Genomic DNA, 72,089 nt, shown 5'->3' with positions numbered 1-72,089 from the left:
GAATTTCTTCCGGGTTATTTATAAAGATTGGTTCTTTATAAATTATAATTTTTAAAGTTTTTAATATTTTATTAGCTATAGTTTTTAATACATTTAATGGTACTATGGTAAAAATAAAATCGTTTGCCGGCAATGCTAAATTTTTCGCGCCTAGTCTTTTTGTAATTTTTTCGATTTCTGGAAGAGCACACTCGAATGCGTGACTTCCATTTCTAACGTCTTGATGCACTTGTGCAACAATCGTTTTGCAATTTTTCTTCAATATCATAAATTTCAATGTATTGCCCACTACGGCTGTGCACAGCTTCATCATTTTTCTTGTTTCCGTAGGGCGTTCAGTTTCATATGTAGAGAGGTGATCAGTCTCCTTTTTTTCATTTTCAATGCTAATATCTTTTAAATTATTTTTAACTAATTTTTGTGCCTTACGGGTCATAGACCTAGTATTAACTATCATAACATTAGAAATTTTTAATTCGTCAGATGTAGTAGCTATTCGCGATAATGCGTCCGCTGCTACATTTTCCTTACCTTTAATATATACAACATCGTAGTCGTATCCTTCAAGATCGATACGAATTCTAGTCAATTTCGAGGTTGGATTCTTGATTCCGAATAGATACACAAGAGGTCTGTGATCTGTTCGTACTGTGAATCGTCTTCCATACAAATAGGCTTCGAAATAATTTATGGCCCAATGTATGGCGATTAGTTCTTTTAGTATGGTCGGTTTATTTCTTTCTGCTGGAATAAACGTCTTACTTGCGAACGCAATAGGTCGTTCTCCTGCTTCAGAAATTTGAGATAAGACAGCTCCGCATCCTATGTCTGACGCGTCTGTCGTTAGTATAAATTTTTGGGTAAAATCGGGGTATTGTAATAATCTTGGAGACATCAGCTGTTGTCTCAACAGATCGAATGCATTTTGACATTTATCAGTCCATGTAAAAGTAACGTTTTTCTTCAGTAATTGGTTTAATGGGTAAGCTATGTCAGCAAAGTTTTCGACAAATCTACGATAATAATTGCAAAAAGCAACGAATCTTCGCACATCGTCTACATTTTTGGGAATTGGATAGTCCCTAATGGCTTTAAATTTGGAGTCGTCGGGCAATATTCCCTGATCGGTTATTTTATGACCAAGATGAGTCACTTCGGTTTTTAAAAATTTACATTTGGATTAATTTCATTTTAAATTATATTTCCTCATTCGTTCAAATACTGATTCTAAATTTGACAAATGATGTTTCAACGAACATCCGATAATAACAATATCATCTATATAGATAAATGCACGCTCAGGTGTTAGACCTGCCATGGCAATAGCCATCATCCTTTGAAAACTATTTGGACTAATATTTAATCCAAAAGGTAATCGTTTGAACTGATAGTGCCCAGAGTTGGTAGAAAATGCGGTATACTTCCTGGAATTACTGTCCAAGGGGATCTGATGAAAACCTGACATCAGATCCAGTGTGCTAAAATATTTTGCTCTACCAAGTTGGTCTAGTATACTTTCAATTCTTGGTAGCGGAAATTTGTCTGGCATAATTTTCTTGTTTAGTTGCCTAAAATGAACAACTAGACGCCATTTGTTTTCTGAATTATCCGACTTTTTCGGGACCAGCAAAATCGGGGAATTATATGACGAAACTGAGGGTTCTATAATTTCGTCTTTTAACATTTTCTGAACTTGCCTTTCGATTTCTTCACCTTGGGCATGAATAGTTTTATAGTTGGGTATATACACAGGAACATTATCGTTAAGACTGATGTTCTGCGTATAAAAATTATTGATTGACAATTTCTCATCTTCTAGGTTAAAAATATCTTCATATCGAATGATCAATTTTTCGAGTTCTCGTTTAGCTTGTGGAGTAAGGTGTTGAGTATCAATGTTTTTCAAAATTTTATTTCGCCTTGGGGTTTCATCAGTTGAGTGTGTTTTGCGTGGTACTACTTGGAAGTTACTTAGTGGTTCCATATAAGGTTTAAAATCTGTGTAAGTAATATAAACTGCTTTATCGGTGGTATTAATGAATTTTAATATTGGTTCTTTAGCTGATATGATCGTATTTCCACAAAAAATTCCTGGTTGAATTTCCTGTGAGTGTACCACCATATCCTCTTGTAAATTTTGATTTGGTATGTAACGGGTAACTTCGCATCGTGGAGGTAAAAAGAAATTGTTTTGGAAATTATCTTCAATAGGTATCAAAATAAGCTGATTGTCTACAGTAAATGACAACATCCACGGTTCGTAGTCAATTTTACACTTATATCTTGCCAAGAAATCTTTTCCAATGATTCCGTCCGTTGGAATAGGGAAATCATTTAAAACTATTTGGAATTTCTGCTGAATAGGTATACCCTCAACTAATATGTTAACGAAAGTACTTCCTAAAGAGTGAATTCCTTCATCTCCTGTACCTGATATGACGCATTTTTCTTCAGGGTAGTAAATTTGAGACGATTTTACTTTACGACTTTTAATGATAGATATATCAGATCCTGTGTCAACAATAAAAGTACACTGGGTTTCCGATAAATCTATTTTTAAAATAACGTAATTGGAGGTCGATGCATTCTCTGTAAATGTCGACCAAACTGTGTGCCTAAAAAAGTGTTGTTTTGTGCTGGTTGTTGTTGTTGTTGTTGTTGATACACTGGTTGCTGGTTAATTGGTTGTGGTTGTTGGTAGGCTACCGGCGACAATTGTTGAAAACCGGGTTGTATTGCCTGCGGTATAGGCTGCATGAAATAGGTAGAGCGTGTTTCGTATCGTCCTCTTCCTCTATTCCATTGGCCTCTAAAATTTTGTCCTCTGAAGTTTTGACCTCTAAAATTTTGTCCTTGGCCATAACTGTGTCCTTGGCTATAATTGCCTTGGACATTTTGAAATCTTGGTTGATCATGATTACGAGAAAATGATCTGTGACCAGAAGAAAAATTTCTTCTGTCACCGTTGAATCCACCACGGCCACGACCACGTTGGTTGTGATTATTGTTTGTATAGAACATTTGTGCTATCGAGGATTTCTGTCTTTCTTCAGAATAGTTTTCCTGAAGTTTTTGGATGGCTTCATTGATCTTAGTGAATGTACCGGCTCTTAGAATCAGCTTCGAATCCGCATGGTCTATTCCGTTAATCAGAGATTCGATACCACTTTTAGTAGCCATTTGCATAGCCTTGTCAGTAGGTATAGTTTCGTCAATGTAGGTTGCTGCAAGCTGTTGGGTTAGTTTCTCCACCTCTTTGCAGAATTCTTCCACAGTGCCCCTTTTTTTTAGAGCACTCATTTTTGCTTTAATGTTGTCCGAACTTATTTTCGGAGCACATTGGGTTTTTAGCTTATCCAGTGTTTCATTTAAATTTTGTGCCCCCGTTATTGACTGACGTGCAACTCCAGTCAACCTTGTTTTGATAAATTTAAAAACAGTTTCGTCTGCCGCTGTTTTCTGCGCCACTGTCGCGTCTGCAAATTCTCCATTGACGGTATCAGAGAATAATGCAACGGCATCGAGAAAGAGTTGAGATGGTCCGGAGACCCATCATAAGTTTGGATGAGGGATGTCCCCAATTTGATGTCGATATTAGGCATTTTTACTTCCCTTTTAAATGATAACCTTTTAGAAATAATAGCCGCTCTAACTACTGTTTTAAATTTAGGTTTTAATATAATTGAATTATTTAGTAGTTTTAGAGAGTCTTCAGTTATTGTTTTAAGAGTTTGATATTTTTGACATTCCGTATTCCATAAATCTGATGCGATGGAATTTTGTGCGCTTAGCAAAATAGTTTTATATTGTTTTAAAAGCTTTATTAAAAATTCTTTTTTTTGTACGATATTTTCTTGAGATCGTGGTCTTTTTATATTTTTGGTAATATTATTGAACTCTTTTGTGATACTAGCTTCAATTATCTGAAGCTCTTCTAACATTTAAAAGATATAAAAATTCTTCAGTAGATTTGAGATAATTATTATTCGCTATTATATATATAATTGTATTGTTTGTTCGTCCCGTTAACTTTCTGCACTCACCCTGTAAATTAGATTGAGGTTACCTGCTTGCCTGCTTGTTGTCCGGGTTGCTCTCTGCTGCTTCAATAGGATTGTTGTTTATATTGTCTATAATTTTCATTGCTCACTGCTGTGTTGAGCAGGCGCCTTTTCTGTATTTTCTCGATCACCGGTATTAATGTTGTTTTGTTGCTGTTGATGTTGTTGTTGTTGTTGTTGGAGCTGTAGCTCCCTCATCAATGCATCTGCCTCGCGATCGTCGTAAGTAAGTCTGATGTAATGGAAGACTTCCCCTGTCTGTGCATCGACTTGGTACACATTTGTTGCAAAGAACTGCATTTTCTTCCTTTCAATGGTCTTCCAGCAACACACAAATTTCTTCACAAGTCACTTCTTAGTACAAAATCGCTAACACGCGTCCGCCTAGGTTTTTTTTCGACGCTTCTTGATGTGTCATGAGTCCCTTGTCCGTAGTGATCACTACCGATCCAGTGATACTTGGGCATACCGTCGATGCATAACTTAATAGTTCGTCTGCTCTTACAGACCTACGATTCACTAAGCCAATGTTACTGAGGCTTATTTGTTTAACTTTGTACCGATTATACGATACTTTCTTCGCTTGTAAAAAGTCTTCTTTCATTAACAAATGGATAAATTGTTTACATATACCATTTGACACGACAATTGTACTATTTTTCTTCGTTGCCAAGTTGGCCACTAAATCTTGTAATTTGTTCATCGTTAATAAGCAACAATTAATTTCATTTCACTGTACTCTCCGTCTAACGTCCTCCACAAACGTTTGTTTTCCCGTATCACTGTCCAGCCATAATATAATATAGCTAACTGCGTTCCGATGGTCACTATCGTTAATATAAATTCTTCTCTTGACATACTTCTAAAGCACTGAGTTTTTCACTTTTCTATCGTAAGCTCACTAAGTTTGCTTAGTTTGTTTGCCTTTTTTATGACTTGCCTAGTCATTCGCCTTTGGATTTCTCCCCACAAACTTAAAACAAGTTGAATTGTTACACCAGCCGATATGAACCACTACCAGGTTGTTATGGAGTTCAGTGTTGTCGTGTGCTCTAACTGGTTGTTCACAATTTCGATGTGACTATCACCGTTATGATTCACTCGGGCTTTTGATTCCTCGGAGCCCATTCTTCGTGGTGTTTCACTAACTTGCACGGGTCTGGATTATTCACAATTATTCTCACTTGACTTTTTCCGACGATTACTGGTTCGGATTAACTCGCGGTCGCCATTTCATAGCCCGTCCGTGGACTATGTATTGCACATCGATATGTTACTGATCTTAGTCTATTCCTAAATAGTTAGCAGTACCTGATTACCAGGTTGCTAGAGGGATGTTTCGGTATACACCAGAGGTGCATTGAAACGCATAGATTCAGAGTCAGAACAAGACTGTTCTATCATTGGAACATCAGCTCCTTTTATTTAGTGGCTTGCTGTAATACATTAACACAAATAATACAATCATACAATCTTATGCTAATGGCAAAGATGCCTGGGTCGGCGGTGACAATATTTGGCAATAACAATTTGGGTTGAAATATGAGCCTAGCGCATCGTCCAAACGGACGACCACCAACGAGTAAACATGCAGTCAGCATAACATGTAGCGCACTCGAGTGCCTTGATGCAAATTGCTTACGCATGCTGACCTGACCTAGTCAATTTGTGACAAAACATTCTGTGTTGTATTTATTGCTTGGCTGATAGATGCTGGAAGGATGTTTTTGGGTCGATGCGTGTATAGCACACTGGGTCGAAAATTGGTGCTCTTCCCTTACCTTTTGAAAATATTTAGATTGACTCGGGAATTCTTAGCTAACTTCGGCGATATTCAGTTTTCTCAGGTAAGCTTTGTTTAGATTCCTTCAGAATTTTCTACCTTCTGAATTTTTTTTTCACAATTTCGCAATAAGCAAAACGGCAAAGGTTAGTAGAATGTGTACTACTAATCCATTCGTTTGTTTTTTTTTTACATTACAACTTAGCTCTCTCGGTATACTGCGCGTTTATGGGCGTTCATTCTACAAATTATAACACACAATTTCCTAGCGTTATCTTTAAAGTTAATGGAATTTGCCTCGCACGAATGCGTCAGAGTCCTGGACAAATGAATCAGTGAAAAAAAAAAATGCAAATCCATTGACCCGTTGTCATGTTAACTCTTGACCAGGACTGGAACTTTTCAGTTCTTTCCTGAAAAAAGACACCAAACTGGAATCAATAAAAACAATAAGAAACCAAACAAAAATTAAGAGAACAAAGAGAAACTTAACAGAAAATAGGGGATACGAGATCGATTTATCATAAAATCGGACACAGTTGACAACCGTTCTTCGCGCGCGATACACGTCTTTTCGCAAGCTCGTGCACACCTAGTGAAGTCGTTTCTCTTTCTTACGTTTTTCTGCTGTGATACTTTTGCATTCAATGCAAAATGCATTCACACAGAAAAAATACGCTCGTCGTGGACTTCGGTGTCCTGCCGAAAAGGCCCGCAATCGAGCAAGTGGAAGAATTCCTCCAAAAGTTCGTCAAGCTCGACATGGCGGATGTGAGGAATATACAATTGCATACCCTCAAAAGTTGCGTTTTCATCGAGATGAACGATGCCGGTGTAGCCCCGCGGCTACAAAAACAACACCATCTCCAACACTGCTTCATTCGCGAGGGATTGAAGTACTATATTCCAATCTACGTAGATGGGCCTACTACTACAGTAAGGATCCATGACCTCCCGCCGCAGATGTCGAATACCGTCATTTGGGATCATATGGAGCAGTACGGCAAAATTATATCCATCCACAATGAGGTATGGAAAAATTACTTCAAGGGGGTGCCGAACGGAGTCAGAGTAGTACGAATGAGGATGGAGAAAAAAGTGCCGTCGTACATCGTGATCAACAATGAGCGCACATTCGTCTCTTACCCAAACACAAATCCGACTCATGAAACGCAACAACAACAACAACCAGCAAACACTCCTACAGACCGTACGACGATCGACGAACACCAGCACGTTATAGCAGATGGACCCCCGGCTGCAAGCGAATCCGATGAACAGAACGACAACAACGATGACGACGGTAGTAGCGCAAATGAAACCGATTTCGAGCAAGAATCTGCAGGCAAAACCAAAAGGCGGTTGTCAACGGAAACGTCTAGCAGCACGAAAGAAGATAACCAACCAAAGCGAACGTGCAACCAGGGTGACCAGGAATGTGAGAGAACAGTGGAAGAAGAATTTATCGAATCTGAATGGAAAGTTTATAATACTAGGTCTAAGAAAAAATAATGTAAATTTAGCTTTCGACATGAATGCACCAAGCGGTGTAAAATGTCGTAAATAAAACAAAACAAACAAACATAAAATCGGACAAGGAATTTATTTAAGAGTATTTTGAAGTTTTTTTTGCATTTCTCGTGACATTACCACTAGTTTAACTTTTCGTATTACTGTATGCATTTTGTCATGATTTTCACTAGGAATTTTATCTGAATATAAATCAAATTTCCCAGTCATTTTTCTAAGGATGCCTCCAGAGGAACATAAAGGATTTTTTGAAACTATTAGGTTATTTTTTTAAATAAATCTGGGGGTAAATTTTGAAGAAATTTTAAATGACGAAAACTAGACGCACGGTAAATAGTCACATAGTCACATTGAGTATTTTTTGTTATGTATAAAAAAATATATTTTTTCCCTGCGTGCGACGCTTCGTATTTGTATACTAGTTCGTTTTAAATTATTTGGTAAAAAAAAAGAAATTATTTGAAGTGCAGTTCCCAACTAACATTTAGTGCAAATGTAAACATTCTCTAGGCCCTCTTTATACGGCTTTATGCTGAGTAAAGGCGCTGTACATACGAACGAAAGCTTCTATGCGATCTATTTACCAACAAATCTGGCGAATCTACTCAGCTACTTTTAAGCTGTGTTGGCAGCTCTTATTCATGCCGATCATTGCTCTATCTCGACAGTTATACGACAATTAGCTGTGTAACATCTTCGGAAGGCGCTTTCCCAACCATTTCGCAACTGTTGAATAATTATTATACAGCTTCGTTGTAATATCGATTAAATATTATTTTCAAGCTGTTTCACAGCTTCCGGAATTCATATCATAAGTATCTGAATTTAATGTTCCCACCACCTTGGAATCGAACTCACGATCTCTGCATCCACAAGTGTCGACGCTGTCCTTGTTGCCACCACAGTCTATATCGAAAGGCAAATAAAACACTCCGTTTTGTTCTACATCGAAAACGGTTCACACAATATTTAATAATGATCGTAAAAGATGCCATAGCCGCGCTTACACCACTTCATCAGGCTGTCAAAGGGTGCGAAACGTCAAACGCAATGTTTACATCCAACAAACTGAGTAGATGCGCCACAAGTTGTTGTTTTACAGCATACTGCTGTATGCTCGCTGTATAACTAAAGACAAAGCGTTTCTTAAATATATATTGAGCAGCATAACAAATCATATTGTATAGAAGCAGCCGGATTGATGATGGCGAGTTTTATTCCACATCATTGGGTTGCTATCTTTTACGGTGTTGAGTTCCAGCTTAGTGAAAGCAGCAAAAGCGATAACTGACGCAATTTATTCAGCTAAGATTTGTAGCTGCAAAACGTTTGCATTACAGGTGTATTAACGCTAATCGTTCTATTTTTGACAGCTTTCATTTTTTGCTGCGTTCGCTGCTTCAATTCTACTGTTATACAGCACATAGCAAATAATCTTGGCTTATAGCGCTAAAATTGTTAGTTGTTTTTTTTTTTAATGCACGGGAAATGGTAGCTTGACGGTAGTTTATAAATAAATTTCTTGATACTTTTGACCCGTGAAAATGTTCAGGCAAAACAGCTGGAGAACTTTTCAAAGAAAACAGCTGAGGAAATGTTGGATAAATTTCTAGAAATGAATCCTTTAAGGTGAAGATGAATCGAAGCCAAACCCTATATTTTCAAGAGCGCAAATCTGGAGAACCAAACATCCGTTTGAGCTGAAAACTTAATCGATTGGTCACTAGCTGGTGGTGACCAATCGATTAAGTTTTCACCTCAAACAGGTGTTCGGTTCTCAAGATTTGTGCCCTTGAAAATTTTAGGTCTGGTTTCGATTCGTCTTTACCTTAAGAATTCATTTGAAGGAATTCAATAATAAAATAAGGGAGAATATTGTTGTCTGTCTCAAGATAAATCCAATTATAGTGATTATCTGCCCATGTCTCCAAATATGAGCGCAGCGGTCACAGATCATACAGAACTTTCAACTTCGAAGTATAGTCCATGAACTAGACAGCAAGTACATTCATCGTATTCAGTGACTCCTGATATCTATCACTAATTCATAGATGTACTGCTGTCATTTTGCGTAAACCACGTGCTTTCAATTCAGGCGGGAAAGATTTTCCATTCATTTGACCTTGCGGGTGTTAGTTCGCTATTGTGCATCCCGATAAAATTCAGAAAGAGTACTTCGCTCAATTTCCTCTTCTTTATCAACGAAATTAAGGTAACACACGATAGACTCATCTTGGCATCCATAAAAAATCTATGTTCAAACTATCGTTGAAAAGAATATATTTCTGTTTTATATCATATCGGTCATTTGGTGATCTATCGGATCATATGCTTGCTAACAACAGGCATGTTGATACGCTTTCAGTTCATCTCTGTCCGGTAGAACCGATATCACATCCCCAAAACTACAAAATTGATTATCATTTATGGATAGCAAACAGTTGCACCTTAAGCACCGCCAACACATTTTCAATCGGAAGAATTTTGGCGCGCTCGAACTGACAAATCCTCCGTTGTGGTAAAACTTCTTCCGTCGACGTGATGTTGGACTGTTTTCAAAAACAGTCGAGATAAAAGCCGAGCCGGCAGAGCAATGACAGTTAGTTCGTTCAAAACTTCGCTTCGGAAGTCCAACCGGCGAACTCCAGATTGGTGCTGCGAAGTCAATATAACGGCTACGGGCGTACGACCGCCGCCGGACTCTAAAAAAACATAAGATGATCAATATTTTGGGAAAATCGAAAAATAATCGACGTCAGTTAATCGATTATCTCGATTATTGAGTGAGCCAGGTATCGATGAAAAATTAATCGATTAGTGAGTCGATTAATCGATTAATCAAAATAATCGATTAATTTGCGACAACCCTAGTCATATGCAGCGCTCTATAGACCCGGTAATCAGACTGATAGAGCGTGGCAAACTAGTAGAAGCATTAACCTAAGAATGCTAATGTCGCTGCAGTTCGTGTTACCAACATCTAGTTTGCCACGAACTGACAGCTTGAGCACCGGGCCTCAAAGTGTCAGATTAATTTTAAGAACCAAAACAACATTATGGCATAGAACAAACAATGAAAAACCATAATTTAAGGTAATAAAAATTGAAATCAGTTTTGTGACAACTGCGCCATTAGCGTTCTACTACTAATATTTCTATTGGCAAACTAGATGTTGGTCACACCAACAGTCGCGACATTGGCCTTCTACGGCTAATGTTTCTACTTTGCTATCCTTCTCCCCCCTAAGAGATCGTTCAAATATTACGTAACGCATCAGGGGGAGTACGTAGTGTTACGGTCCATACAAAAAAAATAAAATTTTCCGTACAAAAGTTGTTACATGGGGGAGGGAGGGGGTCTAAAATCAATAAATTTTGCGTTACGTAATATTTGAACAGGCATTGCAATCTCATCTGATTAGCAAGATCATCTTCTGATAATGGAACGATATTATCTGTAATCCAAGAGCGCTCTGAAATGATATCATCTCTCGATCTTGAGCATCAAGTGATAATCTTGACAGCTGTTTGGTGAATAGGCTCAATTTACCTTTTTAACTAATTATTCCTATTATGTTTTATTTTTTATTTAACCTTCCTTTACAGAATTAACAACGAGTGATTAAAGAGCAACTCGGAAATTGAGAGTGACAAAAAAAATAAATAAAAGTGGTCTGCCTTTAAATTTACAAGCGATGAAATCTGCATTTTTTATGATTCATAGTTTGGGCAACACAAGTTCTTTGCATGTACCGAAATTTCGTTTTATGTATTGTATAATTTTTCTAGTAAAATAACAGTATATGTATACAGTGTATTTTCAAGAATAACACTCATAATAATTTGGCATACAGTGACGCGTCATTTACGTCATTTGATGTAGCTATTATTCATAATTTTCATTACATTGAAATTTTGAATGAACGCATAATAATTATTGCCGTAAGGAATCATGTTCGGAATAATTTATTAAAATCTCATTTACCACGGTTATTCAATGGATTCTTTTTACAAGGGGGAAATCTGCAATCAGACACCTGACAAGGTAACTCAGGGAGTATGGGGATGCCACACCACCAACGACCCACTAAAACCAGCCCATGCACTGTAGGTGAGCATTTTTTTCTGAATTGCTCAAGTGGTGTACAGAATACACATAATGTCCTTGTCCTCAGACCCTTTTTCACCGGAACAACTTATACCGTAAAGCTGAGGAAGGGCCCAAACCGACATGGAGGTAGCTGTAGGTTTAATCGAATAAATCCTATAAATCTCTTTTTACAACTAAACTATTTTTATTTATTCTAACAATTGTATCGCATTCTATAATTTTCATTTTATTTTTGTTTCCGACTTCCCAGCAGAGGTGAAAGAAAGATGCAGCAAACCCTAAAAAGAATAATAAAAATAAAAACGAGATCGAATTTTGATAAGTTTTGTTCACTAGCCTTAGTTGTGATTGATGTCCGTTTTAGTTTTAAATTTGGCGGTTTGTCATTTCACTACCAATTAATTGTCAAATGTGTGGATTTTCGTCAAATAAATCAAATGCATGGATTGCTGAGTTCAAGATGACTGATCTGAGCATAAGATATCGACAAAAAATCGATCACAGAGCTCTAAGATGATCCCTTACAATTCGATCCATATCATGCTCGGAAGATCGAAAGATGGGATGAAATGCAATGCCTGTATTTGAATGAACCCTAATGGCCAGAATCGCAGACGAACAGTTGCTAATAACAGCTGCGGCCTAGCATTCAGCAGTTTCTCGTGGTAGTGTCGCAAAATCAACTTGGTGACCGGCCGGCAGAACCATTGGGTGTTTTTCTCCTAGATTTGCTCTTAATGGCGTAGCCTGCCTCCAAGACGGATGACCTGATCCTCGGAGATGAACGGATTGAACCATCTTAATGGTAACTTTCTTGGAATCGTTTCTCCTTTCGATAGTGCCTTCCATTCATCCAAGAAGAATTCTTTCTGAGCTAGTAGCACAACGGTGATCTCCGCCTTTTCTAACTCCTCTGATGTCAGAAATTTCGGTGGACTTCGCTGTTTAAGAAACCGTAAGCAGTACGCCGTTCGACGGACGAGTTCGGTCGACAGGGTTCTCTATGCCAGAAACGTGTCTCCATTGCTCCGAATTGGAGATGTTGTGTATTTCTGACACTCGATTGGACACATACGTGGCCCACGTGGTAGATGTATCTTGAACCCATCGCAGAACACAGGTGGAATTCGTCCAGAAGTACGGCTGCGAAGGAATTCTCAGAGAATCTCGAACCTTTTCGAAAAGTTGCGTTGATAATACATCGCCACAGAGCTCCAAACGCAGCCATACGCTTTTTCGGGAGTATCTGAGAAGCAATGGTTTATCGTGGAAACTGCACCCGAAATGACATCGCAACGATCAATCCTTATTTCGTTCAGTAGATGAAGTTGTGCGAGGTATTTCCTCCAAATCTCGCCAACCGTTGAAGGTATTAGTTGGTCCCAGTCCAGCGCACGATCGTTTACGTGCCGGAATTTCCATAAAAGCTGCATCACCATCTTTGCCTAAAGGGTCGAAAAGCGTTGCAATGATGGAAAAAACTTTCCTTTTGGAGAATTGTTGGGTTGATTTCACTGAAGGAATGTTGAACTTTAATTTTGATTGATCGCTCCTCAGCATCCAGGTAAGTCCTAGGGTGATCCAAATTGATTCTGTCCACCTCACGGATCGCTAGGTTGTCCTCAGGAAGTCCCTCCAAGGCCTTGGGACCATGGAAGCCCACTTCCTGAGTCTAAGGGCCCATTCACAAATTTCATAACGCTGAAGGGGGTGGGTGGGTGTCTTCGTACTGGTACGGTTCATACAATATTTATAAAATATTAATACAAAAAGCGTTACGACGGGGTGGGTGGGTGTCAAAAATGGCCATTTTTGGCGTTATGAAATTTGTGAATAAACCCTAAATCCACCTCTTTCCGCCATTTTGCTCTGTTGCTTACGCAGTTCGTAAGCCTGTTCCTCTGAATCTGCTCCAGTGATGACTGAGATGTTTGTTATAAGCGTGTTTGCTATAACGATTCTGATTATTACCTTATTATACGTAAGCTAGATTTAGAGTGTAAAATACAATTACATTTGTACATAAAATATATACCAATACAAAGAAGCATCGGAGGCAGACGAAGGTCTGATGAGAACAAAAATAAATCATAAGAGTCATTCGATTCTGACACCTAGCTGGAAACAGTCGACTTTATTTTCCCTTTGTTAAAGAAACCCAACAGTGTACTCTCCCCAGTTCAACCGATTTTATTAGTTCAATTTCAAGTCCCTTTTGGAGGACTTGTCAACTGGCGACGTCAGTTGAAAGCCTTTGCTCTTAGCCTACGGACGTGTTTGCTATTCGCTCGTGTGCTTCGTACGTTTTGCTCCGGCGGTAAAATGGATTGTGTTCGAAAAAACACTCTAGTAGTAGATTTTAGCGTTCTACCAGTGCGACCTGATGTCGCAAAAGTCGAGCAATTTCTGGAGAACGCAATCAAGCTAAATCTCGCGGATGTTAAGTGTATTCAATTACACAATACCCGCAATTGTGTTTACATCCAGATGAAGGATCACGACACTGCATTGCAATATGAAAACACACACAACATTAAACGTGTTTTTATGTGCAATGATAAGCCGTTCAAGATCCCCGTTTATGTGGATAGTGAGGCGGTAACAGTTCGTGTGTGTGATTTACCTCCTTCCATGCTCCACGCAACAGTCGGGGAACACATGATGAGGTATGGCGATGTCATCTCCATCCAGAACGAGCGATGGAAGAACTACTTTCCTGGCATTTACAACGGTGTGCGAGTGCTACAGATGAGGCTGAAGCAATCCATTCCGTCGTTCATAACGATCAACAACGAAATTGCTACTGTTCGCCATCCTAACCAAATTATGACGTGTAGGTGGTGCTCCAAACCTGCGCATCCTGGACAAAAATGTTTAGAAGAAAATGCTTCTAAAAACCTAAGCATTTCATTAACCCCAACCACATCATCGTCAAACGAACATAAATTCAGCGACGCTGATTTTCCCCCAATCAACAACAAACAATCGACCGAGCCATCTACCAAATCAGTACCACCTAGAGACAAACGAGCGCCTGTTGAAAACGAACCTTGCACAAAAATCGTACCTACGGACCAAGAACAGCAGTTGAACTCGATCAACAATGACGACGACGACGACGATGATGTGAACGACGACAGTTCATCCTCTCCATACGAGTGCGGCGATAGTACCTACAAGCGGAGGCTGTCAACTAAGCGAGGGAAGGAGAAGAAAAAACTTTGTGCTATTCAGGGATTGCAGGGTGACTGCGATTCCAATACCTCTGTAAATATTAACAAAAAAAAATAAGCTATTCGGCCCCGTAAAGCCTACGTGCGTTTGGGCCTGCCAAATAAATAGAATTAAAAAAAAAAAAAAACTGGCGACGAGAAAAAAAACGTGGAAGTGCTTAGTGCAGCGTGCGGACGACATCGGCTGAACAATTTATTGTGTGACGAAGCCATCAAACCCGGCGCTGGTGATACGGAAAAGCCAACGCCATCACGTAGTGCGTAGACAATCATTGCAAATCGTTGGCGGGTGCGATTTTCGGTCGACGACTAACTGCAACTGGTGGAGTTCGTTAAGGTGAAGGTTCGTTAAACGAGATTCAATTTGGTTTGGTAAGTTTTTCGTTGGCGAAATCGAGTTACCATTTTTGGTGATTTTGGTGAGCTGCGGGTTGTAGTGGCTTGATTATACGCCATTTTGAAAATTGCTTTGTGTCTTTGTTAATTACACAGAACAAATAATAATTAGAGAATTGAAAAGAAACAATTGAAAACAAAAGCATCATAGAATTATTTTATTAAGAGAGTTTTTTTCTTTTATTCCATTAGACAGTGGCCGCGGAAACAATTGGTTGACAATTTCTGCCATCGCCAATCTAGCTGATTTTTATCGGTGAATTGACTACATCATCTGACTGGTTTGCTAAACCGTTGTTTGCTGAAATTCTCCGCTATCGGCACAGGTTCAAGCTGGTTTCAATCCCCAAGACGTTAACTGACGGCTCGCACGGTTGCCTAGGGGCAAAGATCGTGAGAAGTGAACCTCTTCTTTTATCCCTGGTCGGCAAAGGCTGAAGGACTTATCTGGTGAGTGATTTTATTTCTTTTACCTTGAAGGAGTCAGCAAATGCTTCTATTTTAAGAGGACATTATTTTTTTTAGAAATAATTGTTTCATCTGATTAGTGGTAACCAATTTCAGTAGTTTCAACACCTAACATGGCCCAATCTATTAATAGCATCTTAGAACCTTATCGAAAGGGCAGTTCTTTTGGAGATTGGGTTGAGCGGTTAGGCTTTTTATTCAATATGAATAAGATTGCTGATAACGAAAAACGCGACCACTTTATTACCCTGAGTGGCCCTATTATTTTTAAAGAACTCAAATTGCTATACCCCAATAGCAATTTAGCCGAGGTTCCTTATGAAGAAATGGTTACCAAATTGAAAGCACGTTTGGATAAAACTGAATCCGATTTGGTGCAACGCCTAAAATTTAATGTACGAGTGCAGCAACCGGATGAATCAGTAGAGGATTTCGTGTTGTCTGTAAAATTGCAAGCAGAATTTTGTAACTATAATTGTAATGCTGAGACGTTTAAAAAAATGGCTATTCGTGATCGCATTGTTGCCGGTATTCGAGATAAAGCTCTTCAACAAAGGTTGTTAAACGAAGAGAATTTAACCTTAGAAACTGCTGAAAAGTTCATTGCTACTTGGGAAATTGCCAAGAACAATGCTAAAAGTATGGAATGCGGCAGCAGTGTGGATCAAATAGCGGCTTTGAAACCTTTGGGGTTCACTGGAGCTAGACTGAGTAATTTAACTGCAATTGCAGCAAGGGAAAATTATGGTACTCGGGGAGAATCTAATCGAGGATCAGTTAAAAGTCGATTAGGTTATTATCCTTATCAGAAAGACCAGAGGCAGCAAAAGCAATGGAGAAATCGAGGACAAGACAAGGAGAGGAATCGTCAGTATAGTCGTCCTGATTATTCTCAAATGGTGTGCGATTTCTGTGGTGTCAAAGGGCACATTAAGAGAAAGTGTTTCAAATTGAAAAACATGCACAGGGATGCCGTTAACATGATTAATCCGAACACTTCTGGCACCAACCCGGACGAATTCCTGAGTGAGATGGTCAACAGATTGCGTGCAGATTCAGACAGTGAGAGTGATGCGGATGGTGAGACAAACGTTCTTCAATGTATGCATGTGTCGTCTATTAATAGAATTAGTGAGCCTTGTCTTTTGAAAGTTGAAATTGATGGTATTTTATTTGATATGGAAGCGGATTGTGGTTCGTCTGTAACAGTTATGAGTAGGAAACAATATTTCGATAATTTTTCCAAACCATTGACAAAAACCCGAAGGAATTTGATTGTTGTAAATGGCGCGAGTCTGGTCATTGAAGGAGAAGTGGACGTTTTAGTCAATTTTAAGGGTATTTGCTCAAATTTGAAGCTTTTGATACTGAATTGTGAAAATAACTTTACCCCTTTGCTAGGAAGGCCATGGTTGGATGCATTTTTTCCAAATTGGAGACATTTTTTTGTAAATTCTATTTCCTCCAATGAACAATCAAATCAGATACTTGTTGATGACATCAGAACGAAGTTCAAAGATATTTTTGTTAAAGATTTTTCATCACCAATCCATGGTTTCGAGGCTGATTTGGTTTTGAAATCCGAAGTTCCAGTTTTTAAGAAAGCGTATGATGTACCTTATCGTTTACGTGATAAAGTTGAAGAATATTTAGCAAAACTGGAATGTGAAAAAGTTATCACACCGATTAAGACGAGTGAATGGGCTTCTCCTGTTATAGTAGTAATGAAAAAAAATAATGAAATACGATTAGTGATAGATTGTAAAGTGTCGATCAACAAGTTTATTATTCCAAATACCTACCCTTTACCCACAGCTCAAGACGTTTTTGCTGGTTTAGCTGGATGCAAAATTTTTTGTTCATTGGACCTTGAGGGTGCTTATACCCAATTATCACTTTCGGAAAGATCCAAAGATTTCATGGTTATAAACACGATTAAAGGACTCTATAGATACAATCGTTTACCACAGGGGGCCTCGTCTAGTGCTTCGATTTTCCAACAGGTTATGGATCAGGTTCTAAATGGAATTGAAAATGTTTCGGTATATTTAGACGATGTTTTGATCGCTGGGAAGAATTTGAATGATTGTAAGAAAAAATTGTTTTTAGTACTTGACAGACTTAAAAATGCTAACATAAAAGTAAATTGGGATAAATGTAAGTTTTTCGTTACCGAATTGGTACATTTAGGTCATGTAATTAGTGGTAAAGGTTTGATGCCATGTCAAGACAAAATTTCTACAATTGAAAACGCTAGAGTACCTAAAAATGAGACAGAGCTTAAGTCTTTCCTTGGATTGATCAATTACTATCATAAATTCATACCTTATTTGTCTTTAAAACTTTTCCCTTTATACAATTTATTGAAAACTGAAGTTAAATTTAACTGGGATTGCAAATGCGATAAAGCCTTTGAAGAGAGCAAAAAAGCATTAATTGAAGCACAAATTTTAGAGTTTTATGACCCCAATAAACAAATAGTCATAGTTTCAGATGCTTCTGGTTATGGTTTGGGTGGAGTAATGGCTCATTTGATAGACGGAGTTGAAAAACCAATCTATTTTACATCCTTTTCGCTGAATGCAGCCCAACAAAAGTATCCAATGCTTCATTTAGAAGCCTTGGCTTTGGTTTGCACAGTTAAAAAATTTCACAAATTTATATACGGCAAGAAATTTTTAGTTTATACGGATCATAAGCCATTGGTTGGAATTTTTGGAAAGGAAGGAAGGAATTCAATTTATGCTACTAGACTACAGAGATTTGTTTTGGAGCTATCAATTTATGATTTCGAAATTCAATATAGGCCATCAAAATATTTAGGAAATGCTGATTTTTGTTCACGTTTCCCTCTCGACCATGCTATTCCTGTGGAATTAGATACAGAATTAGTTAACAGCATCAATTTTGGTAGGGAACTCCCTGTAGATTTTAAAGTAATAGCTGACAGAACTAAAAACGATTCATTTTTACAAAATATTATTTCATTCATGACAAATGGTTGGCCAGCTAAAATAAACAAGCAATACATTGATGTATACGCTAATCAACAGGACTTGGAGTTTGTAGACGAATGTCTACTGTATCAAAACAGAGTTGTCATACCAGCAACAATGAAAAATGCAATTTTGAAACTTTTACACGCCAATCATGCAGGAATAGTCAAAATGAAGCGATTAGATAGGCAATGTGTCTATTGGTTTGGAATTAATTCCGATATTGAACGATATGTGACTACTTGTGATACTTGCAACAGCATGATGATAGTTCCAAAAACCAAAATCAATTCAAAATGGATCCCAACGACGAGACCATTCAGTAGAATACACATAGATTTTTTTTATTTTGAGCACCGTTCCTACTTGTTAGTAGTTGACAGTTATTCTAAATGGGTTGAAATAGAGTTGATGAGAAATGGCACAGATTGTGATAAAGTTTTGAAGAAATTAGTAGCTTTGTTTGCTAGATTTGGTTTACCAGATGTATTAGTATCAGACGGGGGTCCTCCATTTAATGCGCATGCTTTTGTAAATTTCTTAAAACGGCAGGGAATAAATGTTCTAAAAAGTCCGCCTTATAACCCTTCTAGTAATGGTCAGGCTGAAAGGTTGGTGAGAACCGTAAAAGATGTTTTAAAAAAGTTTTTACTTGATCCAGAATTTTCCCATTTGGACATGGAGGACCAGATTAATTTGTTTTTAATTAACTATAGAAACAACTGTCTTTCTATTGAAGGGGAATATCCTTCAAAAATGATTTTCTCATACAAGCCGAAAACAATATTGGACTTACTAAATCCTAAACTTCGCTACAAAAAGTTTTTGATGGAGCAAGCTGTGCATGAAGATTTAATTAAGAGTAAAAACTCAACTCCAATTGATGAGGATTTTAATTCAAAAGCTTATGGTGGTTCTCGAACAGATTCACCTGATCCTTTTGACAGTCTGACAGCTGGGGACGAATTGTGGTACAAGAATCATAATCCTCATTGCACAGCTAAATGGCTTAAAGCAAACTTTACTAAAAGGCTCTCTCGCAACACATTCCAGGTGCGAATTGGAAGCGTGCTAACCATGGCGCATCGAAGTCAACTACGCGTACGTAAGAGTGGCAACTTCCATGAAAAGCCTAATATTCGGCTGGTCCGGCCATTACCGGAGCTAGAAGCCGTAAGCCAGGAGGAGTTTCGAGGATTTACCTAAGAAGAGATCAGACGTGGACAGAAGAGAAGGATGGTCGAAAGTGTTGATAGCCCATATCTTGAATCAGAAAAATCGCCGGATGGTCCAAGGCGTTCAAAACGAAAACGAAGAGTAAACCATGATAATGATTTTGTTTATAAGTAAAAAGGTTGTGAACTCGAATTGATGTTCAAAAAAATTCTATACTCGTTGAATGTTATTATTATTCTTTATTGAATGCTCTGAATTATGAATTGAATATAATTGTCAAAACTAGATATTTGTATTCTGAACTTCCAAAGAGGGAAGGACTGAGATGTTTGTTATAAGCGTGTTTGCTATAACGATTCTGATTATTACCTTATTATACGTAAGCTAGATTTAGAGTGTAAAATACAATTACATTTGTACATAAAATATATACCAATACAAAGAAGCATCGGAGGCAGACGAAGGTCTGATGAGAACAAAAATAAATCATAAGAGTCATTCGATTCTGACACCTAGCTGGAAACAGTCGACTTTATTTTCCCTTTGTTAAAGAAACCCAACAGTGTACTCTCCCCAGTTCAACCGATTTTATTAGTTCAATTTCAAGTCCCTTTTGGAGGACTTGTCAATGACATCATCCATATATGTATGTGTCTTCACTAGCCGCTCGTGAACCGAGGGGAAACGTTGTCTTTTCGTCCATCGCCAACTGCTTGAAAGATCTTGTGGCCAAATACGGTGCCAGCTTGGTTCCGTACGGCACGGTCTGGAACACGCTAACCTCGTCCTGCAGGATGGATGAGGATTGGAGCGGCACAAGATGCACTAAAGAGGTCTGTAGTCAGGACCCATATTTGCCGGAACATCTTCTCGAAATCCGAGACAAGCTTAATCTGCTTGGTGGGGCTTCGTATAATGATTGCCTTGAGATCTTCCTGTCTCTACTATCTACTACCATATCTACTCTTCTGGACTCAAAGAAAGCGGGATCAGCCAGTTTTCATTCGCTGACTAAGTCGCTCCGTGATGAAGTTGCTCTCCGAACCCGAATCCAGAAGAGATCGAGCAAGAAATTGTCCCCTTCGTCATCCTCCACGACGATTACTACAGTTGCCACCAAAACTTGGGAAGAATACTGTTGAGCCGCACCGGAAATCGATATATCGGTGGGTGACATAGTGACAACATGAGGTGAACCCGACCCAGAAACTTCGTTGACTTCGGAAGGTTCTCTTGGATTTGAAGGATGGTTGCCCCTAGCAACCGCTGGACCTTTGCAGAACTATATTTCTCCGACCTAAAACACACCATGATGGCGACCCTTACAGTTCTAACAGTTGAATTTGGACTAGCATTCCTTGGAGAGATGGCCAATCTTGAAGCAGAGAGTGGGTTTTCAGCAGTTTTCAGTATTCCGTCAGGTCCTTCAAAGTATCCTGGTCGTTTGAAGCCGAAAATTCTTCCCATCCTCTACGGGCTACGGGCAGGGTTGCCACATTATAATCTGTATTTTTTCTTTGAATTATCTGTATTTCGGTATCCTGGAGCAAAATATCTGTATTTTAAATCTGTATCCCTGAAAATTGAATTTAACAACGAATTCAAAGAAATACCAATCAGTTGTAACTACAATGCAAAATTATCACGTCTCTGTCCAAATTTTAAGATTTTTAAAAATGTATATTTTCATTTTTGCTCAAAAATCTGTATAAATCTGCATAGTTTTGGAAAAATTCTGTATACACAATCAGTATATCTGTTTTTTCCCTAAAAATCTGTAATCTAATTCAGATTCTTGGTCACAACACATTCAAGAAAATCTGTAAAATACAGATAAATCTGTATATCTGGCAATACTGGTTACGGGGTCCAAGCGATTGGTGAGAAGACTGACGAGCAGGAGGTTCTTGTACTCAGCTGGCTGGACGGCTTGATCCAAAGTTTGCACGAATCTTTCAAACCCCTCAACAAGAATGTGCAAATCAGAAACCTACTCTTTAGAAAGCGAAGGGAGATTGAACAACGATTAGAAGCCCACTCTACGTGCTGCTAGATAGCTGTCACATTCAAGCCGACATTCCGCAGTACATAGGAGCCCAACTTGCACGGTTTCATTTGAAGTTCTCACGTTCCAAGATCCGACTTTTCAATCGTTTTCCTTTGCTCGTTTTTGTGGAACAATCCTGATATTCTACTGTTGGCTTTCTTGGTTGGTGCAGAGCCTTGAATACTTAGGTCTCCAAACCAGGGTTACGCAACATGGAGATCACGGTCATCCACAGGAATGTGTGCTGGTGAAAAAAAAAACAAACGCGCCAGTAGTGTTGGATCCGTTGAATCTGTTGCATGCTCCTTGTGGGCGAGCGACGGAATCCGTATCCATTGTGTCCGGTTCGCGTTGCGCGGAAGAAAAAACGAAATGCGCCGGTGAAAAACAAAACAAAAAACGCGTCAGTAGAGTTTGATACGTTGAACCTGTTGTATGCTCCTGTCAAGCGAGCAACGAAATCAGTATTAGGGCTGTGCACTATGTGGTTTTATCGGTATCGGCGATAACATGTTGATTCAATATCGGTATCGGCGATATATCGGATTTGGCATTATTGATATCGAACCGATATCCGATAATTTTCAAAAGAGATGTTTAAAAGTAAAACTGACAATTTTGGCTCACTTTGACTCCCACTGTTGCATTATGGAGTCTATTACTTGAATTTTGTAGTGATACGTTGCCAAACCCAACGGATATCTAAAATTTTATCGAACCATTTTCGATTACGTAATATCATAAATAAATGTTGCTCTGATTATCGGGATTGTTATCGGACCGAGAATAATTTTATCAATATCGAAAAATATCGGCCCAAGAGATATCGGATATCGTATTGATAATATTGGCCCGATAATATCGATATTTGCACAGCCCTAATCAATATCGTGTCTGGTTTGGATAGTGCGGTCATTCGTGTATATGCTCACGTATTCATTTTGAATTATATATTTATTGTTTACCAAAACGAATCCTTTCCCATATCCAAACTCCCAGTGTTTTCTTGTGGAAGTGCAGAGGACTCCTCGGCTTCTGTGAAGCAAGTAACACGCCAACATTTCCCTCCCATTCCCAAATTGACCTGCATTCGGACGCAGCCGGCGTCGGTATTGTTTATTATAATAATAAGAGCACCAGTATTTACACATTGAGGATGATACTGATCCAGAGTAGCGTCTGTTGGTTCCCTGTGTAAGTACAGCTGTTCTTGCAATAACGGGGTAGCAACTGCGGGCGGTCAATCATGCTCATGCTCACATTTCTCGGATATCTACTGTCTTAAATAGCTCTTCTGCTCCTTGTCTCGTTCCGTCTTAGAGTGCTGCTCGGTAGTTTGGACGCCTCACTACAGCAATGGAGTTGAGAGAGTTGAATCCGTTCAAAGGAGATTTTGGTGATTTGCACTACGAAGACTTCTGTGGTCGGATCCCTATCGGCTGCCGAGCTATGAAAGCCGTTGCCAACTTATTCGCCTGGAATCCCTGTCCGTCCGCAGAGATACAGCTAGAGCTTTGTTTATTGCCGATATTCTGCAAGGACACATAGATTGCCCTGCCCTGTCGGAGCAAGTTAACATAAATGTGCAGCCCCGGGCCCTTCGGAATAACGTGACGATGAGATTACTTCTTCAACGAACTAATCATAGCATGTTTGGCGCTTTTTACGGTCTGCAGAGGCTTTTCAATAGAGTTGCTGCTCTCTTTGATTTCAACTTGTCTCGCCAACTACTTCGACGAAGATTCAGTTTGTTTTATGATAGATCGTAAGAATGTCAATTTTTAATATGTTTAGTTTTAATATGACATCATTGGGGCTTTGAAGCATGTTGGTGGTACAAGTAAATAAATAAATAAATAAAAGTCAAGGAAATTTCCATTACGAAAAGATCCTGGACCAACCGGGAATCGAACCCAGACATCTTCAGCATGGCTTTGCTGTGTAGCTGCGGACTCTAACCACTCGGCTATGGAAGGCCCCGAAGATCCTACCCCATTACCCCGAATGCCATTTCCCCGATTGCCATCACCTCGAATTCCATTACCCCGAAAGTACCATTACTCCGCATTTCATCACCCCGAATGCAATTTCCCCGAAAAAACAATTATCATGACATGATGATATTGATGACATTTCCCCACGATATTGGAAATCGGGGTAATGTCAGTCGGGGTAATGGGTCGTTCGGGGTTTTGGAATTCGGGGTAATGGCGTTCGGGTTAATGTCATTCGGGGTAATGGGATTTGGGGTAATGGGGTAGAATCACCAAAGAGTTGTTTGGAAATAATTTCTTCCGAGGTTGAGCTATCACCCGTCGAGGTCACCTTCAACCGATGGTTCCGCCATTCCCTCCTATGGTCTAGGACAGACCATGTGGTTCCCCTTGGGTAGATCCAGGTTGAATTTTGGATGCATCCAAAACTAAATTCTTGGAGAAATTCTCTAGGAAAATTCATCAAACTCCTTTAGAAATATCCGAAGTAATATCTGAATATTTTGGCAGAATAAATTTGCAGATAAAGTTCCTAGAGAAAATTAAGTAATTCCAAAAGGGTGTCAGATTTTGAACAGACTGCTCTGACGCTATGAAGAATCAAACTCTTATCTCATGGCTCTTATAAGGTTTCGTTTTTGTTGATTCCTGTTTGGTCCCTTTTCAACCACTTTATGAATCCTTTTAGATCCCTTTTCTTGCAGGCAAGATGTCTCGAGTTTCCTATTTTTAAGGCACACGACTGGCATGAAAATAAGGGGATTTTAAGCAAAGGGTGTCAGTGAAAAACCACTTAGTTTTAAGAAAATCATGTTTGAAGTTTTTCAGCAAGTTTTCAAACAAATTTACAAATATAGATATATAAATATTTCTATACAAATTGTATGAAAGGCAAAAGAAAAAAAAGCCAGTCTTCTAAGGATTATGTTATTTCGTCTGTTGAGCAGAAAAGTCACCTGAATATCGTTAGAACGCTTGGAAACAGTAAGTTTCTCAACTCAAAATCAACCAATTTGTTACTTATATCCCTTTGCGTTTGAGCCCCTCAAATAAAGTAACCTTAAATTTCCAGTCTAGGATTCCATAGGGTTAACATTTTTCTCAGCTTTACGGTGTGCGAAATATTTTCCAACGTTTGTCCTACCCATGGCTTCAAGGACGTGCCTCTATAATACTACTAATACCTTCATACTTAAGTAGTGCATGCTTGAACCTTGGGGCCTTCTTTAGCCGAGTGGTTAGAGTCCGCGGCTACACAGCAAAACCCTCGCTGAAGGTGTCTGGGTTCAATTCCCGGTCGGTCCAAGATCGTTTTGTAATAGAAATTTCCTTGACTTCCCTGGGCATAGAGTATAAATCGTACCCTGCTACACGATATACGAATGCGACAATTGGGCAACTAAGTCAAAGAAAGCTCTTAGTTAATAACTGTGGAAGTGCTCATTAGAACACTACGCTGAGTAGCCGGCTAAAGTCCCAATGCCAAGAAGAAGCAGAAGATGCTTGAACCTTGCGCGACTACAGAATTAGTGCTATCATGTGATATCTGTTCTCGTAAACAAGAAATATGTAAAACTCAAACCATAGAAACCCTAAATGGAACTGAAGAAGCTTATCTACACGCATTGGCTCCGGCAAAGACCGTTTTCGTATGCATTTGTTGGCGTTGATAGAGCAAATGGAAATGAATAAATTCTCTTACGCTCGTTCCAACTGCACAGGTTGGCTACAACGGACACCTCAAGCAGGGTATGAACGATAGCTTGATGGTTTTCCTGCCACAAATAATGCATCGCTATCGGTAGTAAACCCACCATAGGAACAACATACTCACTAACGACTGATGGGAACGACTCGTGTGATTCGGATTTCAAAATGTGCGATGTGAACTGTTAGACACTGTATGCAGGATGAATAAATGTGGATCTCGGTCTTGTCGTCCGTCGTCTTCGTCGCCTTCGATGTCTTCTCAGTGAGTGCGAAATAATAGCTATTTGATGATGTTCCTCCCGGAGCGCATAGGGACCATCAACACACATTCATTTCGCATTTGCTGAAGATAGACCCACTCCAAAAGGGACATAGACATATCACCGTATGCTCGTCGTCGTTCTCGAGGTGACAATTTCGCATTAACATTATAAATGATAGTGGTTTCGTGTTCACTCCACCGGAACATTGAATGAATACCACGCCAAATATGTGCTCCAGAATGTAGCTCAGCGCTCTATTCGGAACCGGCTTCGCATTTAAATAGCTTCGATAACTATCTCCCCGAACTTTTTTGGCGTCGCTGCTAGTGTTCTCATCACGGCGACAGCGCACTCTACACACCTTCAACCATATATCAAAGCGGAAATCCCCTGGACTAGAGGCTGTCCCTTACTCTTCCCTGACATAACTCTATTCCGCCTAGGAAGACCCAAAAAGCAGCGGCTTTCGTTCACCCCATTCACTTCGTTTAAACACTTCATAAATCTTCATCTCGAATTCAATAAAGCTTCCAGCTAAAGGATCCGGCAGCAGAGGAATTTCACTAATATCAAATTCACCTTTTATAAAAGGCCGGTAATTATTCATTTCTCGCTCTAGCTCTCTCTCTCTAGACGTCATTTTCACAGACCCTTTATATGCCGCGCATTACCGCCCCTCAGTTCACCTGCCGGAACCACCCGTTCCGAAAGGGCGCGTGTGAGAATCTGCTGAAAGTCATCTCCATCACCTTTTGTGTCGCCGAGTAAGTCAAGTCAAGTTGGCGAAGAATTCACGTAAATCATGCCGCATCAACAAAGCGCACATAAAGGATCTTAAGGAATCGCCCCGCCAACCAGTTTCTACTCCCCTCTAAAGACTGACTGACGCACGGTGGGATCAATGCCAAAGAACATGAAATTTTTTGAGTATGGTGTCTACGGTAAAGTTGTAAATTAATGAAATTGGAACAAGTTTGCTTAATATTAAGGAATTCCTCAAGAAACTCTGGAGGAATCAATTCCTGAACAAATGCCTGGAAGAGAAATTTCTCCGAGGATTTTTTCAGAGAATTTATCCGGAGATTTCCTTCAGGAATTGCTCTGGGGATTTAAACCAGGAATTTCTCCGACTATTTCCCCAGGAATTCCTATAAAGATTTCAAGGACTGCTTCGGGGATATTCCCTAAGAACTCTTCTGGAAATTTCCTCTAGGAATTCCTTAGGAGATCATCAATAGCAATTTCTCTGGGGATTTGATCCAGAAATTATTCCTTGAATTTCTTCAAGAAACTTCTGTGGCGATTTACTCAAGGGATTTCCTTCAGGAACTCCTCCGGAGCTATTTTTTTCAGAAATTCTTTCGGAAATTCCTCCAGGGATTTCCTCCAAGAACTCCTGTTAACGTTTTCACAAAGAATTCCTCCGGGGATCTCCTTCAGAGAATTTCAAAAGCAATTCCTCTTGGGATTTCGTCCAAGAATTGCTACGGTGATTTCCTCTTGAAACACCTCTGGGGACTTCTCCCAGAAACTGCCCCGGGGATTTCGTCTAGGCATTCCTGCAGAAATTGCTCCGGAAATTTCCTCCAGAAAATTTTTCTGGGATCTGTTCCATGAATTCCCCGTGGATTTCTTCCAGGAAGGTTTTCTCAAGGATTTTCTGCAGGGATGGTTTGCAAGAATTCCTCTAGAGATTTCCTCCAGAGTTCCTCCGAAAATTTGTTCAAATTTACTCTGGGCATTCCTCTTTGAATTTCTTCAAAGTTTATTCAAAAATTCCTTTAAAGTTCCTCTTTAAATTCCTACAGAGTTCCTTCAGGAATTGGTTCATATTTTTTGCTGAAAATTCCTCCGGAGCTCCACCGTGTATACCTTCTGAGTTCCTCCGAGAATTCTACCTTAATTACGACGAATTTCTTTGGAGTTCGGGATTTCCTCCATAGTTCCATTAGGAATTTGTTCGGATTCATCTAAAAATTATTCAGCAGTTCCTTCATTCAGTTCTTTGGAGTCCCTGCAGGAATTTCTTTGAAGGTTCTCCAAGAATTTTTCGATTCCTCATGGAATTTCTTTTGAGTTCTATATGGAATTTCTTCGGAGTTCCTCCGAGAATTCCTTCGTACTTACTCTGGGAATTGTTTTTGGAGCTCCACTGAAAATTCTTTCGAAATTCTTCCATAGTTCCAACTGTTTTTTTTTTAATTTATCTAGGAATTCTTCAGAGTTCCTTTAGTAATTCCTCGAAAATCCTCTGGGTTCCCATCAGGAATTCATATGGAGTTACTCCAAAAATTCCCTGGATTTCCACCGGGAATTGCTCTAGAGTTGCTCAGTAAATTTATGAAGAGTTTCTACGGGAATTCCTTCTAAACATTCTCCAGGAATTCTTTTATAGTTCCGTGTGTAATTCCTCCGGAGCTGCTCCAGGATTTTTTTTTTCAATTACTTCCGGAAATTCTTCCGGACTCCAGCAATTCCTCTGGATTTAACCAGCAATTCCTCGGAACTTCCTCCGGATTCTCACCGGGATTTCTTCCAGAGTTCCTCCAGTGATTACCCCGGAGTTCTGAAGCTCTTTAGTTCCTCCGAAGTTTTTTCCAGAGAAGCCTTTCTCCATGAATGGTTCCGGAGTTCCTCCAGGAATTCCTTTGCAGTTTCTCTAGGATTTTATCCAGTGTTCCGACAGGAATTCGTCCAGAAATTCATTCCGAGTTCCTCTGCGAATTCCTTAGGAGCTCCACCGGTAATTTCTCCTAAGTTCCTAAAGAAATTCTTCCTGAGTTCCTCCAGATATTCTTCCGGCGTTCTTTCAGCAAATCTTCTTGATTTCATTCAGCATTTTCTCCGAAGTACCTCCAGAGCTCCACCGGTAATGCCTTTGGATTTTCTTCATGATTCCATTTGGAATTTTCCGTAGTTTTGTTGAAGAATCCCTTAAGGATTTTTTTCGGATTTCCCCCATTAATTCCTACACAGTTCCTTCAGCTATTTCTCAGAGTTCCTCCGGGAATTCTTTAACAGTTCCACCAAAAATCCATTCAGAGTTCCTCTGGAAATTCCTTCACAGTTTGTCCGGGCATCTTTCCAAGATTTTTTTCAGAGTTCCTCCAACAATTCCCCCGCAGCTCTTCCAGTAATGCATCCAGACGTCCTTCAGAGCTTCGCCAGGAGTTCTTTCAGAGTTCCTGCTGGAATTCCTTTAGAGTTATTTGCTCCAAAAAAGTCTTCAGAGCTCCTCCAAGATACTTCAGATTTCCTTCAAGAAATCCTTCTGAGTTTTTCCAGAACTTTTTTGGGAGATCTTCTAAAAATTTCTCCAAGAACTCTTCCAAAATTTTTGCTGGGAATTCGTTCGGACCTCCACCGGAAATTGCTTCGTATTTCCTTAGTTGATCCTCCAGGAACTCTTTTAGAGTTCCTCCATAGATTTCTCGAAGTTTTCCAGAAATTCCTCGAAGTTATTTCATATATTTCTCGAAGTTTCTCCAGGAAATCCTTCAGAGTTCCTCCATAAATCCCTTTAAAAGTTCGGAGTTCCTTTGGGGATTCCTTCAGATTTCCTCCAGAAATTCCTTTCAAGCTCTACCGGGAATTCCATGGGATTTTCGGCAAAGTATCTCCAGAAATACTTTCGGAGTTTCTGCAAAACCTGGTTGAGAGTTTCTCTTGAAATTTCTCCAGGAATTCTTCCAAAAATTTTGCTGGCAATTCCTTTGGAGCTCCACCGGGAATTCCTTCGTAGTTCCTCAATGGATCCTCCAGGAATTCTGTCAGAGTTCCTTCAGAAATTCCTCGAAGTTCCTCCAGCAAATCCTTCAGAGTTTCTCCAGGAATTCCTTTAGAGGTTAGGAGTTCCTGTGGGAATTCCTTCAGATTTCTTCCGGAAATTCCTTTCGAGCTCCACCGGGAATGCCTTCGTATTTCTGCCAAATTTTCTCCAGGAATTTTATCGTATTTTCTCCAGGAAATCTTCAAAGTTCATCCGATAAATCCTGGGAAATCCTCCAGAGTTCCACTATGAATTTTTCTGGAGTTTTTTTTTTTGAGAATTCCCCGAGATTTTCTCCGAGAAATCTCCTAGAGTTCCTTTGGGAATTTCCCAAGAGTTCCTTCTAGAAATCCTCCGAAATTCTGTCAAAGTCCTCCTGGAACCCTTCCGGATTTATTCCAGGAAATTCTTCCGGATATCCTGTAGCAAATCCTCTGGATTTCATCCAGCATTTCCTCAGAAGTTCTTTCAGAATTCCGCCGTAAATTCCTCCGAAGTTTTTCCATAAATTCATCTGGAGTTTCTCCAGAAATTGCTCTGGATTTGATCTAGCAATGCCTCGGTAATTCCTCTGGATCTCCAAAGGGAACTCCTTCCGATTTTCTCCATAGTTACTCCAGCAATTTCTCTGGAGTTCGTCCAGAAATTTCCATAGAGTTCCTACAGGAACGCCTCTGGAGCTCTTCTAAGAATCGCTCCGGATTACCTTTAGCGAATCCTGCGGAGTTCTTCTAGGATTTTTTAGATATTCTCTAGAAGTTCTTAAAGAGTTGCCCCGAAAAGTCCTTCGGTGCTCCAACGGTAATCCTTACAGATTTTCTTCGTGAGTCCTCCAGAAATTTCTTAGAAGTACCTCCAGGAATTCTTCCAGGATTCCTCCAGGAGTTTTTACGATTATTCTTTCAGACTTCCCCAGGAAATACTCCAGAGTTCCTCCAGAAATTTCTCTGAATTTGATCCAGCAATTCCTCGGTAGTTGCTTTGGAGCTCCAACGGGAACTTCTTCCGATTCCCCACATAGTTTCTCTAGCAATTTCTCAAGAGTTCTTCAATAAATTACCTTCGAGTTCCAAGAAGACCACCTCCGGAGCTCTTCTTAGAGTCACGCTGAATGTCGAAGTTCCTCTAGGATTTTTTTAAGTATCTTCTAGGATTTTTTAAGAGTTCTTCCGGAAAGTCCTTCTGAGTTCCAACAGTAATTTCTTCAGATTTTCTTTGTGGGTCCTCCAGAAAGTTTTCGGGAGTTCCTCCAGGAATTCTTTCGGAGCTCCTCCAGGAATTCTTCCGGGGATCCTCCAGGAGTTTTTCTGATAATTCTTTCGGACTTCTTCGGGAAATACTCCAGAGTTCCTCCGGGAAATACTTCAGAGTTCCTTCGGAAAATCCTCCAGAGTTGGAAATTCCTCTGCAACTTCTCAAGTTCTTCTGGAGCTCCATCAGAAATTTGTTAGCAGTTCTTTCGGAAAAGAGTCCGGAGCTCCACCGATAATTCCTTAGGAGATCCGCGGGGAATTCCTTCGGAATTCTACTGAGAATACCTTAAGAGTTTATCCGGAGTTCTTTCGGGAACTTTTTACGAGCTCCACCAGAAATTCCTCTGCAATTGCTTCTAAAATTCCTCTGGAATTTCTCATGAATCCTACCGAAGTTCCTACAGAGATTTCCCCGCGATTTGCTTCAAGAATCATGCAGGCAGTACCTACAGGAATTCTATCGGAGTTCCTCTAGGAATCCCAGATGATTCTCCATGAAACCACCCGTGAGTTCTCCAGAAACTCCTCCGGTAGTACCTCCAAAAATTGTCTCAGGAATTCCTCCATAAGTTCTATTAGGAGATCTTCCAAGAATTTCTGAGGATTGCGTTCCCCGTAGTGTCAAAATTTTCAACGGGAGCTTCTTCAAGAATTCCTTAGTCCGACACCTAAGTCGTTATTCCACCAAAAATTATACAATAAATTTCATCAGGAAATCCACTACCAAGAGATGCCATGCCTATGCAAGATGCCAAGATTTCCTAGGTCCACCAGAAATTCCTTCCTTAATTTCACGATATTTTCCAATAGGCCTCCATGGATTCAGCTTGAATGTCACCTTTTACAAAAATCACCAACAATCTCTCGAAATATCAAGCTTTTCCTAATTTATAAAAGAAATACAAAACATGGTTAACATAATTTTTAAAAGAAAAACAAACCAAAACCAACGCGCTGCTTAAAAAAACCGTTCACGTTTTTTGAGCACTCGTCCCACTGTGCGACGGCATCAAACGCGAAGGCGTGGAGGATGCGGCTTTTGAAATTGTTCGGGGAAGAGTTCCACTTCCGCACTTTTTCTTTTGACAGATGATGACACAGATGATGCTGATGATGATGTCTGTTGGGCTTGAAGGTGGATGATGATGACGCAGTGCTTTCACAGATAAGAGACCAGGTTGTCAAGAAGCGGCGAGAAAAAAAGAAGAGAAATGAACGAACGCCTGATGCGATGAAGCTAGCGTTAAATTTGAATCTCGCGCACATTTGAAATGTGGCATGGGAATAAAAGGAATCTTCGGAGCGTATCCGTCCGACCCTGCAGGGACCGAGGAAAAGGACTTCCTCTCGTCTGGGAGCCTGTCGGCCTGCGGTGAGATGGAAAAACTTTGGCAAACCATGGTGTAGGTGGCAAATGCGGTGTGAATAATTTCACATTCCAAAAGTATAGCTTATTTGTATGTAAAATTACACTGAGGCTTGAATTTAATATGAGCTGCAGCTCATTCATGATGCATTTTCGAGTAATTTGACTCTTTATTATGGTCTGACACCTGATTCTTGTTGTTGTTCCCTTTGTACGGAAGACATACGGATACCTTTCCATTATGATGTTATTTCTAACTAACCCAGGACTAGCTTTTCAGCTTGGTGTTCTATGAGCACTTCCAAACCAAACCGAAGTAACAACTTCAATGCTTTCTGATCTTAGATGTTGTTTATTGAGGTTTTAATAAAGGTGCATTCAATCATAACAGATTTGGTAAAGCATTAAATAGAGCTAAACGATCTTATAAGTAAAAACCACTTGAAATTGTTTTGTAGATGCATATAAGTGCTTCTCATTTACCGGTCATGTTTGTCGATGATAAATTGAATTTAAAAGGAGTTGTGCAGGCTTATTACGATTTTAAAAAACAGAACACATGTTTTTCCTGTACTCGAACAGTTAAGTTTTTTTTTTTTTTTTGAACAACTTTGCTGAAGATATCATTCTTACACCAAATCAAGAACATGAGGTTATCCGTTGAATAAACCATCTCTACTTCGGATCATGTAACCACCTCACCGTTGAATTTGTTTGGTTTTATGGCTTTATTTTGAAAGATTGGGTCACAATCTTAAAGGGTAGCCGAAATTGCCAACCGGTATTCTACAGCCTACATTTTTTTGGGCAAACCAAAACCATTCAAAGAATTGCCTGCACTCAGTGCCGATGTGTGCATAATCTGGTTCACTTTCCGAAATCGAGCAGCCTCAACAAGGGTAATCTCTGTTTTATGATTGTCGAAATGCTATCTATCTATTCCCGTTCATTTCACCAGCTCCGTTCAAAGCCAGCCATTGGCACATTGGATCCACTTGGTACGATGAAACCCATGCTGGCTCCTCAGGCAAGGAGCCGTAAATACGACTGATGGCAATGCGTTTCCCAGCAGGATCTTTACTCATCCGGTTGCCCCCCCCATCGATTGGCGTCTCCGGGACCAGATTCTCTGGCGAAGGTTTCCACAACAGACAGGAGTGAACGTCGCTCAGTGCCGTAGGTTGATGTGTAAGTATAGTACCGATGCCCGCTGGCTAGCGCTGGGATTTGGATTGGATTTTGGGGAAACGATGACAAATCAATTGCCATTTCCTCCCGCCGAGAGCAATGGCATGTCTGATGTGGAAGGTATCTCTGAAATAGCTAGACAACAGATGGGAATAGTGGCATTGGAGGCAATCGTTTGGAAACCCAACGTCAGCTGCATGTGCCAAAACTAGCTTGGGTAAATTGTTAAATGAATGAGGAAACTCATGCACGTAGCCAAGATTTCCAAAAGGGGGCTGGGGGACGAGAGTTGTGTTGATAAGTGACTTCAAAAGTTCAATTACCAATCTAACGTAAAAACCATTTTTATGCTCAGCCTTTGCACTCTATTGGCATGGAATGTTAAAATATGGAGAATATTTAACCTACATGAGCAGGCGAAAGAGGCTTATTATTAAAAAAATGGACATGGATAGACAAAAAGTGATATTAACTGTAGATATAAGAGATAAAAGACCTGAAAAATAATATCTAAATATTGCTCCTTGAATAACTTTGGCATATCATATGTAGATTTTTTTAGATCTGACCGATAGCTGCGAGCCGTTCATAAGATCTGCAAACATCAAACTTTGCTATGGTTCAGAAGTTCCAGAATCAAAGTTTTGATGTTATCATCGGATCATTTATCTCGTTTGTCAATCAAGTTTCAAAAAATGATTTGATTGTCAGAACTTCTCTTCTACTCGGGTACTAAGTGAAGCTCAAAACTTGTCTTGTTTCTATAAGTAAGCTTCATTTAAAGGATTGAAAAATTCCAGACTGGAAAAAAAATTTCCGAATATCTTTTGGTTGCGGTCTAATTGATCTGAAATTTTGCCACGATCAGTAAGATTCCCCTTGATCATCCCGAACTTCTTATTGTGCACTATTGTTGTACACCCCAACCTCTTTTTACAACCGTTATCGGGGGTCGTAAAAAAATCAGAATTATAATTATGTTTTTGAAAAATGCAACGTCTAGATGCAGAAATACTGATTCGAGATATTCGGCAAAGTTGAAGCATTGGTTGAGAAATTTCCAAAATGGCCGTTCAAGTTTCCATATTATGGTAATATATGGCAACACTGCTCGATTGTTTTCAAAAGAGCCAATTTTATAGGGGTGTGATACGTAAATACCAAAAAATTTGAAGGATAACGATACCGAATGTTCACCAAAGTTGAAGGAAGTGTTGCGTGCCATACAGACGACTGTGGCTGGCAACACTGATTAAGAAGAATAAAGAAAATATCATAACCATAACATTTAAGCGGAACAGAAAAATAGAATGCTTAGCAATATAGCAATACACTTCAACTGTAATCTAGTTTTTCATTAAGGGTTCAAAATTTTGTCGTACCTGGCTACACTGTTTAAGTGAAATTTTGCCACCAGGCAGTACAAGTGTGCATGCAACTATTGTTTTGCGGATACCTCAGGATTATGACCATTTAAAAAGATGGCGTCTTCAGCAAAGTTGTTCAGTAGCTCAAGCGCTAACATTATTTTAGCCAAGACCTTCGAGATTTTGCCACCAGGCGGCACAAGTGAGCATAGAATTTTTGTTTTGCGGATATCTCAGGATCCTGACCACTTAGAAACATGGGGTCTTCGGCGAAGCTGTGCGGTAACTCAATGGCTTTTATTATTGTAGTCAAGAGAATTGAGGTTTTTCCACCAGGCGGCGCTAGTGAACATAAGGCTTTAAAAAAAAATTGTTTTGGCACCAGGCAACGCTAGTGAGCATGAAATTTTTGTTTTGCGGATATCTCAGGATCCTGACTACATAGACAAGGCGTCTTGGGCAAAGTTGAGCTACTCAACAAATTTACCGAAGACGCCATCTTTTTAAGTGGTCAAGATCCTGAGATAATCGCAAAACAAAAGTTTTATGCTCACTAGCGCCACCTGGTGGCAAGATTTTGAATCTCATAGCTTTTATAATGACAGTCCTTGAGCTAATGAGCAACTTTGCCGAAGACGCCACTTTTCTAAGTGGTCAGGATCCTGAGCTATCCGCAAAACAAAATTTCTATTCTCACTAGCATTACCTAGTGGCAGAATTCCGCAATTCAATGACCACCATATGCCCTTGAACTACTAAACAATTTTGCTGAACATCATGATCCTCTATTTTGAATACTTCTTAAGATATTGATCCTTAATAAAAACGCTCGTTAATCTGAATTTCGGTCGTTAAAAAGTGATCGTAAAACAAACCGTCGGTTAAAAACGGTCGTTAAAATAGGTTTGAGTGTATTATATGATAATTTCATAAAGTACCTTCAAGAAACTTTTAAGATATACTCCATCCAGAAAGAACTTCAATATTTCTCAAGGAGGTTTTGAAGTATATTTCTTCAAAGATTTCTCCATTAGTTAGTCTTCGGGTACTTCACACTGTTCAAGGAATTTTCCGATGAATTCTTTAGAGTATTCGAGCTTATGTTTTTCTAATAGGATTCATTAGAAACTTTCTAATAAGCTTTTCTTGTATAAACATAAAGTCACAAACAAAATCAAGTACCCCCTTAATTGTAGTGACGCAAATACATGAGAGTAGTATGACGAAAAAAGCAATTCCTTCGTTGAAATTTTCGTACTTTATAGGTATCTTATATTCTGTGTGATGTACAGTAAAAAGTTCTTATCTTCTATCTTCTATTTTCTATCTTCTATCTTCTATCTTCTATCTTCTATCTTCTATCTTCTATCTTCTATCTTCTACCTTCTATCTTCTATCTTCTATCTTCTATCTTCTATCTTCTATCTTCTATCTTCTATCTTCTATCTTCTATCTTCTATCTTCTATCTTCTATGTTCTATCTTCTATCTTCTATCTTCTATCTTCTATCTTCTATCTTCTATCTTCTATCTTCTATCTTCTATCTTCTATCTTCTATCTTCTATCTTCTATCTTCTATCTTCTATCTTCTATCTTCTATCTTCTATCTTCTATCTTCTATCTCTATCTTCTATCTTCTATCTTCTATCTTCTATCTTCTATCTTCTATCTTCTATCTTCTATCTTCTATCTTCTATCTTCTATCTTCTATCTTCTATCTTCTATCTTCTATCTTCTATCTTCTATCTTCTATCTTCTATCTTCTACTATCTTCTATCTTCTATCTTCTATCTTCTATCTTCTATCTTCTATCTTCTATCTTCTATCTTCTATCTTCTATCTTCTATCTTCTATCTTCTATCTTCTATCTTCTATCTTCTATCTTCTATCTTCTATCTTCTATCTTCTATCTTCTATCTTCTATCTTCTATCTTCTATCTTCTATCTTCTATCTTCTATCTTCTATCTTCTATCTTCTATCTTCTATCTTCTATCTTCTATCTTCTATCTTCTATCTTCTATCTTCTATCTTCTATCTTCTATCTTCTATCTTCTATCTTCTATCTTCTATCTTCTATCTTCTATCTTCTATCTTCTATCTTCTATCTTCTATCTTCTATCTTCTATCTTCTATCTTCTATCTTCTATCTTCTATCTTCTATTCTATCTTCTATCTTCTATCTTCTATCTTCTATCTTCTATCTTCTATCTTCTATCTTCTATCTTCTATCTTCTATCTTCCATCTTCTATCTTCTATCTTCTACCTTCTATCGTCTATCTTCTATCTTCTATCTTCTATCTTCTATCTTCTATCTTCTATCTTCTATCTTTTATCTTCTATCTTCTATCTTCAATCTTCTATCTTTACTGCAAGCATCATGCGTATTCTTGAGAATCGAGTTGCGATACGACAAAGTCGATGAAATTTTGATTTTCTCTAGTTGGCTAATCTATTTTTTAAAACGATGCAGTATATCATAGCCGTGACCGACACGAATGCCCTGACGAGGGTAAAGTGTCGTTAATAAATAATAATAATAATAATAATAATAATAATAATAATAATAATAGCCGTGAAAAAATGTAACGTATTTTTTAAAGTCTTTAATTTACGTAAGAGGTTAATTAATGAGGGGAGTTTAGGATTTCTTAGGGCAACTTCAACGGTGGTCCAAATTATAGGTTTGGTCCAAATTTTAAGACAAGGTCAAACATTGGAGCATCCACCGGTGTTGCAAATGATGTTCCAATTTTATATTATATCAGTTTTCTGGTCTATTTTTTTCAGAACAAGCTAAATGCGTGGTCCATTTTTGGTCGAATTTGGACCAAGATTCTAGCTGTTCCAAATCTGGTTTCACACAAGTTTGTTTACCAGTTTGGATTCCTTGAAACAGCCAAGCTGGGGGGAAGCTTGATAGTCTATGAAGTGAAAAAGAATGAATCAATATTGAAGGTGGGAAAACAATCAATTCGTACATAGACACCTCCAGGAATCATCTGATTATTTCTCCGGGGAAGTCCGCGTTAAGGAATCTCCAGGACCTCTTTCAGCAATTCTGCCGAACTTACTCCGATGTGCCTACCAGGAATTCCTTCTACGATTTCCTTCAGGAATTCCTTTGGGGATTACTTTCAGATATTCGTCCGTTTCTGCAAAAATTACGGGTATATGTTTTCTTCTGAAATTTCTCCGGGGATTTCATCCAGAAATATTTCAGTTGGTTTGCTTAGAGATTCTTCTTTTTCCTCCAGAAACGGTGATTTCCAGGAACCCCACAATATCTCTAGGGATTTGCATCAGGAATTTCTGCAGGGATTTTGTCAAAAAATTACCCTGACAATTTCCTTCAGGAATTCCTCCGGGGAATTCATTAAGGAATTCCTTTAGGCATTTTCTCCAAAAATGACACCCTCATCCGAGATTTTTTTTTCATCGAATTTTTCTGAGGATTTCCTCCAGGATTTTCGCAGGGGATTTATAATAAGAATTTATCCGGGGATTTCCTGCAGAAATTTTTCAGAAGATTTTTTTCAAGAATTCCTCCGGGGATTTTCCCCAAGAATTCCCCAGGGATTTCTTCTTGGAATTCCGAAAGGGATTTTATTAAAAAATCCTCCGGGATTTTTCTCCAGGAATTCGTTTGGGGATTTTTTTTTTTTTTTTTGAGAAAACATTCTTGGATTTGCACCAGATTTTCATCTAGGAATTCCTTCAGAAATTTGCGGGGTTTTGTCCAAGAAATGCTTCCAAGATTTCAGCAATTGCTCTTGATTCCTTCCCCAATAAACATTTCTGCTGAATAAGTGTTGAACAAATCACTCTCCAGCAAAGTTCAGCTGATAAAACTGTTATTCAGCAATTCATGATACTCGAGACCAGAAACATCTCCAAGAGTTTCCTCCAGGAACTCTTCCGGGGATTTCCTTCAGGAATTTCTCTGGGGATTTCCTCCACAAATTCCTCTAGCAATTTCGTCCAGATATTCTTCCAGAGTTTAACTCCAGGGAATTTCACTTGTAATTCCGCTTAAGATTTCCACGAGGAATTCCTCCGGAGAATTCTCCCAGAAATGTCTCTTAAGATTTGCACCAGGATTTATTCCAAAAAATCCTCCGGGGAAATCCTCCAGGAATTTCTCATGGTATTTCCACCTGAAATTACTCCGTGGATTTCCTCCAGAAATATATGCGGGGATTTCTTACAGGAGTTCCTACGGGATTCCCTCCAGGAATTTCTATGGGGATTTCTACCAGTAATTTCCCTTGAGATTTCCACCAGGAATTTCTCTTGAGATTTTCATAAGGAATTTCTCCAGAAACTCCTCCTGGAATTTCCCTCTGCACTTTTTTATGGGATTTCCACCAGGATTTCCTGCTTGGGATATCTTATAAAATGTCTCCGATATTCCCTCCAGGAGTTGTTGATTTCCACCGGGATTTCGCTCCATGAATTCATCCGGGGATATCCTTCAGAAATTCCTTTAAAGATTTCCACCAAATATTTCTCCAGGGTTTTCTTCCAGGACTTTCTCTTGGGATTTCCACCAGAAAGTCATCCACGGATTGGCTCCAGAAATCTTTGCAGGGATTTTTTATAGCAATTGTTCTGGATTCCTTCCAAGAATTCCTCAGGAGATTTGATCCAGAAATTCCTCCGGGCATTTGCTCCTGGAATTCATCCGAAAATTTCCTTCAGAAATTCCTCCGTTGATTTTTTCCAAAAATCCTCCAGGGATTTTCTCCAGAGTTTCTCCAAAACCTTCTCAATAGACTTCTTCAGAATCTCTCCAGGAATTCCTTCGGAGTTCATTCACAAATTGTTTTATAATTTTTGCCAGGAATTCCTTCTGAGTCCACCGGGAATTCTTTCAGAGTTTATCCGAGAATTCTACCGTTGCTACTACGATAATCCTATTGGAGCTCCTCAGTTCCTTTTGATTTCCTTCATGGGTTCTCCAGGAAATTTTTCTCCAGAAATTCCTCGGATTTCATCCAGAAATATCTTCGATCTCCTTCAGGAGTTTCTTTGGAGAATTTCTTTTGCGGTTCCTCCGGGATTCCCCCCATGGTTCCATCAGCAATTTCTCCGGACTTTCTCTAAATATTATTTCTCCGGCAATTCCTTCGAAGTCCTTATATGGTTTTTTTAACGTCCTACAAGAATTCATTCAGAATTACTCATGAAATTTCTTTGGAGTTCCTCCGGGAATTTCTTTAGATTTCCTCTAGGAATTCTCTTGAAGCTTCACCGGGAATGTCTTCAGATTTTCTCCAGGATGCCTCCTGGTTTTTCCCGGAACTTCCCCAGGATTTCTTCAGAGTTCTAGTAATAACTCGGAACTAGGAATTTCCTCCGCGGAGAATTCCTCCAAAAATTCTCAAGAGTGTCTTCGGGAATTTCCTCTAGTTTTCGTTTGCGAATTTTTCAAGAGTTCCTCGTGTAATTCCTTAGGATTTTCTTAAGGATTTTTCTTAAGTTTCTCCAGAAATATTTCCTGATTTTCAAGACAATTCTTTTGGATTTCATCCAGAAATTCCTCGGAATTTCTTCTGAATTTCCAACACGAATTATTACAGAGTTCTCCTAGAAGTTACTCTATAGCTCCTCAAGCGTTTGCTATGGATCTCATCCAGTAATTTCTGGAAAATTCTTTCGGAGATCCATGAGGAATTCTTTTGAATATCCTGCATAATTTATCCGGAGTTCCTCAAGCAATAACCTCAGAGTTCTATCAGAAATGCCTCGGGAGTTCTTTCAGCAAAGCATACGGACTTTCTCCAGGATCGCCTCCAGAGTTTTTCTCAAAATTGCTCCAGAGTTCCTCCAGGAATTCTTTCGGAGTTTCTCTAGAATCAGAGTTTTTCCTGGAATTCCTTCAATATTCCTCTAGAAATTTCTTCAGAGTTCCTCTGGGAATTCTATCGGGGCTTCACCGGTAATCCTTCCGGAGTTCTTTCAGTAATTCTTCTGGTTTTCATATAGCATTTCCTCCAGAGCTCCACCGGAAATCTTTATGGATTTCCTTCGTAGTAGCTTTTGGATTTTTTCCGTAATTCTTTCAGGAAATTCTCCAGAGTTCCACCAGGATTTTTTTTCGGATTTCTCACATGAATTCTCTCGCAATTCTTTCAGAGCTGCTTCAGCAATTTCTCCGGAGTTTCGCCAGAAATTAATCCAGAGTTCTTCCAGGAATTAAGAGTTCCTCGAGGGATTCCTTCAGAGTTGCCTCGAGCATTCCGCCATGCATATTTCCGAGGTCCTCCAGCAATTATTCCAAACTTTCTCTGGGAAATCTTCCAGAGCTCTGCCGGTAATTCCTCCAGAGTTCCTGCAAGTTACTCCGGGCATTCCTCCAAGAATTTCTACGGAATTCCTCCGAGAATCACTTCGAAGTTTCTTCAGGTACTCCTTAGGGGTTTCTCCAGGAATACTTTTGGAGTTTTTCCAGCGATTTTTCCGGGGTTCCTTCAAAAGATCCTCCAGGAAGTCTCAAACAAAATTTAGGGAAATTCCTTTGGAGCCCCACCGGGAATTCTTTCGGAGATCCACCGGTAATTTATTCGGATTTCCTCTATAGGAAATCCTGCAGGAACTCTTCGGAGTTCCTCCAGAAAAATCCATGCAGTTCCTCTAGGAATTCTTTTGAATTTGCTCCAAAATTTTCTGCAAAGTTCCTCCGAGATGTTCACCGTAGTTTCTTCATAAATTTACCCGGAGTTTCTCAAAAAAATTAAGCATTTTCTCGAGCAAATCCTTCGGAGTTCCCCCAAGAATGTATTGGATGTCCTCCAAGAATTTCTTCAGAAACCCACATAGATTTGCTTTAGTGTTCCGCAGGGAAATCCTTTGGAGCTTCACCGGTAATTTCTTGAAGCTCCCACTATTTTTCATCCAGCAATTTCATTGGAATTACTTCAGGAATTCTTCAGTGTTCCTCCAGTAATTCCTCAAAAATACTCCGGAGTTTTCTAGGAAATCTTCTGGAGTTAATCCGAGAATCAACCTAGATTCTGCGAGAAATCCTCAAGAGTTCCTCCGGAAATTTCTCAACAGTTCAAGAATTTCATCGGAATTCCTTCAGAATTCCTCCTGGAATGCTTTCGGAGTTCCTCCTTCCTTTCTTTCCGGAATTCTCCTGGATTTCATTTAGCAATTCCTCGGAAGTTCCTCTGGAGTTCAACCGGAAATTGCTCCGGAATACTGTCAACTATTTTTCAATTTATAGGTTGTTAATTCATTTTAAATGATCTGGTTCGATCAGTTCTGATGAAATTTAACACCCAAATTTACAAGTTTAAAAGAAATATTAAAAATGCCTTTTTGCCAACCGCAAAAATGCCAAAGGCCAAATATGGTCATTATCTAACTTAGTTACAAACAAAGTGAAATGAAGTCAGATCTATACCAAACAGTTGTGTAGAAGTGGACCCAAACAGAAGTTGGGGTCATTTTTACCCGATCTGACTCAGTGTGCCACCAAAATAACTCCGAACAGGTGTACTATTCAAAAAAAAAAACAATAATCATCGGAAAAATTGACATCCAGAGCTAAAACGAAGGCAATCCATTAAGAATAGGGTCCTAAAATGTTCAATGAAATCTTGTTTTTTGTTTAATAACAGGAAAGAGTATGTTACTTCAACCACTTTAGCAAATTTTCCCACTCAAATAACGGCTATATCACATTTGAACTTTAATTCAATAATTGGATCCATATATGAACCTTGACACTTTTGATCATGTTTGACGTTCGCTTAGTCGTCAAAACCACCACAGGGGTTTTAGTTTTTACAGTGGGGTTGTTCCTATCTGACATTTCTGAAGGAACACGGAAAACAAAATACAGCCAATTTTTTAGTTTAAGCCAAGGGGTGTGGCAAAATCTAAGAAAAACATAAAAAAATGTTTTTTGAGCTTAAACAAACGAAAAACATTTAAAAAAATGAGTAAACATGTGTTTTTGGCCTAAACTTAAGCGTTTGGCACTAAAATTGGGACAGGGCTTTAGGACCCTATTGCCAAAATGGCAGCAATTTGAACTTTTTCCATTTGCTAAGCGAATACAGGTTGATAAATATGGGTGCTGAAGAAAATCTGAAAAATTCAATCACATTATAATTTACGTAGTAATTTTTTCACCAGCTAAAGGCCCCTGAGCTACGCCCATGAGGTTACTGGATTATACAATGACACCCACCAATGACACATTCAATGAAGGTATGCCGAATATTGCTGGACGAACCAACAGGACCAGAGGCAGCTTTCCAGAGGATCTCGATGAAAACACAACTCATCTGGGACAAATTTTATTGCGTTTATGCACGCTGGGTGGCTTCGGAATTACAGTAGCTCCCGGTATACCCCAATATTGGAACATAGTTTATGGCACATTCATGACTTGACAATCATTTTGGGAACGAAATCACCTCTTCCTGCATGTTGCAGTCTGATCGTGTTAATCTCGCATGCTACCGTTCCGGAAACAAGGCATAATCCCTTAAAATCATAAAATGTTTAACGTTACAGATCGAAGGTTTTAGCAAATTGTTCCCAATGATCCCGACGAGACCGAACTTGGCACATTTCCATTTGCTTAATTATGCAAGGATACAGCTGGCATTTGACAGGGGAATTTCCATTACTTACACATCCAACCGAGGCGAAAATGCTTTCTTATTCGACAGCTTTCTATGCCTTCTCCTAGGACTTCCCATGATATTCCCTTTTCAACCGTGCTCCAGTCAGTGGTAAGAAATTAATTACAAACGTGTCAATTTGTTAAATTAAAATAATGTCAAAGTGGAGCTCACTCGTTTGCAAAGCTGCCGTCATTTGCCAAATTGAGGCCTTGGAAGGGAACTTGATGGAATTTACGCTTTGCTGGAAGTACGTAGGCATTCGGTTGACACGTCTGCAGTTACGTAATCTGGAGAGTTATGTTGGATTAACATTGAAGTGACATACGATGGCATGTGTTTGTATTTACTTAAAACTCTTAAACTATCAGAACGATTCTTAATCTTATGAAAACTTTACAGCGTAGTTAGAATGAAGCATTCATTTACAAATTATAAATGAAAGCTAAAAAAGGACAATCCTATGTGGTGATAAGAACAGATGATACGTAAAGGACCACAATAACTTTTGAAATATAATTTGTTCTTTTTAATGTATTCAAATCCTCTGAGCAGAATTTCAATAGAGAATCTTAAAAGTACATTTGAGTACTTCTTCTCTTCTTCTTCTTCTTCTTCTTCATCATGGCATTAACGTCCTCACTGGGACAGAGCCTGCTTCTCAGCTTAGTGTTCTTATGATCACTTCCACAGTTATTAACTGAGAGCTTTCTTTGCCAAAGTTTCCATTTTCGCATTCGTATATCGTGTGGTAAATTCAATGATACTCTATGCCAAAAGATATCAAGGAAATTTCCATTACGAAAAGATCCTGGACCGACCAGGATTCAAACCCAGACACCTTCAGCATGGCTTTACTTTGTAGCCGCGGACTCTAACCACTCGGCTAAGGAAGGCCCCTTGAGTACCTTATACCTTTTAATTCCGCCTTAAATGCTCATCTTTGACAGATACACGTATTTCGACTGGATACGAGTAACTGACACTGAAGAAGACTGCAAGTGATAGTCGAAATACGCGTACCTGTTTGTTTGACCTATCACAATAGGTCAAACAAATGATCGCAGTGATTATACACCTAACAAGGTTTTTTTTTGGCGCGGTAAATGGCTGGGCATGGCGTACCATTGGTACCTCGCGTACCTGCAGGAATAAAATAGACCCCTTTGTGCGGTCCTTAGCCTCTTGCCCAGCAACTCCTATCCCTACCTCCTCGTGGTACTGGCCGGGGTACGAGTAACCTTGGGGAAGATCGGGTAACCAACCCCCGGTGGGAACTTTGGTCGTATGCTGACAGGGAAGGGGGGGTTTGCTTTTGCAAACCTGGAGCGTCTGTACTCCACGTTAGGAGCGGCTCACAACAGCGTCTGTTCCCCATGTCAGGGGCGGCTGATCATCGTCCGAGTGCCAGAGAAGGACTCTAAGCTAAACTGCGCACTATGGCCCTCCGAACATTTAGGGGGAATGGTCCTCCGGAAATCTAGGGGGTTGGTGTCAGGCCCTGCGAGCCAGCCGTAAAAACACATCAGCACAGGAACGTCAACGAGAGAATACGGACCGGAACAATCGGCAAAGACCACAGCGACGAAAATGGACTAGCGATTGGAAACTCGGTACGTGGAACTGCAAATCTCTCAACTTCATTGGAAGTACTCGCATACTCTCCGATGTACTGAAGACCCGCGGTTTCGACATCGTAGCGCTGCAGGAGGTGTGCTGGACAGGAGCATTGGTGCGAACGTTTAGAGGTAATCATACCATCTACCAGAGCTGCGGCAACACACGCGAGCTGGGAACAGCTTTTATAGTGATGGGTGATATGCAAAGGCGCGTGATCGGGTGGTGGCCGATCAATGAACGAATGTGCAAGTTAAGAATCAAAGGCCGATTCTTTAACTTCAGCATAATTAACGTGCATAGCCCACACTCCGGAAGCACTGATGATGACAAGGACGCATTTTACGCGCAGCTCGAACGCGAGTACGACCGCTGCCCAAGCCACGACGTCAAGATCATCATAGGAGATTTGAACGCTCAGGTTGGCCAGGAGGAGGAGTTCAGACCGACGATTGGAAAGTTCAGCGCCCACCGGCTGACGAACGAGAACGGCCTACGACTGATAGATTTTGCCGCCTCCAAGAACATGGCCATTCGTAGCACCTATTTCCAGCACAGCCTCCCGTATCGGTACACCTGGAGATCACCTCAGCAGACAGAATCGCAAATCGACCACGTTTTGATCGATGGACGGCACTTCTCCGACATAACCGACGTCAGAACCTATCGTGGCGCCAACATTGACTCCGACCACTATCTGGTGATGGTGAAACTGCGCCCAAAACTATCCGTCATCAACAATGTACGGTACCGACGCCCGCCCCGGTACAATCTCGAGCGGCTGAAACAACCGGATGTCGCCAATGCGTACGCGCAGCATCTTGAGGCAGCGTTGCCGGATGAGGGCGAGCTCGATAGGGCCCCTCTTGAGGACTGCTGGAGGACAGTCAAAGCAGCCATTAACGACGCTGCCGAAAGCGTTGTCGGATATGTGGAACGGAGCTCAAGAAACGATTGGTTCGACGAGGAGTGCCAAGAGGTTTTAGAGGAGAAGAATGCAGCGCGGGCTGCAATGCTGCAGCATGGTACGCGGCAAAACGTGGAACGATACAGACTGAAGCGGAAACAGCAAACCCGCCTATTCCAGGACAAAAAGCGCCGCCTGGAAGAGGTGGAATGCCAAGAGATGGAGTTGCTGTACAGTTCTCGAGAAACGCGGAAGTTCTATCAGAAGCTCAACACATCCCGCAAAGGCTTCGTGCCGCGAGCTGAGATGTGCCGGGATAAGGATGGGAGCATCTTGACGGACGGACGCGAGGTGATCGAAAGGTGGAAGCAGCACTACGATGAACACCTGAATGGCGCAGAGAACACAGGCACAGAAGGTCAGGACAGCGAAGGCGATGGCTACGTCAGCACAGCGGACAGCGGAAATCAACCAGCTCCCACGATGGGGGAAGTTAAGGATGCCATTCAACAGCTCAAGAACAACAAAGCCGCTGGCAAGGATGGTATCGGAGCCGAACTCATCAAGATGGGCCCGGACAGGTTGGCCGCTTGTCTGCATCGGCTGATAGTCAGAATCTGGGAAACGGAACAGCTACCGGAGGAGTGGAAGCAAGGCGTTATATGCCCTATCTACAAAAAGGGCGACAAACTGGAGTGTGAAAATTATCGTGCAATCACCATCCTAAACGCCGCCTATAAAGTGCTATCCCAGATTCTCTTCCGTCGTCTATCACCTAAAGCAAACGAGTTCGTGGGAAGTTATCAAGCAGGTTTCATCGACGGCCGCTCGACAACGGACCAGATCTTTTCCGTGCGGCAAATCCTCCAGAAATGCCGTGAGTACCAGGTCCCTACGCACCATTTGTTCATCGATTTTAAGGCGGCATACGATAGTATCGACCGCATAGAGCTATGGAAAATCATGGACGAGAACAGCTTTCCCGGGAAGCTCACAAGATTGATCAGAGCAACGATGGACGGTGTGCAAAACTGCGTGAAGATCTCGGGCGAACACTCCAGTTCGTTCGAGTCTCGGCGGGGACTACGACAGGGCGACGGACTTTCGTGCCTGTTGTTCAATATTGCGCTTGAAGGTGTCATGCGGAGAGCCGGACTTAACAGTCGAGGCACGATTTTCACGAGATCCGGACAATTTGTTTGCTTCGCGGACGACATGGATATTATTGGGAGAAAATTTGAAACGGTGGCAGATTTGTTCACCCGCCTGAAACGCGAAGCAACAAGAGTCGGGCTAATGGTGAATGCGTCGAAAACAAAGTACATGCTGGTTGGCGGAACTGAGCGCGACAGGACCCGCCTAGGAAGCAGTGTTACGATAGACGGGGATACCTTCGAGGTGGTGGACGAGTTCGTCTACCTCGGATCCTTGTTGACGGCTGACAACAATGTTAGTCGGGAAATACGAAGGCGCATCATCAGCGGAAGTCGTGCCTACTATGGGCTCCAGAAGAAACTGCGGTCAAGAAAGATTCACCCCCGCACCAAATGCACGATGTACAAAACGCTCATAAGACCGGTAGTCCTCTATGGGCATGAGGCGTGGACTATGCTCGAGGAGGACTTGCAAGCTCTTGGGGTTTTCGAACGCCGAGTGCTAAGGACGATCTTCGGCGGCGTGCAGGAGAACGGCGTGTGGCGGCGAAGGATGAACCACGAGCTCGCTCAACTCTACGGCGAACCCAGTATCGTGAAGGTAGCTAAAGCTGGAAGGATACGCTGGGCAGGGCATGTTGCAAGAATGCCGGACAACAACCCTGTAAAGATGGTGTTCGCCACGAATCCGGTCGGAACAAGAAGGCGTGGGGCGCAGCGAGCTAGGTGGATTGACCAGGTACACCAGGACCTGGAGAGCGTGGGTCACAGTCGAGGATGGAGAGAAGCGGCCATGAACCGAGGGAATTGGCGAAATATTGTTGGCGAGGCTTTATCAAGATAATTGATGTAAAGCCAAATAAGTAAGTAAGTAAGGTTTTTTTTGTCTGTTTTCTATAATTTTGACAACGCCAAACAACTGAATGCACGAAAATAAGTACGAAGGTAAGCCTCATTGGCTCATGTACCGAAATTTTCTAACAAATATCATTTTAGTGCAAAAAATATCTCTAACATAAAAAAATCGGGGAATCCCGATGTTTTCAAAACAACTCTCATAATAAATTTGTACTCTCTGAATCCAAATATTCTTGCTAAATTCTTATATATACTATTTTTTGCAGAAATAAGGAATAGTTAAATTTCAAGAATTACGCAGAAAACGCCTGAATGTATGCAATTTTCTAAGAAATTTTCTGATTTCTAAGGGACCGCCCATAAATGACGAACCATGTATTAGGTATGGGAAAATAGGCTACGATGGGGGAGGGGCGTGTCAAAAATTGGCCAAAAAATACTACGTCATTTCTGGACGCTCCCTAAAAGAAATCCAATTATTTCAATCGAATGCAGTGTTTGGATTTCGATCAGAATAAGCCGATCAAACCATTTTCGGAGAGTGTAAGAATTCGCAAACCATAGCAGTTCGTGGCACAACGCATTCGGAGAGCCCTTTGAATGTTAACATTCACTCTCTCGTTTGGTATGTGACACGAGAGCGTTCAAGAGCAGCAACTCACACAGACTGCAACAGACTGCCATTCGGGTGATTTATGTTTTGCATAAAATTGGTAATAACTTTCATAGGGTTTCGTTTTACTTCTTCGTAAGCGCTATTACAGGGTGTCCGCAAATTACCCGAACAGCAAAATATTGGAAAGATGATCTCGCATTGAAAACAATGAAAAATCAATGTCCATGTACCTTTTATAATACATCTATATGTTAACACAAAATACAACTTTCAAAAATTTCGAAATGAATGCTTGTTACTGAGATAGGCAAATTTAAATTTTTCGGAGACGTTTTTCCTGAGGGCCGCTAGTCATACTGGGGATGTGTTATCCCTAAAACCTAACAGAGATGAATCCAAATGTCCTATTATTATTTGAAGTAATCTACAGGTTAGTAGCTTCAAGTTAGACTGGAAATAGAAAATTGTACGGTTCAAATCCAGTGAGTTCTATGGACATTTATCTTCCGTCATAAAGCTCGGAAAACAGCTCCCTTTAAGACACCTCAATACATTTGGGTTGGTTTTGCAATTATTTGAAATCGGAAATGTGTCAAACTTATTTCTTAAGAATATAATAAGCCAATGTTTAAAACCATGAAAGAATATTGAATTTATTATGCTTGATTGTATAGAGCCAGGTCTTCAAAGTTTGTACGGATAATTTGCGGACACCCTGTATTCGTCTTATCAAACTTAAAATGTTCCACTACGGCGAATATTCTAACTTACCTGAACATAGATTCATTTTGCAAGTGTATTTTGTGAAAGCTGTCATTGTTTGTACCAGTGGCGCGGGAAGTGGGTAGGACAGGTAGAACATGTACTACCCACAAAAATACCTGGGTAGGACAGTCAAAGGATTGTCCTACCCACGATTTATAAAAAAAAAAAAAAAACTAGATCATTAGAAAGCATGAAAATAAATTCAACTACCGTCGTGCGGGGTGACATTGGTCCATAAGGGTGACTTTGGGCCAACATTTTTACAGCAAACTGATGCCAAAATAATGGGAACAATGTGTCAAGCTTCAAGAATACGTTACACATAGTCAATAGCTGGCAAAGTCATCCCCTAGGCCCAATGTAACCCTGCATGGTGGTATTTATCATCTGTTCAATATACAAGCCCTCGTGGTCGGTTCCTTAGACATATCTACAGCCAACCGTAAATGTTCTGAAATAAATTGCCATGAGCGTTCCTGGAAGTAATTCTTGAGAAGTTTCTGAAACATCCATAGTGAATTGTCAGAAGATTATTGAAGAATTTTTGGATGAAGTTATGGATTAATCGCATCGTCGAGCACGAGTGTGTTGGCGCTAGCGATTTCTGAAAGTGCGATCACTCTTGACTTGATGTTATCTATCAAATTATTGCTGAATTTCTTAACGATTTGTAAGACAATTCCTATAGAACTTCCACAGTTAGATCCTGAAAAATGATTTCATCAAACTCCCTCTGAGATTTGTGGCATAATTCATAAAAATATTTAGAGCAGATTATGACGATTTTCTGAATGTTTTTTTTTTGTTTTGCAGGATTGTTGATGATATTCCAATGAAATATATGAAGGAGTTTCTGGACGATGAAACATTTTTCAAAAATCTTCAGTTTCTTACGAAACCTTTGGATTTTAACCACTTAAGGGGAATTCCGGGGCAAAAAAAAACTCCATAAATTAACAGAATTTTGGCTGTTCGTCAATTTGCTATCGAGGAAATTAGAACAATCTGGCTGGTTGTAAAGACAAGCAGTGTGGTCTACTCTTGTCTAATTTGTTTAATAAAATAGATTTGAAAAGCATATTATAGGCTGATTAAAGGTTTTTTTAGAAACTTTGTCCTTTTTTATGCAAGTCTCTAAAGTCTCTTTTTAACAAAAAAAAAGTGATATCAAATGTCTCATTTTTCCTAAAACTGCTTGCATTGAATTCTGAAGCAAAATTGTACAGGCTGCAGAGAAACCTTCAGAGACTTTAACGGGTTCAACAAGCTCTTCAGTCTCAGATTCCCCTAGGAATAGCTTCAGGAATTCTCCTACAGGAATCTCTTCCGAAATTTTTCTAGATATTTATTTACCGATTCTCCCAGAAATTATTTCAACGATTTTCCAAAGGATGCTTAGAAGAATTTCCACCGAGTTTGCTCCAAAGCTACTACCTCCAGTAATTTATTCAGGTATTACCTTGATTTTCTTTTCCAAAACTAGCCTAGAATTTCCACCAGATATTTTTTCACTAATCTTTCAACTGCATTCTCCAGTTGTTCCTCAAGAAGATCTTTCTAAGATATCTACACAATTTCTCCTGAGGAAATCCTCAAAGGTTTTTTTCAGAGTATCTGAAAAACGGGTCTACCCCGTTTGGCATAATGCCATTTGGTATAATGCCGTTTGGAACACAGTCGTTTGGCATAATAGTCGTTTGGCATAATGGTCGTTTGGCATAATTTGAAAAGATACTGCAGTGGTACAGTAATATGCTGTACCATAAGATGCATCATAAAATTCCATGTTCCTTTTTTTTCAAATGACATGGAATAACTTAGGCGTTGGATATATTTTTGTTAAAAATGCGCCATAATATCCCGGACTTAATGACCCCGGAAGTCATGTATGATGCAATTCCAAAAGAGCTTTAATGGATATTGGTTTCCTTGAAAAATGATGATTAGAAGTATGTCCTATCACTAACTGACAACGGAATGTACGTTCGTGAGCAGTTTATACACACCGCTTTGCTTAATGGAAGGAATTTGATCAAATTCAATGTTTTTCACAATTATGCCAAACGGCTATTATGCCAAATGACGATTATGCCAAACGACGGTTATGCCAAATGGCATTATGCCAAACGGGGTAGACCTCTGAAAAACAATAGCTAACGGGTTTTTCAAGAAATCTTGCAAGAATTCATCCTTCTGTTCATGAGGATTCCTTCAAAAATTCATCCACGATTCATCCCAGAAATCCAAAGTTCCTTGAAGGGTACTTAAAAAAAACAATTATTTTTCTAGAAATTTATCCAGCATTTCATCTAAAACTCCTGCAGTTTTTTTCCAAACACCAGCTAATACTACAACAATTTTCCCAATAATTCCTCCGAACATTCCTACACAAACTTCTATAGAGATTCTATCCAATGTTTTTCGATTACAAAATCCCGCGAAATGCTATCTCGAGATTCGATTGATTTTTTAAGATTCTTTTAGCAAATTATCTAGGAAATCTGCTGAAACTTTCTCAAGAGTCCAGGCGTTATATTAAAGATCATTGTTCTTTAAGAGTGCCCTTGAAACTGTGAGTGCCACCAGTTTTGGATGAAACATTGGATAAAATCTTAGAGGAGTTGGAACTTTCTTGAAAAATTCCACAAAGAATTTTTGAAGGTATTCTGATGAGTCTTTGGGGAAATTCCATTTCTGTGATTCTCTTGGGTAAATGCAAGTTGAATTCTTGAGGCATCCAACACAAAATTCTTGAAGAAATTCCCTAGTAAAACTCCTTTAGAAATTTTCGTAAAGTAATATCTGAACATTTTATCTAAATGAATTTCAGATGAAATTCTAGGAGAAAATCAAATAATTCAAAAAAAAAAATTGGATTTTCAAGTGTCTGCTCTGATGCTATGAAGAATCAAACTCTTATCTCCTGGCTCTTAATAGGTTTCGTTTTTTTTGTTGGATTCTGTTTGGTCTCTTTTCAGCCTCTTTCTGGTTCTTTTTAAGTCTCTTTTTTCAGGCAAGGTCTCTCTTATGTCCTATTTTAAGGCATTCAGTTGCTACGAGTTGGAAAGCATTCTTAGTCTTGTGGTAACGAAAAAATAAACGAGTTTTGAGAAAATATACTTCGAACTTTCAATACAATTTTCCATTCTATACGAATTGTATGAGAGTCAGAAAAGCTTGTTTTCTAAGAATCATGTTATTTCTTCTGTTAAGCGGGAAAGTCACCTGAAACCATTGTAAGAATGCTTGAAAACAGAAGAATTTCCTCAACTCACTCAAAACCGACCAAAATGTAACTTTCACCCCTTTGCGTTTGAGCCCTTCAAAAAATAAAATTTCCAGTCTAGGATTCCATAGAACTAAAATTTTTCTTAGCTTCAATGTGCACAAAATATTTGCCAACGTTTGTCCTACCCATGGTTTCGAACGTGGACGCGCCTCTGGTTTGTACACTTGTACACCAAAAATGCAACAAAACTACTGTATTTCGTTAAAAAACTTCAGTGCAATTATCCACTTTTCACTTTTTCACCGAAATCGCATGCACGAACACGATTTGAAAGAAATGCTTAACGATCGACACCAGTCACACCACTTTATGATACAAGTTTCTTCTCGCCCCCCTGTGTGACTTACTTCGCCAGGCACTTATTTTCACTATGGAAAACCTTCGAACTTCTTCACTGAAGGATTTCATACCAATAACACGCTGTATAAGTTCTATAATTCACGAAATTTTATGAAATGTCCTCAACGACCGCGTAAAATTGAAAATGTAAACAAAGTTCAATCCGTCGTACTAAGAAAAAGAGTTTGTGCGCATCAATGTGTGTGCGATGCTCGACGTAACAATACGGTTCCTTTGATTGTGTTGTTTTCACTGGACTGTGAGCAAATGCCATCAGTGTACGGTCAAAAGGAATTGTGTTCATATGTTTGGGCTAAATTTTGATGACGAACAATGAACTTTCACGGAAATTAGTATATTCCATCATGCTGAAGAAATGAAGGGAGATGCCCGTAGATCTATATATTCTAGTAACACATTTTATTATAACGTTTACATGTTGTGTTATGACCACTCATTATATCACAGTGTGCCGTGAGTTGTGAGACGGATTTGGAAACTTATTGCGATAGAAATGGAAATGATATGACGGATTAAGAATTCGGCAAAATGCATTTTTTTTTTATTAATATCATTCCAAACATTACATTCATTTCTTATGCCTACGTGATCTGTGTTATTAGACAACACTATCATCCTAATTTGGTAACACAAATCTAAGATTTTATTAACATTTTGTTAACAACATATTACATTTCATTTGCCGTAGCAGTTCAGATTTTTTACAGGTGAACTGATTTCACCTGCTTATAAGAGAAAAAAAACGCATTGAATATACTTAACCTAACTTAACCTAAACGTATAACGCATTAATCGTGACAATAGAAGATTGTAACGATTTTTGCCTGAAATTGTTAATGATTTTATTTGACATTTGTTCCAATGTTTCTATAAATAAGGGAATAGAGACATTTTACATATTTATTACATTTGGCTTGAATGCCCTCAATGTGATTTTTGAAAGTTAAATTCTTATCAAGCATGAGCCCTAGATACTTAACTCCATCTGATCAACCATCTCATCATGACAACATGTCTACTTGAAGATTTCAAATGAAGAGCTTTTAGTTCATGTGGGAATATTATTAGTTGAGTTTTGGAAGCATTTGGAGAAATCTTCCACTTTTGCAAGTATGAAGAAAATATATCCAATTTTTTTTGCAATCGACTACAGATGACACGCAGGCTTTGTCCTTTGGCGGAGAGGCTTGTGTCATCCACAAACAAGGATTTTTGACATCCCTGAGGTAACTCAGGTAAGTCAGATGTGAAAATATTGTATTATATTGGTCCCAAAATGCTGCCTTGGGAAACACCAGCTCTTACAGGAAGTCTTTCAAACCTGGAGTTCTGATAATTAACCTGAAGTGTACGATTTGACAGATAACTTTGAATTATTCTAACAATGTATGTTGGAAAATTAAAGTTTTTTAATTTTACAATCAAACCTTCATGCCAAACACTGTCGAATGCTTTTTATATGTCTAGAAGAGCAAGACCAGTAGAATAGCCTTCAGATTTGTTGGAACGGATCAAATTTGTTACACGTAAAAGTTGATGAGTGGTCGAATGTCCATGGCGGAATCCGAACTGTTAATTGGCAAAAATTGAATTTTCGTTGATGTGGGCCAGAATGATGACCTTTTCAAAAAGTTTATTGATGGAGGAAAGCATGATCTTGATGAGGATGTAGAAAATTCCATCATCGCCAGGAGCTTTCAAATTTTTGAATCGGAATTTCATTTATACCACCATCCGTCGGTACCGGGCGACAGGCTTGGTCAAGGATCGTATGAGATCCAGGCGGCCGCTTTGGGCGAGGACGCCTGCAGCCGTCAAGATGCTGAGAGAGCGGCACCGCTCGATCCGGAAGATCGATGCTGACCGTCCAAGCGTGGTGTCGAGAGAATTTGACTGCCTTTTCGATAAGACTTTGAGGTCTCCCCCGGATTTGGGACGAGATGCCGATGGATCAGATGCGTGCCGCGTGCGATTCTTTTGTGAAACGTCTCAAGTTTGTCACAAAGCACAAAGGAGAGGTGCTACCAGTTAATGTACCCCAAATACTGTCAATAAACAATGATGCAATATAGGGTGCAAAACCACTTGGGCACTTCCATGATTCGTTTTGGCATGGGGGGTTTTTCTCAGCCGAATCGTATGAAACTTTGCAATAAGAAGCGCTTCATATTGAGGCCAAATATGAGCTCTATAGCTTTCAAAAAAATCCACTGCTCAAGTGAATCAAAAGTGCCAAGAATAGGATCTGGCTCCCTAAATTGACTTTTAATAGAATATCTTGTATTTTCATTTTTTAACACATTTTCAAATTGTATTCGATCTGATTAAACACCCTGTACATGTAAGCACAATTCAAATGACCCAAAATAGTGTAACCACTGTACTCGATATACTTTACTCTACTTTTGCTGGCTCTACGTTCTTCAAGACATAACCTGCGCCACAATGTTACGTCAACTAACTCGGTCCATGGCTGCAATCCTCCAATTTCTCAATCCTTCCAAGATTCTGCTCCACTTGGTCAAACCACCTAGTTCGTTGCGCTCCCCTTCGTCTTGTACCGGCCGGATTTGAGAGGAACACCATTTTTGCGGGATTGTTGTCCGGCATTCTCACAACATGTCCCGCCCATATTTAGAGAAAATCCTAGAGGAATACCTGGAGGAATTCCTGAAGGAACAACTAAAGGAATTCCTAAATGAACTCCTATTAAAATTCCTGAAGGAACTCCTGGAGAAATTTCTGAAGAAACTCGTAGAGGAATTCCTGAAGGAATTTCTGGAGGAATATTTTGAGGAATTCTTTAAGGAATACTTGCTGGAATACCTAGACGAACCCCTGGAGTAATCGCTTAAAAAAACTCCTGGAGGAATTCCTGGAAAACTCTTGAAGGAATTCCTGGAGTAATATTTGTAAGAATGTTAGAAGGAATATTTGGAGGAATACCTGGAGGAACTCGTGGAGTAATCGGTTGAGAAACTCTTGAAGGAATCCCTGAAAAAAATCCTTAAGGAAATCTTGGAGGAATATTTGAAGGAATTTCTGGATGAATACCTACAGGAATTCCTTTAGGTATACCTAGAGAAACTCCTGTAGTAATTTAAGAAACTACTTGAGAAATATTTAGAAGAATTCTTGTTGTAATCCCTGGAGAAACTACTTAAGAAAAATCTGGAGTACTCTTGGAGTGATGTATGGAAAAACTCCTAGAAAAATCCCCGAAGGAACTCCTGGATGGATTTCTTAAGGAACTCCTAAAGAGATTTCTGAAGATACTTTTGGAGGAATCCTGAAGATACTACTGGGGGAATCTTTAATGGAGCTCCTGGAGCAATTCTGAAGAACCACATGTTGGAATTCCTGAACGAACTCCTGGGAAATATTTGTAGGAATTCCTGCAGGAACTCCTAGACAAATTCCTGAATGAAATCCTAGAGGAATTCTTGAAGAAACTTTTAGAGGAATTCCTGAAGAACCGCCTGGATGGATTTCTGGAGGAATCTATGAAAGAAAACCTTCAAAAATCGAATGTAAATCCTTCAAGAATCCCTGGAGGAATTCGACGAAGAACTTCTGGAGGAATTCATAAAGAAACTTCTGTAGGAATACGTAAAAGTATACCTGGAGGAACTGCTATGCGAATTTTAAACTCTGTTAGCCACAATCACATTACTGTTAGTCTCACATCAGCATTACCAGACATCGAGACGACCGAACAAACGCTAAATAATTGCCAAAATCGATAACCCCGCAGCTACAAAAGTATCCATATCAACTACTCATTCTCAAAGTTTTAACGACATTCAGCCAAACAATTCACTGCTCAACAACTCAAATTTCCAGTACGGGTAATATATATCCAATATTGGGGTTATCCTCCATCGGGGTTTGGATGGGGATGGCTCCAAATAGCCTCCTGGGATGGGATATCCTCCTAGATCACCTCAGCGTATTTGACCACGGCCTATCTAGGTGAAATCTCTTCTGTTCAACGATCCACTCAACGCTTTTGAAGGGCCGGCTAGCAACATCGGATGATTCCTTCCTTCACCTTTAGGTCGGTCACTTTATATTCCGGAATAACTTCGCCACGCACCAACTGGATTTTACATCCGGCTTTCGTGGTATTTCGGTACTTTCTCCTCTCGCCATCGCCATTGGTACCTCGCGTACCTGAAGGAATAAAATAGACCCCTCTGTGCGGTCCTTAGCCTCTTGCCCAGCAACTCCTATCCCTACCTCCTCGCGGTACTGGCCGGGGTACGAGTAACCTTAGGGAAGATCGGGTAACCAACCCCCGGTGGGAACTTTGGTCGTATGCTGACAGGGAAGGGGGGGTTTGCTTTTGCTTTTGCTTCTGCAAACCTCGAGCGTCTGTACTCCATGTTAGGAGCGGCTCACGACAGCGTCTGTTCCCCATGTCAGGGGCGGCTGATCATCGTCCGAGTGCCAGAGAAGGACTCTAAGCTAAACTGCGCACTATGGCCCTCCGAACATTTAGGGGGAATGGTCCTCCGGAAATCTAGGGGGTTGGTGTCAGGCCCTGCAAGCCAGCCGTAAAAACACATCAGCACAGGAACGTCAATGAGAGAATACGGACCGGAACAATCGGCAAAGACCACAGCGACGGAAATGGACTAGCGATTGGAAACTCGGTACGTGGAACTGCAAATCTCTCAACTTCATCGGAAGCACACGCATACTCTTCGATGTACTGAAGATCCGCGGTTTCGACATCGTAGCGCTGCAGGAGGTGTGCTGGACAGGTTCGATGGTGCGAACGTTTAGAGGTAATCATACCATCTACCAGAGCTGCGGCAACACATGCGAGCTGGGAACAGCTTTCATAGTGATGTGTGATATGCAAAGGCGCGTGATCGGGTGGTGGCCGATCAACGAAAGAATGTGCAAGTTGAGGCTCAAAGGCCGGTTCTTCAACTTCAGCATCATAAACGTGCATAGCCCTCACTCCGGAAGCACTGATGATGACAAGGACGCATTTTACGCGCAGCTCGAACGCGAGTACGACCGCTGCCCAAGCCACGACGTCAAGATCATCATAGGTGATTTGAACGCTCAGGTTGGCCAGGAGGAGGAGTTCAGACCGACGATTGGAAGGTTCAGCGCCCACCGGCTGACGAACGAGAACGGCCTACGACTGATAGATTTTGCCGCCTCCAAGAACATGGCCATTCGCAGCACCTACTTCCAGCACAGCCTCCCGTATCGATACACCTGGAGATCACCACTGCAGACGGAATCACAAATCGACCACGTTTTGATCGATGGACGGCACTTCTCCGACATAACCGACGTCAGAACCTATCGTGGCGCTAACATCGACTCTGATCACTATCTAGTGATGGTGAAACTGCGCCAAAAACAATCCATCATCAACAATGTACGGTATCGACGCCCGCCTCGGTATAACCTAGCGCGACTGGCCCAACCGAACGTCGCTGTCGCATACGCGCAGCATCTCGAGGTAGCGTTGCCGGAAGAGGGCGAGCTTGACGAAGCCCCTCTTGAGGACTGCTGGAGCAACATAAAAGCAGCCATCCACAACGCAGCCGAGAGCATCGTCGGGTACGTGGAAAGGAGGACATGTAACGATTGGTTCGACGAAGAATGCAGGCAGGTTTTGGAGGAGAAGGATGCAGCGCGGGCTGCAATGCTGCAGCAAGGAACGCGACAAAACGTGGAGCGCTATATAAGAAAACGGAAGCAGCAAACCCGCCTATTCCGGGACAAAAAGCGCCGCCTGGAAGAAGCGGAATGTGAAGAAATGAAACAGCTGCATCGTTCTCAAGAAACGCGAAAGTTCTACGAGAAGCTCAACGCATCCCGAAAAGGCTTCGTGCCGCGAGCCGAAATGTGTAGGGATAAGGACGGAAGCATCTTGACGGACGGACGTGTGGTGATTGAAAGGTGGAAGCAGCACTATGATGAACACCTGAATAGCACGGAGAACACAGGCGACGAGGGTCACGACAGCGGAGGAAGTGACTACGTCAGCACGGCGGATGAAGGAAACCAACCCGCCCCCACATTGAGGGAAGTTAAGGATGCCATCAGCCAGCTCAAGAATAATAAGGCCGCTGGTAAAGATGGTATAGGAGCTGAACTCATCAAAATGGGCCCGGAGAGGTTGGCCGCCTGTCTGCACCGGCTGATTGTCAGAATCTGGGAAACCGAACAGCTGCCGGAGGAGTGGAAGCAAGGGGTCATATGCCCCATCTACAAGAAGGGCGACAAACTGGAATGTGAAAACTATCGTGCGATCACTATCCTGAATGCCGCCTACAAAGTGCTATCCCAAATTATCTTCCGTCGTCTATCACCAATAACAAATGAGTTTGTGGGAAGTTATCAAGCTGGTTTCATCAACGGCCGCTCGACAACGGACCAAATCTTCACTGTACGGCAAATCCTCCAGAAATGCCGTGAATACCAAGTCCCAACACATCACCTGTCCATCGATTTCAAAGCGGCTTATGATAGCATCGACCGCGAAGAGCTATGGAAAATCATGGACGAGTACAGCTTTCCCGGGAAGCTCACAAGACTAATAAGAGCAACGATGGACGGTGTGCAGAATAGCGTGAAGATTTCGGGCGAACATTCCAGTTCGTTCGAATCCCGCCGGGGACTACGACAGGGTGATGGACTTTCGTGCCTGCTGTTCAACATCGCGCTAGAAGGTGTCATGCGGAGAGCCGGGTTCAATAACCGAGGTACGATTTTCACAAGATCCAGCCAATTTGTTTGCTTCGCGGATGATATGGATATTGTCGGCAGAACATTTGGAACGGTGGCAGACCTCTACATCCGCCTGAAACGTGAAGCAACAAAAGTCGGCCTGGTGGTGAATGCGTCAAAAACAAAGTACATGCTGATAGGCGGAACCGAGCGCGACAGAGCCCGCCTGGGAAGCAGTGTTACGATAGACGGGGATACTTTTGAGGTGGTTGATGAGTTCGTCTACCTCGGATCCTTGTTAACGGCTGATAACAACGTTAGCCGTGAAATACGGAGACGCATCATCAGTGGAAGTCGCGCCTACTATGGGCTCCAGAAGAAGCTGCGGTCGAGAAAGATTCACCCCCGCACCAAATGTACCATGTACAAAACGCTTATAAGACCGGTGGTCCTCTATGGACATGAAGCATGGACCATGCTGGAAGAGGACCTGCAAGCACTTGGAGTGTTCGAACGAAAGGTGCTTAGGACGATCTTTGGCGGAGTGCAGGAGAACGGTGTGTGGCGGCGGAGAATGAACCACGAGCTCGCTAGGCTCTACGGCGAACCAAGTATCCAGAAGGTTGCGAAAGCCGGAAGGGTGCGCTGGGCAGGGCATGTTGCAAGACTACCGGACAACTATCCTGCAAATATGGTGTTCGCGTCGAATCCGGTTGGCACAAGAAGGCGGGGAGCACAGCGAGCGAGGTGGCTTGATCAGGTGCAACAAGATCTGGAGAACGTGTGCCAAAATCGAGGTTGGAGAGACACAGCCTTGGACCGAGTAAATTGGCGTAACATCGTTAACGAGGTTTTATCAAATTAATTGATGTAACACCAACTAAATAAAATAAATCCTCTCGCCATCAAAATCCTCATCCTTCACCGGGTATCGCCTTTTTTCACTCTCTTCTCTACAGTTTTCTCTCTCTTCTCTCTTCAACCTTATCCGGAATGAATCATACCACCTGCTTAGAATAGCAAATGTGCTACTCTGACAATCCTCAAGACAAGGGATAGTGAAGACTAAGGGTATAGTTTTTGAACAAGTTTATAATTTAAAGTTATTTTGCCATTGCATCTAATTAACTAAAACTCCTACCAAAAAACAACTCATATCCCTGGCAGATTATCCTACTTTCCAGGGATGGTTAATATTATTGTTTCCACTAAGTTGGTAACATATTTTACATGTTAATTTATATTCAACCTCCTGCAATATCCAAAAATGTCTCTCGTAAACGTGTCTAAAAACAGCTTTCGGCCAGCAAACAATCGGAACCACCAGATATCTCTGAAATGTAAAAGAAAATCCGATGCCTCTCATTGGAACCATCCCTGCCATTGGAATGTGATGTGATTGAATGGTGGAAGAAACAGTACAACCAAGACGTTGACCTTGTTAGCATGTGTCGAACGTTCGTTTAATGGATTGGTACAAAATTTGTCTAAGCTTAGGACGTGTTTTGGATCAACCCGCTTGTAGCAGATACTGTTCTTGAAAGTGAACGATGATTTTATTGATTCCATTTAGAGTAAGGTGGGGCAAAAGTTCGACCTTAGTGGTTTAATCAAAGTTTCCAGGAAAATAATAGCAGTTAAAACAAAACAAATACCATACAGTGAACCTTCAACATATTGGCTATAATTTTGCTGAACAAACTTGTGTCAAAATATTTACTCATTTTTATTTATAACAGCTTCAAAATTGATTGTCTTATTCGAACTTTTGCCCCACCGGTGGGGCAAGAGTTCGAATCTAGTGTGGGGCAAAAGTTCGATGGCTAAAACACAAAATATTGAGACTTTTATAACAGGAAAACTTTAAACCAGCCGTAAACGTAAGTTTAACGAAAAATACACACTAAATTCTCATCAAAAAATTGCCCAAAACCGAATTAATTGTAATATACTCAAAAATAGCAGTTTTTCGCAAAACTAAGTGGAAATGTAAAATTTTGGTGACAATTTTCACACGATCAGACGAATTTAACTTAATTTGAAGATAATATGTGGATTTTAGGCAATTTGCATTTTTTTCCGTGATTTTATACATGGGTCGAACTTTTGCCCCGCTGATTCGAACTTTTGCCCCACTATGGGCCAAAAATTGTTTTCAAGCTTTTATGCAAAAACTAATACACCTCAAAGCAACCTTATGATAGGCCTAGAAAAGCCCTTACATAAAATATTGGAAAAGATTTTATCTTCAATTGGTTCCATGCAACGAAAGTTTGACCAAAAATTACAATATTTACGTCGAAAAACAACAAATAGCCATAACTTTTCCAAATCTCAATCGATTTTTATGATATTTGGAGTGAAAGTCTCTTACTTGATTAGCATTCGAACCACCATGACATTTATAAGATTTGTTTTGAATTGAGCTAGAAATCCTTAAAAGAAACTCTTACCCCACTCGAACTTTTGCCCCACTTTACTCTATATGAACTTTGCTTGATTACGATTTTCCGCTTTGAAAAGGTGACATTGGATAAAGGGCACTAGAATTGTTTCGCAATACAAATAGAGCAAGATAATTGTCTTCCATTCATGGTTTCTGCTACTTACTATTACCAAGCTGTATGATCGACATGAAAATGATATAATGAAATAGATTCTATCTACCCAAGAAGGAGTTTTTTTATTCCCTAAAAGTCCTTATTTTGAAATTCCTTTTGATTATTTATTTAAAATGAACTGAAAGTTTTTCATTGCAGTTGTTTACAATTGAATACGCTATTACAATTCTGCATTTATATTCCTAATGTTTTTGAAACATTACGGAATATGTTTGACGATGACTCTTGTGTCTACGAGCTTAAGTTTTTTTAGACGTCGTCGGCTGGTTTAAGCCGCAATAGACATGACAACCCTAGTTGCGTATTTGACGATGCCAATGAACATGGGTCATCAGACTCAAATTTCTTTTCTAGGCATTACGTCCTCACTGGGGCAGAGCCTGCTTCTCAGCTAAGTATTCAATGAGCACTTCCGCAGTTATTAACTGAGTGTTTTCCTTGTCAAAGTTGCCACTTTTCACATTCGTATATCGTGTGGCAGGTACGATGATGCTCTATGCCCAGGGAAGTCAAGGAAATTTCCATTATGAAAAGATCCTGGACCGACCTGGAATCGATCCCATATACCTTAAGCATGGCTTTGCTTTGGAGCAGAGGATGTTACCACTAGGCTAAGGAAGGCCCCCAAGTGTGCGACCATTATCATTGTTTTCAATTTTTTGTTATCAAGAGTCAGTTGTCGAATGCATTGCTACCGATACACATATAAATTTGCAACGCAAATTCGTTTCAAATTTTCCCGTACCTAATCCTACTTTAAAATTAAATTTGCTTGTAACGCAATTCAGTCATTTTTACCTTGAAACCCATTTTTATCCTTCGCGCATCATGTGCACATTCTGATTAAAATTTCAAGAATGCAAATTGCTTCAACAGAATGAACTTGATAAACATTTTTCTTCTGAAGAACAATTCCATAGAGCCAACAAACAATTTCTTCGGAAAAATATCATCTCCGTTCACGCCATAGCAAATTGCACGTTCACTGTGGAGAACGCTGCAAAATGACTATCTTGAGAGGTAATTTTCCGCCAGACTGGGCGAAAATAACTTTTATTTTCTGCGTGACGTCAGGACGTGTCGCCATCGGTTTTGCTCCAGAGGATTTACCACCGGGTTAAAGATACGGCGTCGCGACGTGCCCAATGCGAATGGATGGAGCTATAACGTTGTAGTGAAATTGAAAGAGTTCGGTATCCCTGGCCGTGGTCGTAGCCAGGATCTCCGTTAGAATGAGTTCTTTCCAACATTGAGACTTCTTGGTTCAATTTGTTTTTTGAGTAACAGGTTAATGGTTTGAAAAATGCCAGATTGGAATATGTTCTAAAATTCAGCAAGTTTACCCTGTCCATGGTATAACAAGTTAATACAGTTCCTTTTAGGATTCCTAAGATAGATTCTACCTACATTTTTCCACAAATAACTGCCGAATTTCTGCTCCTGTTGTATCAAGCTTAATATACGCTAATTCAGTCATTATCACGTAAATGAAACTCAAGCCCACGAAATTAATTTTGTATGAAATGTTTGCATAAGTCTGCTTATTAACTGAGAACTTTCTTTGCCAAAGTTGCCATTTTCGCATTCGTATATGGTGTGGCAGGTACGATGATACTCTATGCCCAGGGAAGTCAAGGAAATTTCCATTCCGAAAAGATCCTGAACCGACCGGGAATCGAACCCAGACACCTTCAACATGGCTTTGCATTGAAGCCACGAACTCTAACCACTTCGCTAAGGAAGCTCTCAAGCGGATTTTTTTTTTCGTCGGTCAAGGGGCTGCCCATCCTGGCTACTTCAATTACCTTTGCTGTCCAATTCGGTTCGTTTTCACCTTGTCAGCAGGAAAAAAGTGTGTCTTTCCCCCGCAGCAAGCATCTTGATGGAGATTTATGATGTACAAATATGAATCTTCCTTTTCTGATGCCATCATGAAACTGAAACTAATTAAACTTTGAAATATTCATGGAATTAAAGTGATCCTGAGAGCCATCGTGTGCCACCGGTGGACGTGATATGATAATATGCATCAATCTATGGGAAATCCGTAATGAACGGTAATCGTCTTTTACCTGCTCCCGTGGTCCGGATTAAGCCGCACAACATCAAAGGCGGACGCTTTTATGCAAAGTGCCCGGATTAATTATTCAAGCTAAGCGACGGATTGTCCCCAGGAAAATTTCAATTTTGCTATCGACGGTTTTTTTTTCGTCCCTTAATGTTGGTAGTAACGACAATCGATTGGTCGTTTGGTTCAGTTTAGGAGAATCAATTTCAAATCCATTAACGTGAAGCTGAGGTAATTGCGACGGCTATAGGATTTAATAAGCTTGTACTTTGAGATTCAAAGTTTGTGTAGTATCGAAGAACTGACGACTTGGGAGAGAAATGGTTCATTCATATGAAGATGTTCAATCTGTGCAAAATAGGGCAATTCGTATTTTTTTCTTCATTGTGTTTGTAAAACAATAATCTAAACGTAAAGATCATCATATAGGAGACTTTTCATTACGACCTATCTAACATTGAGATTTTCTCCCCTCTCGCCCTCTTTCAATTACAACGATTGTACAACATTTCCCAGAAACCCGATCCACAGAATGACATTCCCCAGAAAAAAAATAAGGATTCTAGGACTGCTAAAATCCAGGTAAATGGACACCGATAGTATAGGGGAAAGCCACCAATTTTCAACCTAGCATTAGTTTTCGACCCATCCAGACGATTTTGGCCTACTTTGTATAAAAATTCTAAAGTTGGAACAATGCTTGTTGGTCGAAAATTAAAGCTTCTCTCCTACAACAGCATTTAACTTGAATTAATACAAGACGATGATAATGTTCCTATTAGGATGATTCATTCGTATATGAAAAAAATCAACTTGAAAAAATGTTTAGTTAGTTACAGCCTAAATTGATTCATTTGGATCTCCAGAAGCTACACCGGAAATTAGAGTAGAATTCGTCAAATCAAATTCGTTTAGCCCCTCTTTAGGGTTGATGAATTCTACTCGAATTCTCACAGCAGCTTCTTAGACATCCAAATGCTAAACAAATTTGGAGTATGTAACTCAAGATTTTTGTAGTCTGATCAATCTGACCCAAGTGCACACAGGCTTCGTTATTTTGTAGACTTTACGTTTTGTTCTCTCTTCTAAAAACATTATAAAAGAGAAGCGAACTCCTCTTGCGTAATTCGGTTTTATTATTCTTAATTAGATGAAGATAATAAACCTAGGACGAACAGCCAATGTTCAAAAGAAGGGAGAATATGCTATGAAAGCATTCAAACAAATTACATAAATTTGTTTTGTGAATAAAACATACAACAATACAAATCAGAAAAAAAATACAATCAGAAATAACAGCCACATAAAAAAAGGCAGAATAATTTATGAAAACAACAAAATACTTAATATTTCCCACAGCTTGGCACAAAATTAATAATAAAACAAGGTAAGAATAGCGTTTTCCGCTTTATATTTTGGTTAGTGCGTCAAAGTACATAAGGGACTGACGATGTGGTTTATTTTTAGAAGTCACCCCACTTTTTCCCCCTAGTGGTTTTTTTGTCCATACAAACATCTTAATATTTGTATGGGCCGTGATTTTTGGCTAAATCTCCCTGACTCCCTTCAGAGGTGACCAAGTGGTTTATAGACGGCCCCTTAGTTGATTTTTCTCGTTCCATAAACGCCATATAAGGCTTCAACAATAAATTCTACTTGTTCTTCAAAGACAGATATACGATACAAATGCGATTTTAAAAGCATTTCAAAAATAATTTGCAGGCCGAATATTGTGTAATACATTGAACAGATATCTAGTATATATTTCATGGTTCGATTTGTCAAGAAAATTATTCCAAGGTTGATTTAATTGAAGACAATTATCAATATGAAACTCATTTCAAGATAATTGTCCCATAGTATGTTTACCACCAGTGTGTCATAAGTATAAAACGAGTGAATAAAGAATTATTGAACAAAATAAAAACTGAAACGGACTAAAAATCATAATCCGAATTCATAATCTACTAGAATTCGACCTAATATTATTAGCATCACCCAGAATGGGCTTAAATCATGATGGAGCTTTCACGAAAATCCCGATCAGAATGTCCAGGATTTCACAAGAATCTTGTCTAGGACTCCTTTAGTATCTAAATCAATAGTCATTCTGAAATGCAGCATTGAAATCTGAGAATGCTAAAAAGTATATCAAAAAAACCATATTCAAAAGTTTATTCTAAATTCTTTTAGGGTTCTAGCAAAATGTTACATAGCGTAATATTGTAGTCTTGCCCAGAATTTGTGAAAATTATGTGTTGAATGCAATGAAAATTCTGGCAAGTGGGCCTCGTCGGCGTGCGGTTAGTGTCGTCAGTCATTAAATCGCATCGTGTCATGGTGTGTGGGTTCGATTTCCGCTTCAGCCATTGAAACTTTTCGTCAGGAATGTTTCTCGACTATGCCACTAGAGCATGCTTGTCCGTTGTCTAGTGTTAAGTAAAAATCAGCGAAGCTAAATGGCTGAAGACGGTGTCCGCGTCTTTTAAAAAAAATCTATGGACTCCTGAACAAAATTCAGTGAGAATCTTTCCAATGTTATCTGTGAAAGTCGTTTTCAGACCCCTAATTGCGGTTGGACCTTAGGTCGAACGACAGTCATTATCATGCTTCCAAAGCAGGCTTTGCAGAATTCGCTCTCATTTGAGTATGAAACACGATCAAAGCAAGCAAAGAAAAACATTCCATCTGTTGCGGTCCACGATCGTCATTGTATCGCAAGGTGTAACAAGTCTGATAAATGGAAGCAGCGAGCGAGAGCCCAAAGAGAGAGCGATGATAAAACCCATTTTACTCGCTTGTTTGCCGTTGGGGATAGGTGTTTTTCTTTACTGGCACGATAAACAATTCACGAACTTCCAGTCCCCCAGGCTTGAAGCATGTTAAGAAGGGTTTTATCATACACTACTATCCCCCCAATCTGATCAAAGTTGTAGCAGTATACGATAAACAGTCTCTCATAATGTGCAGCATGTTATCATAGTTACAGAGAGCGATACGTGAGCGATTCTCTCAATTTTCTCAGGATTCAATCCCTGTTCCAAGGAGTAAAAGCAATGTCCGAAGCTGAAAGTGTTAGATGAAAATTTGCGGATTCGATTTCTCTTTTGTTAGTGCGTGGTGTCAGAAATAAGAGGAGTACATTGTTATTTTCTAGAAAAACAATGCATTACTTTCGTCATTAAATAAATGTACGGTTTAGGAGAAAAATCTGGATCCAATAACAGATTTACCTAGTTTTCAGTTTCGAATAAATAGAATATGCTAATCCCGGGCTTCCTAAACCATGGATTTGCGGCGCCCCTCTTATCGCTGGCTTACTTGTTTGCTAGTAAAAACATTCATGTGAGCTTGCGACCAGCAGAGGTGTCTCGAATCCATATTTTGGGGAGCAAGGGTTCTCCAACCACATTTTTTCTTTCAATCTCACAATAGTCATGTTCTATCACACATGGCTAGCTTAAGCCACTACATTCGCATTCAATAAGTAAAGCAGTCAGTTTTCATTATTTAAACTCTAGCTATTCATGTTTTGATACTCACAATCCACCTTTACGTGTGGTTTTTTTTTTCAGTGTACACAATTTTGTGTTAATTGGGAGAAGTACCTGGGAAGGAGAAACCGATATAAAATTTATGTACGTCAAGGTGAGCCGAGGGCCTTCCTTAGCCGAGTGATTAGAGTCCGCGGCTCCAAAGCAAAGCCATGCTTAGGTGTCTGGGTTCGATTCCCGGTCGGTCCAGTATCTTTTCATAATGGAAATTTCCTTGACTTCCCTGGGCATAGAGTATCATCGTACCTGCCACACGATATGCGAATGCGAAAATGGCAACTTAGGCAAAGAATGCTCTCAGTTAATAACTGTGGAAGTGCTCATAAGAATACTAAGCTGAGAAGTCAGCTCTGTCCCAGTGGGGACGTTAATGCCAAGATGAAGAAAGTGAGCCGAGATTGTGCTGTCTCGAACCGTCCCTGTGAGCCCAGAGCTCAAAGAATGGACAACATGATAAAATTAGAGACACCTACAAGTTAATGCTTTCAATAAGCCTACAAAAGTTTGGCGGAAGAGGTCCTTGGCAAGGGTGTCGAGGTGAGGGCTCTAACATCGGCAGTAACTCTGAAGGTGATGAATCTAGACGAGATCACCGACGCAGGAGAGCTCGCCACGGCACTGTGGCAACAGTGCGAGGTACAGGTGCCCACGCAGTCGTTCGGCTACGGAAAGGTCCGGCAGGAACTCAGGTGGTCTTAGTACAGCTACCTGTGGCGGATGCTAATAAGTCCGCTAAGGTAGGAAAGATCAAGGTGGGTTGGTCAGTATACTCATTGACCATACACGAGCAACCGGTGATCTGCTTCAGGTGTAGGGAACCGGGACATAAAACCTGGGGCTGTAAAGGCCCTGATAGGACCAAGTTATGTAGGCGATGTGGTGAGGAAGGTCATAAGTCACTAGGCTGCAAGAACCCTCCTAAGTGCTTGATTTGTTCCGGGAAGCCCATGAACAACAAGCATCCAACGGGAGGCTCAAGGTGCCCGACCTTCAAAAGAGCCATAGCTGAAAAGTCACATTGCAGGTAACGCAGCTGAACCTGAACCACTGTGACGCAGCTCAGCAATTGCTGTATCAAACAGTTGCTGAGTGGGGGACAGATATCGCCATCATATCGGACCCATACCGAGTACCCGCCGGTAACGGCAACTGGGTCGTGGATGGATCCGGAAAAATGGCGGCGATATGGACGACGGGTAAATGCCCCGTCTAGGAGTTGGTGTCTACTACTTACGAAGGTTTCGTGATCGCCAAGGTAAACGGGGTCTTCTTCTGTAGCTGTTGTGCGCCTCCGCATTGGTCGATCGAGTAGTTCACGCAGATGCTGGACTGTATGACGACCGTGCTGACAGGGCAAAGACCAGTGGTAATAGCGGGTGACTTCAATGCCTAAGCCGTGGAATGGGGAAGCCGTCTCACGAACACATCGTCTTGGAGCTACAAAAGAGGTGGCGCGTGGACTCGAGGAGTGGTTAGTGCAAACGCTAAGCAACAGGTGGTCCAAGGGTTTGCAGTCGGCTACGTAGGTCATACCGGTGCCCTACGGTCGAAATCGACCCTTACAGCGATTAAGTGGCCGCGGGGAGAACATCCTGGTAGCGTTGCTGTCGTGGCGCCGGTCTACTGGGTTGGATCCGAGCCTTTGGTTGTTGGTAAGGGTCGGGGAAGGTGGAGGCCCTCTTCGTCAGCAATCCCAACTGGTGCTAGCTGATATGGCCTGAGCCTTCAGCAGGTCAAATAGCGGAACACGCAGTATCAGTTTTTGATACTTGCAGAACGGCTGGGCGCGGGCGTTGTGGTTGACCCTGCCCGCCTTCAGAGGACAATGGGAGTGGTAAGAACCACCCGGTAAGCTGGCAAAGCGCCAGCATGCTACCTTGGTACCTTCAGGGTCCGGGTGCCTGTTGAGCAGATTATCCCCCCATTGCTATAACCCTTTCGGGACGAACCAGCATTATTGTGCTGTTCGGCACCCATGACATTGAATGATTCTTTTAGCCAACAAATCATAGTTTTACTATTTTTTTTTTATTTCGATTATTGAATTATCATTGCTACTTGTAATTAAGCACAACAGATTTTGTTTACATCGTGTTTTGAAAACACCTGCTCAGGGTAAACAAAATGTAAACAAACACCGTAAGAATTGAAAAAGTTTTATCTGTCGCAACTTTTCAACTATTCGTTTTTTCCAGGTATGCACAGATACGAATCGAGAGTGAAAGAGTCATTCTTTGAAATGGTGAAGACCAAATGAGAATTGATTCACACAGCGAAGATTTCTGGAGGGACAAAGTGGGACCAGCACAATTGTGCTGGTGCCGGCATTTACCCGGTCGATGTTCGTTGTGGACTACCAATTTTCATTTTCAGTATTTTGATCGAATTAAGTGGCTGAATCTGGTTCTAATGTCCACAATACTGCATAATATTGCATTAAAACATGAATGAGTGATTTCATACGAATCATAAGGATGATGTACCGTTCGAAAACTATGTAACAGAAACTCATAGCTTTGGTTTAAAAACTATTAATTTTCATACGTCCATGTTTGAAATAGATTGGGAATCACATTTAATGTTTTAAATCTCCTATAGCAAAGTTTTTTTTTTCTTTACTTTTATTTGTAAGGCACTCTCTGCACTTGGCCACTACTATGCCGAGGATCATATATACAGGATCTATTTATATCCCTGTTCTTATTGCTATTTCTCTCATACCGAGCAGGTAGAGGAGAGTGCTGCCGTTGGTCCAATCCATATCCATATCGAAGTCCATTGGTGTATGGTGGTTCATTTTGCCATGTATATGTGTCGTGTGAGGCAATAGCCTACAAAGAGGGTCAGTGTGTCTCCATCCGAAACTGACGAAGGATGGATGTGTTCCCCAGTACACAGTCTTCGTGCGGCGTCTTCTGGTGGCTGGACGGAGATTTTTGTGTGGGGGGATTGGGAATCGAACCCATGACCTTCCGCTTACGAAGCGAAAGCGTAACCTCGAGGCTACGAGACCTCCCATATAGCAAAGTTTAAGACAAAGCAAAAGTTTAGGGGTACGTTCAAAAATTACGTAAATAATTTAGGGGAGTGGAGGTGTATGAAAGTGCGACAGTGCATGTGGGAAAAAGCGTGATAGTGGACATGGGGAGGATTTAGATTGACTTCAAAACAATGGACGTAATTTTTGAATTTCCCCTTGCTTTGATAATCTATCAATACCATATTGACGCGATATTCCATTTTGGTGTTCTACAATGTATGCCGGTTCAATATCTGCCATAATATTTATGAAGTTTGACAACTGATGCTGAAAACCTTTACTTACTATTTGCTCCCGAACCACAGAGTCCTTTAAATGACATACTGTTGATGTATGCAGCCCATGCTGGCCTTCTTCTTCTCTTGGCATTACATCCTCACTGGGACAAAGCCTGCTTCTCAGCTTAGTGTTTAATGAGCACTCCCATAGTTATTACCTGATAGCTTGCATTGCCAAAGTTGCCATTTTTACATTCGTATATTATGTGGCAAGTACGATGAAACTCTATGCCCAGGGAAGTCAAAGAAATTTCCATTACAAAAAGATCCTGGACTGACCGGGAATCGAACACAGACACCTTCAGCATGGTTTTGCTTTGTAGTCGTGGACTCTAACCACTCGGCTAAGGAAGGCCCCTGCTGGTATTACTCGCAAATATGTTGTTTATGATGTACGAAATGCGTTTGAAATACTCTACTCAACTATTAAACAATGTATGAAGTTCTGGAGTCTAGATTATCCGCTCATAAAATAATATCGATTCGTTCCTTTTACCTTAACAATATATTGTCCAAATCTTGAATTTCGAGACTTAGATAAGCTGATATATTAAAAATTAAAATCTGTACTTTATTGCCGTGCGTATAGCGCTCCAAAGTAACTAGCAGTATCGATCAAAGAAGTTTAGGTTCAATTCCCGCTGCAGTATATTTTTCGTCAGATACGTATTACGATTGTGCCATTTGGCGTTGCATACTAGTCCGTTGATTCGTGTGATGCTTCCTTTAAAGGCCATAATCGTACATAATGCTTTCCAGGAAACTTTTCACGGTAGGATTGACAGCTAAAAATGTCCATGCAACCGAAACGAAAGGAAAAACAAAACTTACGAGTATGGTCGAGCTTTACATTTTCCTTCATAGTCTAACGGTCACACCGATTGCGAAACTTTAAAAGCTCATGGCAAACC

Source organism: Aedes aegypti, chromosome 3 (genome assembly GCF_002204515.2).
Source record: "Aedes aegypti strain LVP_AGWG chromosome 3, AaegL5.0 Primary Assembly, whole genome shotgun sequence".
Taxonomy (NCBI): Eukaryota; Metazoa; Arthropoda; class Insecta; order Diptera; family Culicidae; genus Aedes; species Aedes aegypti.
The sequence above is the reverse complement of the archived record's forward strand: the minus strand, read 5'-3'. Positions refer to the sequence as shown.